This window comes from Amblyomma americanum, chromosome 3 (assembly GCF_052857255.1).
Source record: "Amblyomma americanum isolate KBUSLIRL-KWMA chromosome 3, ASM5285725v1, whole genome shotgun sequence".
In the NCBI taxonomy this organism is placed as follows: domain Eukaryota; kingdom Metazoa; phylum Arthropoda; class Arachnida; order Ixodida; family Ixodidae; genus Amblyomma; species Amblyomma americanum.
In genome coordinates, this window is record NC_135499.1 from 84864136 (window position 1) to 84935621 (window position 71486).

General features: G+C 49.5%; 2 protein-coding genes and 1 pseudogene across 2 annotated transcripts; 2 read left to right on the forward strand and 1 right to left on the reverse strand.

The window, feature by feature from the left end:
• The first annotated feature begins 3007 nt into the window (after positions 1-3007).
• Positions 3008-32076, forward strand: LOC144123871 (uncharacterized). Its single transcript, XM_077656596.1, has 4 exons — positions 3008-3220; positions 25290-25438; positions 28347-28546; positions 31709-32076. The coding sequence occupies exons 1-4, from the start codon at positions 3008-3010 to the stop codon at positions 31981-31983; spliced, it is 837 nt and encodes a 278-aa protein (XP_077512722.1). The 3' UTR covers positions 31984-32076.
• Positions 32077-42278: 10202 nt separating this feature from the next.
• On the forward strand, positions 42279-53606 carry LOC144123872 (neprilysin-2-like). The gene is made up of 5 exons (XM_077656597.1): positions 42279-42463; positions 43017-43208; positions 46438-46755; positions 48109-48682; positions 53107-53606. The coding sequence occupies exons 1-5, from the start codon at positions 42279-42281 to the stop codon at positions 53461-53463; spliced, it is 1626 nt and encodes a 541-aa protein (XP_077512723.1). The 3' UTR covers positions 53464-53606.
• Positions 53607-71295: 17689 nt separating this feature from the next.
• Positions 71296-71486, reverse strand: part of LOC144123873 (uncharacterized) — a 4221-nt pseudogene continuing 4030 nt past the window's right edge.

Here is a 71486-nt window from a genome sequence, read left to right on the forward strand (position 1 = left end):
CCACGGCTTCTAATGAATCAATGAGAAGTGTTGCTTGTTGGGCGAGTTGGTGATCCATGAAAATAGAGCAGCGCGTAACAAAACAGGACACAAAGGAGAGACACAGAACGACACGATTGCGTCTCTCTTTTGTGTCCTGTTTTGTTACGCGCTGCTCTATTTTCATGAATCAATGAGGTAAGCTTGCTGTGGATTCCAGATGGCGGATGCATACTCAAGTTTTGGCCTGATTAATGATTTATAAGCAAGTAGCTTTACATTTTGAGGGGCGTCGTGAAGATGACGTTTAAGAAAGCCTAGTTTTTTATTCGCAGATGATATTAGCTCTGTTACGTGCTCGCTCCATGATAAGTCATTACTGATAGTGATGCCGAGGTAAGTATAGGACGGGACAAGTTCGACAGGAGAATAAGAAATCTTATAAGTAAATAAATGCGGTTGCGACTACGATGGAAAGACATGAGCTTGCACTTATTGGGAGTAAGAATCATCAACCAGCGATTGCATCATGATTGAATGCGGTTAAGATTGTCCAGGAGGGATTCTTTATCAGCGGTATTAGTAATCGGGGCATAAATAACACAATCGTCGGAGAACAGACGGACATGACATGATAAATTTTCTGGAAGATCGTTAATATAAATTAAGAATAGGAGGGGCCAAGGAAAGTTCCCTGAGGAACGCCCGATGTTACCGGTAGACAGTTAGAGGAGTGGTTAATAGTAACGAACTGCGAACGATGTGTGAGGAATTCTTTTAACCATGCAATAATTTCTCGATGCAAGTTTACTCTGGAAAGCTTTAAGAGCAGACGTTGATGGAGTACCTTATCGAATGCTTTGGCAAAGTCTAAAAAGATGGCGTCAGTTTGAAAGTTAGTATCAAGGTTGGAATGAAGATTGTGAAGAAAGATGGCAAGCTGTGTCTCGCACGATAAGCCTTTTCTAAATTCATGTTGGAATGGAGTGAAAAAATTTATAGAGTCTAGATGTTGCATTATCTGGGAGTAGATGACGTGCTCCATGAGTTTACAAGGGATGCTAGTCAGGGAAATGGGGCGATAGTTGAGTGGAGAGTATCTGTTACCTGATTTGAAAACAGGAACGACCTTCTTTATCTTCCAGTCTTCCGGTATGATCCCTGTGGCGAGTAACTGAGAGAACAACAAGCACAAAAACTTGGATGAAATGTCCTTGGCGTTTTTGAGAAACGTTGTGTTAATTTCATCGATTCCGGCTAACGATGAAATTTTTAATTTGTCGATTGTGCACGAAATCCCATTTGGATCAAAAATGATGGCAGGCATTGCCAGTTCAGTAATGGAAGGTAGCGAAAGGAATGGATCTCCAGGTTCTTTCGTGAATACTGATGAAAAGGCAGTATTAAATATATCGGCACACTGAGTATCACTAACAGAGTCTCCGTTATCATTAGTAAGGGTGATTTCGTGCGATTGCTAGGGATTTATCACGTTCCAAAATTTTCTCGGGTTACTTGTTATCATTTTGGGTAATTCGTTGTGAAGAAAGAAACGTTTCGCGCTTTTCACTGCCGCCAAGTACGCATCTTCAGCGCTGTAGTATTTTTCCCATGCATAAGAGCTGTGTTTAAGTTTCGCTGCACGGTACAGCCGCTGCTTTTTATTTTTTAGTCTTTTGAGTGTTTTGTTGAACCAAGTATTCTGGGAATCAATGTTGACAGTGCACTTATATCTGCTCGTTAGATCACTAATTTTGCGTCTGAAGATTGACCAGTTTTCGTCGACTGTACGCTGATTGAAGGGAAGTTCAAAAGTGTATAAGAGGGAGTTTAATTCATTATTTATTGCTACGTAGTCAGCCTTATCGTAAAGCTTTATTGTTTTTTTTAACATTTTCCTTTGGACGGGAGTAATGTTAAATGAGGAGTGAATAACTTTGTGGTCACTGATTTCTCTCAGGCAAGTAATAGAAGCTAAGGTCTCAGGATGACTAGTTAGAATGAGATAAAGAATGTTTTGTGAAGTCTCTGTGATGCGTGTTGGCTCAGTTATTAGCTGTGAAAGATTAAAATTGAGACATACGTCGACAAATTCTCGAGGCTCTTGAGAAAAGGTAACGTAAGGTTGGTGCCAGTTTATAGATGGGTGGTTAAAGTCACCGAAAAGAATAATTCGTGCGCTTGGATACCTAGTTGTTAATTGTAGCAAAACACTGTTAAACTCACGGGGGAAGTCAGGGCTATTATGTGGTGGTCGATAGCAGACGCCAATAAGGGGTGTTATTGGCGCATTGCAGCAAATTAGCCACATAATTTCAAGGTGGGATGTGATGTTGACAAGCAAGAATGGTAGTTCTCGATTAACGGCGACTAAACCCCCCCCCCCCCCTCGGGAACCCTTGCAGTCGTTTCGAAAGAGGCGAAAATTTGGCAAATCATGCAGAACTTCAGAATCGCTGATGTTTTCGTTGAGTCATGTTTCTGTAAGTACAAATATGTTGCTTCCGGACGACGGTACAAGGTTAGATACAAGGTCGCGTTTGGGAAGGAAGCTGCGTATATTTGTGAAAATGACGGAAAGGGAAAGGCTGGTTCGGGAGTTGGTTCTAGGATGACAAGCTGGTAGAAGACACTGTGGAGACCGGCGCCGAAACGATATCTGCTATGCGATTTCCTTCACTGTGTTTGTCGATTCGCCGAAGATGTAGCGCTTGGGGCCGATATGAAGCGTCTTATAGCGAAGAGAGAATTTGTCAGTTGTTTATTTTGCAAATGCAACCAAGTGCTTTCTAATATTTCTCTCGGCGTCACTAGCGCCACCTAGTGCATAGAACGGTTTCTATCATCGAATAAAATTAATTTCAAGTCAGGTGTCCGGGAGATCCACTTTTACTGTGATCGTTTTTTTTTTAGAGCAGTAAACATAGTTCACAGTGTAACACCATCAACCTCCACGTTCCCGCCGTGTTTGGCGCGTGTCCCGCGTGCCTGGACCAAGAGGAAGCAGAAGAAGCGCTCGGCCGCGGCGATGACAGCCCCGGCGGTGCCTCAGTTCAGCTATTCGAGCGGCGCCGTACGCCTGCCGTCCGTTTTTGCCCAGCGTGGTGGTGGCCACCACAAGGATCTCAGCTCGGGGAGCATGGGCGCCGGAGTTCATCGCACTGGCTGCGGCACCGGCTACGCAACTCGTCACCGTCGACGCGTTATGCGCAAGCCCTTGCTGGAGCACATTGAGAATCTGGTAAGCTGCGTAGAAGTGCGTTTCAATGGCCATAATTATCTCCACACCATAAAGACAGCGCCCAACTACTTATTGTTTTATCATGCTTGTGGGTGCTGAAGGCGAGTTCATTTTCCCGGTAGCCAACAGACCAGGATAGTGACGAGATAGCTGATGTATAGCCAAACCATTTAACAAGGTCTGATTCTGAATAAAAGAAGAAATAAGGAAATGAGCGAGGTACTCAGAGAAGACTGCGCCGCCTTTCGAACCTCTTTGGGAGAACGATGGCATGTGTCACGACGATCTCCAAGTTGCGCCATCTGTCTGGATGAAGGAATATTGTAGGCAGTTTTCAACCTCAAAATAAAGCTCTCTGCACGCTCCCACCGCTGTCCAGCTGCTACCACTCTGTTGTGACGTCCGCATTTTCTGCACTAGTCAACAGCTGCTTAAAGAGACACTAAAGGAGGCGCCGCAGAGAGAAGTTGCCCTATAGTGATAAATTACCATTCCGGATAGGGAAGAGTTTTTTTTTCTCAGCAAAAGGTGACTTCGTTGCCGAAATAATGTGAAATGAAATTGATGCTTTCTCCCTATTTGCATCCCCACCAAACACCGGTGGTGTTACGCCATTTTTATAGCGGCATGTTTTAGGCGAATAAGGTACAACGCTGTCACAAAAATCGGCGCACATTTGTGAAGCCGGTGCGATGCGAAAGGAATAACGCCCGCGCGTGCCGTTCACGATTCGGGAAGCTTGGAGAAAATTTCACTCATTGCCGACGGAGAGCGCGTAACCTGGTGCGTGGTGAGTGATGCCTTCTCCACTTGGATCGCTGGCGTGGTCGCCGAGTCGAAAAGACTCGACTCGAGTTTTCTAGAAGCCTCTATCCTTGTCTGACCAATGTCGATGCGAGCTTTGGTGGGAGGGCGGGAGGCACGCAGTTAGGAACGGACGCGGTGCACGTACCCTATATACGAAAGGCGTTTATGGCATCGGTCAGCACGTGCCGTGGTTTAAGCTTCTTAAAAGCACTCCCGCACGACCCCCGCGTCGCCCAGCCCAGCCACGGACCAGCGAGGCAGCGCGCGCCAATCTTCGGGACGGCCCATCGGGATCCTCCAGTCGGACTGTCGCAGTGGCCTCCGCTATCTCGGTTTCTTTCCCTAGTATGGTGGCCGCCGTGATGAGGGTGCCCTCCCCATCTACCGCCACTATGGTCATGTATCGACTGTGTCTGTCCCCTGCCGCATCTATGTAGGCGACTTCATTTCGGGGTTTACCCCGCTATATTCTTTCTATCGCTTCCGCCCTTTTCTGTCTCCTTTCCTTATTAAACTCAGGGTGCATATTCTTGGGTAGGGGAGGGATTCTTAGGTGCGCCCTGATTTCCCTGTCAATGTCGACCCTTTCCTTTTGCCCCCTGTCTGTGGCCATTCCAAGATTACTTAGCGTAGCTCTTCCCACTCGCGTCGTGCTGAGTCTTTCAAGTTGCGAGGTTTTAACCGCTTCCGCGATTTCTGCAATCGTATTATGCAGTCCTAGGGCCAGTAGCTTCTCCGTCGATGTACAGATTGGGAGCCCTAGGGTCTTTTTTACGCATTTTCTGATGAGCGCGTCTATCTTGCTCCTCTCATCTGCATTTAGGTTCAGATATGGCGTGGCGTAGCCCACTCTACTATTGATGAAGGCCTGTACCAATCTTAGGAGGTTTTTTTCCTTGAGGCCGCCTCCCTTACGTGAGACCCTCCTGATGAGGTTTAATGTCTGTGTCGCGTGGTTTTCTAATTTGTTAATTGTGATCGTGTTCCTCCCGTGTGTTTGTAAGTGGAGGCCCAATATTCGTATTTTCTCTACCTTTGGTATTTCCCTTCCTTCCACGTACACCTGTGGGTCAGAGGGAGGTTTGTTCCTGAGTGCCTTGTCATTATACACGAAGATTTCTGATTTTTCAGGCGAACATTTAAGTCCCCTGTCCTCCGCGTACTTTGAGATGACGTCTGCTGCCGCCTGCAGCGTTTCATTGATCTCTGCGTCGCTCCCTCTGTTGACCCAGTGGTTGATGTCGTCCGCGTACAGGCTGTAGTTTAAGTTGTGGTTCCCAATTTTTCGCAATTCCTTCGGGAGCCCTCTCATGGCCATGTTGAAAAGAGTGGGTGACAGCACCGATCCCTGAGGTGTCCCCCTGTTACCCAGCCTGATCACGCCGGATTGTATTTCCTGGAAAGTTATAACCGCCGTGCGGTCCGTTAAAAAAATTCTGATATAACGTTAGGTTTTTAGCCCTATTCCTGCCTGCTGGAGCCCCTCCAGAATGGCTTCGTGCTTGACGTTGTCGAAGGCCTTTTTTAGGTCTAGTCCCATAATGACTTTCGCGTCTTTGGTTCTGGAATGAATTATGTCTTGCTGCAGCCGCAGCATGACGTCCTGTGTGCTCAGATGGGGCCTGAAGCCATACATCTCGTCTGGCCATTTCTCTGTTTCCTCCATATAATTTGAAATTCTGGTCTGAATGATGTGTTCCATTAACTTTCCGACACATGACGTGAGTGATATAGGCCGGAGGTTTTCCAGCTGCGGTTGCTTCCCGGGTTTTGGAATCAGGATCACGGTAGCCTCTTTCCACAGCGGTGGGATCTCCCCTTTTTCCCAGCAATCCTGCATGTAGCTGGTAAGGGCCGCTATCGAGTTGTCATCTAAGTTCCTGAGCATCTTATTCGTGACTCCATCTGGCCCTGGAGCCGACTTGGTTTTGAGTTTCGCTATCTCCGCCCTTCATTTGGAATCCCGTGGTAGTCGGGTAGCTCTCTAATTTCCGTGTCGCCTATGTATGTCTCGACGAGTTTTTTCATGAATATGTCGTCGTCCTGTTCTTCGCATGCGTGTCTAACTTTAGCCATTTTGACTCGTGCTTGTGTTTTGGACGTGTCAGGGTCTAATAAATGTCTTAGGATATTCCACGTCTGGGGGAGATTCATATTCCTTTCCATGTCACTACATTTGTTAGTCCAATTTTGTTCACACAGGTTAAAGGCGTAATCTTCTATTTCTTTGTTATGACGCGCCAGCCTTCTTCTGAGGTTTTTGTTGTTTCTACCTTGCCTTTTAAGTCGACGTTCCATGCCCTGTTTAGCCTCCCACATGTGTAAGAGTCTGGCATCCGCTATTTCCGGAGCTTTTTCTCCTTCTAGCGTCTTAGTTGTTTTCCTGGTGTCTGTGATTTTCGTCCGGAAACACTTTTTTCCTTTGACTTTACTCCTGATTTCAACCGTGGTTTCCACTATTGAGTGGTCGCTCCCCAGATTGAGTTTCGTATTTATTCATTGCGTCGTTTCTACATTTTTAATCAGGGTCAGGTCCGGTGAGGTATCGGCGGTAATGCTGTTCCCCGCCCGCGTGTGGTGTAACGGGTCAGTCACCAATGTTATCCCCAGGTTATGCGTGTCCTCCCACAACTGTCTCCCCTTTGCGTCTTCCTTAGTGTACCCCCACTCCGGGTGATGGGCGTTAAAATCCCCTACTATAATTAGCGGCTGGTTCCCCGCTATTTTAAGTGCCTTGTTCATTATCGCCCTGAAGCGGACCTTCCGTTGTCGCGGTGGGCTGTAAATATTGAGTAGGAAAGTGATTTCTCCTTTTTACCTGTTAGAATTTCTACAAAGACGTTTTCTATGACGTTGTCTTCTAATTCGTGTTCGATCGTTGCTACGTTTCTCTGCACCAGTGTTGTAACTCTCGATTTGTCCCCTTTCCCACTGTGGAAGGCGCGATACCCTTGTAATTTGGCCGGGCCACCGGTCTCCTGCAACGCTATAGCAAGGGGGGCTGATTCGCGGAGCGAAAGCGTGCTCTGCAATACCGGTCGCTTGCGCCGATACCCGCGACAGTTCCACTGCCAAATTTGGATGTTATTGGGCGGTCTGTCCATTATTCAACTTTGTCATGTTCTCCTCAAGTAGAGTCACGACGAACGGTTACGTCACAATTTTTAATGCGAAAGTTGGTTTTTGAGGAAAGGAAATGGCTCAGTAACTGTCTCACATCTTTGTGGACACCTCAACCGCGCCTCAAGTGAAAAGTAGAGAGTCTGGGAAGTGCACATGTCATCAGTTCGAATCCCTGTAGCAAGCTAGCCTCCAACTTGACTAGCGCATATAAGATATATATGTAACGAAAAATTGTACAACACCCGAAATGCTGTGCGACAAACTGTTGCTTACAAGTTTGGTAGGATTGGTGTGAGGACAGCCGGCGCCACATTGAGGTAGGCCATTTGGGGTATATATTGACGAACGACACGTACATGATGGTCTGAAATGGCGGTGCTCGGTTTGCTGGAGGGAATAGCAGCGGGGTAAATGGCTTCAGATGTGCACTATTTTCCTAAGGGGCTTTGTTCGAGCTCATGTGTCTTGCAAATAAAAAAAACTTTATCTTGTTCTCCAGGCGTTTCAGGGCCCTAATGAATTGCGGTTTTGCGCATTGGCTCTGAAGCTAAACGCTCGCAAATAATCCTTAAAGGGGCTCTGAAACGCCTTCCGAGAAGAGCACATTAACTCACTTAATCACTGCACTGCGTTGCCATGAAAACCGGAGCCGAATAATACTCTTCTACACGCAACAGAGGACCCACAATCACTCGTCAAAGTTTGCGAGCCCTTCCCGGCGACTTTTTCATGCTCGCACCCTCCTCCGTCCCCCGCATCTGCGTAGACATGGTGAGAGGTGGCCATTGGTTATATTCTTTCAGACGTCAGGCGGCTACCGTGGACACGGCCAATAAGCCGCTTAGCTCCGGCGGGTCGAGAAGCTCCGCTCGCATAGAGGGGTAGGTGAAGGAGCGCCCACCTTCCACCGTGCAAAAAGTGATGAGAGGAGAGGGAAAAGCGCGAAGACGCTGAAATTCAAATTTTAACTACAGTTAACTAAGCATCTACAAAGCGCATTTAAAAAATTCTTGCTAGACACTATTCGTAAAGCGGCGTGCTTCAATATCCCAGGCGTGCCGCAACTTTATTAGAGCCCCCTTCACAGCCCCTTTAAATCTGCCGAATTTTTGTGCGTGGGTTTTTATTTTTAGAAAGGTCCGTTTCGAACGTTGCGAAATAACTACCAGCTCGTCACTTGTAGTTTAAACGTCGTCTTTCTTAACGCCGATTTTTTTAAGAACTTCACTCAACATGAGGAAACGTTAAACTGCAAAAAAGTTTGTGACCGATTGCTGTCTAATCGTAAGCACTGTTTGTTACGCTGTACAATCTGTTCGATATTATAAGGTCTAAAACGTTAGCGAAATTCTGCGCAGCATGTTCTGGTTGAAATATCAGCTTAATATCTTAAAATAAGAGGAATATTGATGAAACTGGTTGCTTCTGTGTGATTTTTTACGGAAGTATGGCTAGGCTGAAGACTTAGAATAACTGAAGTCTTTGAAGACAATAGCATGTGTTCCTATACGATGGCGCTAGTTAGCTTCCGTATTTAATTACTCTGTAAGGGATGAGATAACTGTGAGGTGGCCTATAGCGAACTCCTACCAGCGCAGGTCACGTGGCAATGCGGCTGATAAGCGATAGTAATTCTAAATTGGAATGTGCATTTATTATCGTGCACAATTCCTGAGACGCCGCTGTCACGACACCGTCAGAGCGTTCGTTTTCGCGATCACTACTTGAACAGTTATCTTGGCAGCAATGATACAACTTCGGGGTCACTAGCGCATTTTGTTAATTACTTCGATTATGATGGGTACATTCATGTTGGATGGCGCGAGGAGTCTGGAAACGGGGTTCTGTTTTGGTAAATAACTTGTATGCTGTACATCTTACATCATACAAGCGGTTAGGCCGCCAGTGTGTTAACACTGAAACAGTAAATGTTATTAAGGCGAGAGACTTTAATGGCTCATGCTGCGTCCGTCCGTCCGTCGCGCTCTTGCGTCCATGGCCTCCGAGATAACCGGTAGGCTAGCCAGCGCAGATGATCTCAGAAGCCATGTTGCGTCATTGGTAGTTCACTGCTCATGCGCGAGGTGGCGCCACAGGCGCGCGCGCCGCGCCTGCGCCAGACGCCTCGCAGCTGTCGACCGAGTCGGATGCCGCGCAACCTCACTCCTTGCGCTCGCTTCTATGAAGTCTCAGAATGCGGGCAAACGCAAGTACTTAAGATCTTAAACACACATCGGTGACACAAGCAGTAACTCCGCGCTAAAGGCTTTCGCCCCACCGCACTTTAGGTCAACACTTTCCCCTGATTTTTTTCTATGATACTTCATGCATCGTCTGTGAGCCGTCGCAAGGGATCTAAATCTAGCAAACAGCGTTTTAAAGTGTAATGAGTGCGGAACTGATTTTTGTTGCGCGAAACCTAGTAGTTATTTACTTTCTTTTTAAACAGAAGACGACAAATCTCCGGTGATCTAGTTTGTCCCTTTTAGCTTGTAAGCGCTACTAATATTAGCTTCCTTCGTCACATAAAAGTCATTGTACCGATGTGATGACTCTCCATTTCAGTAATGCCAAAACGTTGTTTCCTACATGGTCATACCTCCATGATTACAATAATAGCCAATGATTGATCCTTCAGACAGGGTGAAAGTCTCAGATGTGTTATTTACACTAAGGCCATAAACGTCAGGTTACTACGGCAAGGCCCGATTTCGGCACCATCCAACAGTGCTTCGACGCCACCGACCAGGAGAGCTGAAGTGGGGGCATCCGTTATTATCGTTTTGAATTGTGTTTGCAGCAGCGTTAGGGACTGGTAACGACTTCCTAGTTCGAATAGACACTTGATTAATTGAAATATTGGATCGTATGATATTAGTAACGTACTCTCAAAATACTTTCCTTCCTTGTTTACTTTAGATTAGACACCAGCTAGTTTCTGCTATTACGTGTGTAATACGCCGGCGAAGTCAAACTCGGATTACTTTCTGTGTCACTCAGTAACATTTTCAATGGATGGATGACACGAAAAAACTGCTGACCAATGCAGATACATGATGGCAGGCTCAAAAGTTTATATTCTGGGTTTATGGGTTTATGGAGGGTTTAACGACCCAAAGCGACGCAGGCTAAGAGGGACGCCGTAGTGAAGGGGTACGAAAATTTTGAACACGTGCGGTTCTTTAACGTGCACTAAGATTGCACAGTACACGGGCCTCTAGAATTTTGCCTCCATCGAAATTCCACCACCGCGGTCGGGATCGAACGCGTGTCTTTCGGGTCAGAAGCCAAGCACCATAAACAATGAGCTACCGCGGCGGCTCAAAGTTTCCATTCTATTTCATTTAAGTGTACGGCTGGGCGTCGCTGCTATTGCGACATCAGGGCCCAATGCTATAGTTTTCTTTCGGATAGCAAATCTCGGTGATTTCGACTACGTGCAGAACGAAACTTTAGTCTAGAAGTTGGTTGGAATTATTTACCGTTTTTATGGCATTCAGTTGCTCAAAAACTCGCGTCGCGACGAGCGTGCAGAACAAACTGCAAGTTGAAAGAACGAGAGGAAGAAACAAGGAGCCCCTGTGACTCCCAGACACAATAGTTGGCTAGCAATTTAACGAATCTACCGCTTTTAATCCGGTCTGAATTCGGGTGTCATTAGTGTACTTTAATTTACCAGATGGTTATTCATTCACATATAGAAAACAGAGCAGAAACAGCACCCAGAAAAATATCATGCAGGCGCGTTACCCCCCATCAGAATCTTAACATTAGGAGTCAATGGTAATGTCAAGAAACAGAGAATATTACATGCGTGAGAATAACCTTTTTTGGGAACAGTGTCTCTTTGAAAAATCTTTTATGGAACGATACCGCATTCTATCGGAAGAAACAGGTTTCATACCGAAGGTGCCATCGAGGACAAAAGTCTCCAGAACGCATGACTGGGAACAAAAATCTATAGCTTCGTTATTAGGCAGTTGATCCAAGCTAAACTTGTGGAAGTGAGAACCGGATTCACGCGGTCTAATTGTGGGGCAGTGAAAGTAGATTTTCGTTTGCAGGCGCGACACCTAACCGCCTAGATCGGTTCTCCCGCATCATGGACACTTTTGTCCCTGATAATACATGACTGGGACTAAACTGCAAACAGGCCGCCGCGGTGGCTGAGTGGTTATGGCGCACGGCTGCTGGCCCGTATGACGCGGGTTCGATCCAGGCCGCGGCGGTCGAATTTCGATGGAGGCGAAATTCTAGAGGCCCATGTACTGTGCGATGTCAGTGCACGTTAAAGAACCTCAGGTGGTCGATATTTCCGGAGTCCTTCACTGCGGCGTTCTCTCATAGTCTGAGTCGCTTCGGGGCGTTAAACCCCCATAAACCAAAACTGTAAACATTAAATAATTCTCTTGTAATTTCAAGCTTGGATGTGAGCCTGTAACTTCTTTACCAGCTTGATCAATGTAGCGGAAAACCTTCTCTGCACTCACTGATCAAAAATTTGCAACTTCTTAGTGAAAGCTAGAACGTATGATTTCGCCAGCAACATTTAAAAAGGAATAGGGCGACACTAAAGCTCCGCCTTAGAGGGCATGACCCAACCGCGTTAAAGGGTCCCGTCAGCGACTCCACTTGATCTGATTACCATATTGCCCGATCACGTTCTCTACTAACGTCATCAGACCACATGACACACCAAAGTCACGTGTCGCAAGCACAAGCCTACAATCCTGGACCAAACTTACGGACGTCACAGTCGACGGTGCACGCTGTCATTGACAACGGTGCGCATGTATCCGTGATGAGTGCTGACCTTCGCCTTTGGCTCAGCAAAGTCGTCACGCCTGCAACAACCAACATGCGTGTCGCGGGTCATGGCACGCCTGCTGTCGACGCGATGTGCACTGCTAGCGTCAGTACTGCCGCCCACAGTACCCCGGTTCAGTTCACCGTTTTGTACATCTGCGCCTATGACCGCATTCTCGCCTTGGGTTTTCTGTGCGCCAATTGCACTGTACATCTGCGCCTATGACCACATCCTGGCCTTGGGTCTCCTATCTGACAATTCCATCTCATCGACTGCTCCAAGGGTGTCGTTTATCTCGAGCTCTCACTACTGGATTCTTAACGCGTCGATTCCTCACTGCGATTGTTTTGTACCGACAAGCCTCGCCTGCCATCCCAAGCCATCTTCTTTGTTCCATGGACCTCATCCCCTCCCGCCTGTTCCGGATGGCGGCTACCTCGCTGCGCCCATTCTTGATATCTTGCTGGCCTGTAACGTTGCACTGCCCCACATCATCGCCACCGCCAAGGTCTTTTGTGAAATTCGGCTTCTCTTCTCAAGTGCTCCCGTTAAACATATGCGCGGCTATGCTTTCTGTCTCCATCCGTTCCACGTCGCTGCATTTGACGTCACCGATGTTCATGATACAGCAGCCCCGTTCCAGCAACAACTTCTTTCGACGAAAGCCTTCGCGACAGCGACAGCCACCGATCTTCATCCTGACCAAGTAGTACAGCTTTATGGCCTTCTAGAATCTTTTTGTGAAAACTCTGGCGAGAATAACAAAGCGCTGGGCAAAGCTCTCGTCGTGACGTACCGCGGAGACCCCGGCGATGCCCTTCTTATCGACGCCGAGGTTATCAAAATGCTAGCAAGGACATTATCGAACTCTCCCACTGTCCCCGTGTCTCTTCATTCCTCCTCGTGAAGAAAAAAAGTGAGACATGGTGCTTTTACATTGATTATCGTCAAGTGAATAATATCAATGTGTGCCAACTGTCTCGCATCGATGATGCCCTTGACTGCCTCTCAGTGGCAAATTCTCCCCCATATATATTCATTCAGACCACTGGCAGATTACAGTGGATGAGCAGGACCGTGAAAGTACCACATTTTTTACACCTGACGGGCGTACCCTATGCACTGTTATGCCTTTCGGATTACGCGATGCTCCTGACACCTTCGAACGCATCTGGGTGTCCTTTTTCAAGGCTTTAATTGCTCCACATGCCTGCGCTATCTAAACAACGTCATTGTCTTTCCGCCCCAATTTTCGTCTCACCTCGCTCACGTTTCCAATCCGCTTTTGCTTTTAAGTAACGTCGGCCTGCAGCTCAACACTTCCAAGTCTTGTTTCGCGCGACGCCAGATCACCATAAGATCCGGGCCGGGAAAGACTTCCTCCTGACACGTTATTGCGACAACGCTCGGAGCTTCTTCGGGCTCTACTTGTACTTCTGTCGATTCGTTGAAGGCTGCGACGACCTCACCAGCTTCCTCACCAACCTTCCCAAAAAAAGACGTCGCATTATTCTGGGGACCCGGCCAACAACGAGCCTTTGCCACTCTGACCTCGAAGCCTACCACCACGCAATTTTGGCACACTTACATGTGGCAGGACTCACTGAAGTCAGTACCGACGCCAGTCGCTATGGAATTTGCGCTGTCTTCTCGAAGCGGCAATGCTCACAATAAGCTGTCATCGCCTATAGAAACCGTCTCCTTTCTACCCCCGAGTAGAATCACTCCGTAACAGAACGTGAACGATTGGCCGTTGTTTGGGATATTAGGAAACATCGGCCCTATTTACGCGGCTGCCCATTTATGGTTGTCACCAACCACAATGCGCTTTTCTGGCTGTACCCTGAAAGACCCTATGGGCCAGCTTGGTCGGTGGGCACACGCCTTCAGGAGTACCGTTACTCGGCGCTCTAAAGGTCTAGTCGATTGCACAAAGATTGCATATACCGTTGCACCTTTGGCCTGTGCGACAATCCCTGCACTGACGGCGACACCGGCCTTCGCTAGCATGGGCGAAAACAGCGCCGCGATGGATAGCTGCGCTCAATTCTCGACTTCCTCAACGCCGCCCCATCTGACCCCTCGATGTGCTCCACGGTGACACATTATACCGCAGAAGCATTAACCAGGCGTGCCCGGCCTCCTGCTCGTCGTGGCCGCGAGCGCCTTCGCACTGATGTCCTCCAAGAACTCCATGACCTCCCCACTGCTGAACGCCTGGGTGTCTCGCGTACTTTCGACCACGTACACCTTCGAATCTTTTGGCCCCGCTTGTACCGCTCCGTCCGCCGCTGTGTTGGCGCCTGCAGCCATTGCCATAACCAGGAAGGCCTCACCACTCTCTCAGCTGGTGTGCTTCAACCTATTGACGTGTCATCATAACCTTTCCGCCTTGTCGGCTTAGCCCTTTGGCTCCCTTTCTTGAGTCCTCCTCCAGAAACAGATGGGATGCAGTTTCCGCAGATTGTACTACCTGTTGCGCAATCACGCGGGCACTCTCCGCCAGTACTGCTACTGATGTTTTTTCTCAACGGCCTCATCCTACGTCACATGCTCGCCGCCAACTTCTTACCGACCGCGGCCTCTCCTTTCGCTCCATATTTGTCGACAGCCTGTGCCAGGATTCATTCCCTTGTTCCTTTTTTCTTTGTCTCGGATCTTTCCGTTCTCTCGACGGCAGAAAGTATGGATTTGGCAAAAACGTTAGAACTCGCGCTCAAAGCTATAGCGTTATTCCTGAAAGAAGGAAAGTTGTGTTCATTGGAAGAGTTTGTCGACACTGCAGACCAATTCCTCAAGCCTCAAGTGGCACATAAGCTGACCACCGCCTATCACCGCCAAACTAGCGGCCACACCGAACGCCTCAAGCGCACTCTCACCGGTATGTTCGCAATGTGCGTTGCACGGGATCACCGCGACTAGGCTAATGCTCTCGCCTATGTTGCATCCGCGTGCAATTCCTCCCCTCATGACACTTCCGGTTACTTGGCCCCGATTCTCTCTGGACACGCTGCTTCCTACTCCTGTTGTTTCGCCTTCCGAATGCACTCACCACGCGATTTCCCGGGCCGACCACGCCCACCAACTAGCACGCGTCCGACAACTAGCCTAGCAGGCCTCGCAGCAGTAAATTTACAACTGCCGTCACCACATGGTCTCTTCTATCCTGGTTCCCTCGTCTTGCTTTGATCGCCGTCTCGCCGCGTGGGTTGAATACGCCTGGCTCGTTATCTTCTCCCGCACCGTCTGCTACGGCAGACCACCGCAGGCACCTACGAGATCGCTTCGGTCTTCACGGAAACCACGTCCTGTCAAGCTCAGCGTGGTGCAGGACACGCCTCTCGCCTCAAGCTCTAATTCTCACTGTGCCCTGCAACGCACTAATATACACCGAGACGGTGTTCTTGCGGCCGAGGGAACATACCGCGGATAACACGCGTGGCGAAGACTTGCTCCCCGCCCTGTTCTGCCAGTGTCTTGGCCACTCCCCCGTGGTGGGCATGTGCCAGCCTTACTTGAGGCCAACCAACCAAACAACCGTGTGCGCCCTCGGTGGAGTGCGGGCCGTCCTTGCGTCGTACTGGCCTTGGGCTACGTAAAAATAGTGTGAATTTTTTCTGCCTAAACTGGTGCTTATTAAAGATGCAGAACATCGGTGACACCTCCTTTTATACCTCAAGAAGGTTCGGTGCACTTGAAGGGCAATCGGCTAGTTGCGCCTGCAATTTCCGCGCTCGGTAAAAAATATGAAAACTCCGAATATCCTCAATTACACGAGACAAGCAAAAATATTACACCAAGTTCAGTGCCCGCCGCGGCTTAAGTTTTTTCTTTGTTGCGGTCTTTCCTCTATCATGACAAAACACTGAAGGAAGGCAGGCAAAAAGCCTGCTCAAGAAATGTGGGAAAAAGGGTACGGTGCCTAGCAAGGAGGGAGCAAAACAAAGGGAGAAAACGGTGGTGATTCCGTACATTCATGGGGTGTCCCATAATCTTAAAAGAATTGCATCGAAAGTAAAAACTAGGGTCGTTTTTTCAGCCCCGGACAAATTGGAAAACTTATGCAAAATAGTAACGTACCCAGAAAGAAAAGCTAAGGGGTGTAAAAAGAAACACCAAGTCCCCATGGTCGCATGCGCAGAAGGAATGGTTTACAGGATGCCGCTGACATGTGGCAAAGCATATGTAGGCCAAACGGGGCGTTGTTTGAACGAGCGGCTCCGTGAACACCGGAGGAACATGGAACGGAAAGGCGATGGGAATTTGGTGGTTCATTGTCAAGAGTGTAAATGTGTACCTTCCTATAACGAGACGAAGATAGTAAGCAGGAACCGTGACCAAACGACGCGTGAAATAATTGAAGCCATGAGCATAGCGGACAGTGGGGTTGCATGCGTGAGTAGCACGTCCCTTTCACTACTATCAAAGGAAAAGGCATTTTTGCAAAAGGGAAGGTAGGACTGGACATGTGACGAGACAGTTTGTCGATTTTTTATCATCCGGGTGTTACCATCTTCCATTTTTATCAGCTGCTGATGTGTATAAAGAGCAGTGTTTCCCGAATAAAAAATTCAGTTGTAAGTCCAGCGCTGTGTGTGTGTTTCTATCTTTCAGTCCGTGTCGTTTGAGCGCAGGTATATTTTCAATAAAGACGTATACCGATAACATAGTGGGGCACCCAAGGCTGGCTTCAGGATATTAAACTTCCTTTCGCACCAACAAAGCCTCTAGTCTTGAGAGCAAGTCAGGAACATAATCAGCTACTTTTCGTGCCTCAAAAAAAAAACAAGTGCATTGAAAAAATATATTTGGGAAGGCCATGCATCCGCCAAATGTATAAATGGCTAGAATCAGCGATTCGGGAGCGGCAAAGAATGTGGAGGCCTGTTAGCAGTAGTAAATCAGAAGAAGGCTACTTGCTAAGAGTAGGCTTTGAAGATACTTGATTCGAATCCTTACGTTGAAGTAATTTTTATTTTGTTTTTTTTCTACTTTATTAAATTTAGATATTTTATAGCTCTGAAGTTTTTTCCAACCCCATTTTCCCTCCAACAACCAGGCCCGCCCAGTAATACGGGAGAACCCTGTATGACACCGGCTCAGCCTGTTTCATGCAGGTTTTGAAGCAAAAGCTTCACTACGCCAGGTTTTCAAGACGGTAGCGTAGTTTCATTTATCACCTTGAAATGCTTTAGAGGTCAAACCATCGAGCGAACTCACGTAGGTCATGGCGGCGCATATATGCCAAACCAAGATGTTGGGCCACCCCCAAAATCTCGAAGTTCAAGGTCAAAGTCAAGGTTGAAAAGTTGTGTATATACACCAACGGCAAGCAGGGGGGGGGGGGGGGGTAGAAACCGGTTTTGCTATGAAGGAGGAAGATAATCTGCCGTGACAGTGCATCGGAATGCGAAGCATCAATGTTCCAATGAGGCTATGAAGAAACGCCGTGCCGAAGAGACAAAAGAATAACGTGCGACACGCGTCGAGAAACGACGGAAGAGTGCTACTGCGAAGAAACAGCAGAAAGTACTTCAGGCGGTACGTCTAACACGTGACGTAGAGTCGGAGGTTTCTTTCGCTTCTCACCAGGTTTAACCAAAGCTAAACCACGGATAATTTTTTTCTTTACAATAACCGAGCCCACCTAAACCTGTACCGGATCATACCAGATTTTTCAGTACAGCCTATAAGGACAAATGTGTGCAACACAGTCCATAATGTTCAACACACGCGCTGCGACGGGGACGCTGAGAGACACTAACTGGGCGACAATAAACTTAGACCATGAAGAGAGCTGAAACCGTCGCTTTCTTTTTATTAACATCATAAAGTATTTTATACAAATTCGTGCGCATGCTCAGGCTGTTATCTCCCTGTTATTATCACTATGCCACGTGCTAATTGTGCAGAATGTGCAGCCATTTATCCCGAATTACGGCTTTTCTTCCACAGTTTATGGCACGTTGCACACTTGATGTCGCGTTGAGACAACAATTAATGTGAGCATTCTTCACTAAAACACGTTGTTGGGCTGGCTGGTGCATTGCATTAAGAAAATAAACCAGCCAAAGAACGCACACAGGAAAACTGAGAAGAAAAAGGGGGAGATAGGAAAGAGGATGGACTACCAACTGTAATTCGAAAGTTTGGGGCTCAAATATATACAGGTCACTCAGACACGTGACCCTCGTACAATTGCTATCACATCAACCTTCCATCATAAACAAAATTTACAGCGACCGCAACACCTCCTATCTCACAAATGATCTCACCGTTACTGTTGCCTACTTCTAGTGCAAAAACATCTTTGCAAAATCAGCGTCATAATAATCATTGCAAAAAACAAACCCATACACAATAAAACACCAACAGAGCAAAAATTTGAACGCTTTCAGCGCACAAGTATTAAACAAAAAGCAGAATATGCAGAACGGAATTTTTCATTCTTAGAACACGCACATTCTCTATAAAGGCCTGGTGAGTATGAAAAAGTTTTTATGAAGGCGATTTCCTTACTGCTAAGGGCAATAAAACAAGCACTAGAGCACGCGTCTCCTTTCTTCGCAATTATAAAGGCCTCGAGAACCTCACGCGCTGTCTTATCGCGACTCCTACCAAGAATCTTGATACCGCCAAGCACCGCCTCAGATTTCCACTATTTGCAATGAAGAGAAAAATTGGACCCAGTTCCGTTTTCTAGCGATTTAGAATGTATCCGACACTTTGTGCATGATTCTTGCAACCAATACGTTTTACAACGCTTTTAAATGATTCGGCTTCAATTCCCAGCCATCAAAGCATTCAATTAGAGCTTTGAGATCTTTCAAGCAATGTGGGATAGCATTCACAGACCTCGTTCATGTGCGGTGGCTGTCCGATTACCAAGCGCAATAATCTGCCGACTATTTTTTTTTTCAATGCGTCATCTTATGCCGGATGGCAAGCGAGAAAAGGGCAACTAATTGCGAACCGGGCATATGATGGTAAATGTTACGACGGAAAAGGTAGAGAGTGTACACAAAACCTCGTTGGCGAGGGAGAGAGAGAGAGAAATCATTTTAATTTGCACCTGTCAAAAACGATGGGGGAGAAGGCTATAGCATAGACCCCCATTCATTCCCCTAAACGTCGGCCGTAATCCCTTGGGACTCGCCGGCGGTCAGGGCGAGACCGGTGACTTTGCGTTGTTCTGCTTCGTGGTGAAGCAATAGGGTCTCCCAGGATTGTACATTTCTATTCGGATCGTTATAGAAAGGGCAGGTCCAGACCATGTGTACTTGATCTGCAATGCTATTGCAGTGCGTACACCTAGGATTAAAGACTTCTGGATGCCATTTACTGTTGTTGCATCTGGGTTGCAAGCCCCAAGGGTAGCGTTGGCCTGGCGGCCTGGGGCAAAGCTGGAAACATCCGAAGGTCCCGGCAAAGGATGAGTCGACTGGCAACAGAACAACTTGTTTATTCTGGCATCGCAAAAAAGCAGCCGGTCAGGGCGACCACGTTACTCGAAGGAAGAAATCGGAGTCTCTCCTTGACGTCCGGGGCAGCTCGCTTTATACCCACGGAGTCGAGGGCAAGAGGGAACGGCTTGGGAAGAGGCGTCCGATACGGCGACGCTTGAACATGTCCAGACGTGACGGGCGCGTCAGCCAGGCCGGCGCCGGTCAGTCCTCCTTGCCTCCCAGTTGGGGAGCTCCTCTCCCCGGCTGCCGCGCTTTGACAAGCGTGGGCAGCAGCATGCACACACACACACACGCACGCACGACGACACGTGGCACTGAAACCTGTCTGGACGCGCTTGGCGGGAGGCGTTGCGGCCGCGATGAACGAAGCCGCGGCGTCCGTTGCATCAGGGCCGGCTATACCGCGCGTTGTAGGCGAGACGTAACAGACCGCCCCGCCGGGAGAAGGAGATCCCGATGGTCAGGGGACTGCATCCGCTGTCCAGAGGGATGTCGCTCGATGATGCTCGTAATCGAAACCGATCGTCCCTCGACGTTGCTTGAGCGCAGCGCACAGAGAAGGCCTCGTTCTCGGGTTCAGGATCACATAGGACACTGCAAAGTCACTTCGGGAGAGTTGCCATTTTTGTGCTCGTTCCCAGCAAGCGTTAGAACTACGCCGAAACGCAACCGCTCAGTCAGCAAGCACGAGACAACCCTCACTAAGCTCTGCCAGGCTCTTTCCCCTTTTATACTACTGCCTAGTTCCTTACAGTAGTCAAGCAGCACTCAGAACGCGTCCACAAATTGGAAAATTGCACTAGAAAGCACATAATCACTTTGAAACACTAAACAAAAGCAATATGTTAAAAATCCTGCCTCAGGAAGAAAACATCACTAACAAACAACTTTGAGGCGGATTCCTACGTTAGGGGCTTCGACTTAAGCCATCGGCGTTACCGTTGAGACTCCCCTTTTTGTAACGCACCTCAAAGGAATATTGTTGCAAAGCGAGGCTCCAGCGCAGGAGGCGGCCATTTTTGGGAGAGATGGTCTGCAGCCATTGGAGAGGGCAGTGATCCGTCTCAATGATAAACCTCGAGCCGGCTAGGTAGCATGACAATTTCTGAACGGCCCACACGAGACACGCACACTCTTTCTCGGTGGCGCTGTACGCCTGCTCACGACAGGTCAGCTTACGACTAGCATACAGGACGGGGTGTTCCACTTCTCCATTGTCCCTTTGGCACAGTACAACGCCCATGCCTCGCTAACTAGCATCGCACTGAACAACGAACCCGTTTGTGTAGTCTGGCGATCGTAGCACAGGCTGGCTTGTTAGGGCGCTCTTTAAGGCGCTAAAAGCTCTTTCCTTTGTCTCGCTCCAGACGACTGTTTGGGGCTCTGTTTTTCTTAGAGCATCCGTCAGGGGAGCCGCGATATCGGAGTACCTGGGGATGTACCTCTGATAGTAGCCGGCGACACCTAAGAACGACCGAATATCGGTCTTCGTGCGCGGTTGCGGGAAGTCTCGCACAGCGGCCACCTTTATTTCAGAGGGGCGGCGACGACCCTGTCCAATCACGTGACCGAGGTAGACAACCTCGGCCTGTGCTAATTGGCACTTGGGAGCCTTGATTGTCAAGCCCGCTTCGCGCAGGCGGGTTAGCACTGCCCGCAAGTGTGCCATATGCTCAGACCAGGATGCAGAGAATATCGCTACGTCGTCTAAATACGGTAAAGCGAATTCTTCCTGTCCCCGCAACACTTTGTCCATGAGGCTTGAAAAGCAGTATGGCGCGTTCTTCAAACCAAAACTCAAAACTTTAGGGCGGAATGTTCCCATTGGTGAAATGCACGCCGCATACCTACTAGCCTCTTCTGTAAGTGGAACCTGCCAATAACCCCTGACAAGATCTAGGGTGGAAATAAACTGAGCGCTACTAACTTTCTCAAGGCGCTCCTCGATGTTAGGGATCGGATAAATTTGATCCTTAGTGATGGAATTAAGCCTGCGGTAGTCGACGCAAGGACGAGGTTCCTTGCCCGGTACCTCAACTAAAATCAAGGGGGAGGTATAATCACTCTCACCCGCCTCAATAACACCGAGCTGTAGCATTTTCTTTACCTCAGCCTCCATAATATCGCGCTGGCGGGGTGACACCCGGTACGCCTTGGATCGTACTGGCTCTGGCGAGGTAAGTTCTATATCATGAGTAAGGACAGAAGTCCTACCAGGCCTCTCAGAGAACTGACCTTGAAACTCTTGTAAGAGTTGGTGTAGTTCGGTTTTCTGCTCAGGCGACAGCGGTGCTTTACTGAGTAAGTCACTAATGACCTGATCAGTGTCTTCCCTGTTCGTCACTGAGCCTAGTCCCGGAAGCTCGACCGGAAGCTCTTCTAACTTTCCCTTGTCGGGCATTTCCTCTCCAGTACCTGGTGCCTTCAACGCTACAGGCTCAATTTTATCCAGTTCTGACGTGCTCGGAATATCAGCTTGCTGCGCCTCCGACCCTTTCTCATTGTTCGACAACGTCGGCCCCGCAACTACCGCCTTTGCAGCGAGCTCCCGAACTCTCGGTCTGGTTAAGGCCTGAACGCTAGCCTCACCAAACAAAAGCCCCTTCTCGCGCAGGAGGTGATCGGACCTGTTCGAAAATAGGTACGGGTACTGGGGGGGCAGCCTAGATGACACTACGGCCTCCGTCTCAATTGCTCCGAAAGGTCCTTCAATAACCACCTTTGCTACGGGCAGACACACGCTGTGAGCTTCCACTGCTTGCTTGATCCATGCGCACTCGCCCGTGAACATATCGGGTTCTACGTAAGAGGTGTGAACTACATCCATTGTAGCTGCGGAATCACGAAGCACTCGGCACTCTTTCCCGTTCACGAGGAAGTCTCGCATGTAAGGCTCGAGAAGCTTCATGTTCTCGTCAGTGCTACATAATGACAAACACACGACTTCTCTTTTTGTTTCTGGACACTGCGCCGAAAAGTGACCCGGCTTCTGGCACGTATAACACACGCGCGCTTGCCTCCTCTCGAACCGCTTTCTGCGTTCGGCTTCGGCTGCCGCCGTCTCCTTACGTTCGGTCGGACTGCTTTCACTCGCATCCGCACTACGCGTGTCCCCCCTTGCTCTCATGGGTGTGAACTTCGGCCTCTCAGACTTGGAGCCAAATTCACCCTTTTGACCGTCCTTAGCTCCGCGAGCCCGACGCGTCACAAACTCCTCGGCTAGCTCGGCGGCTTTAGCCACTGTACTAACGTCTGGCCTATCCAAGACCCAGTACCGCACGTTCTCAGGTAACCGACTATAAAACTGTTCCAGCCCGAAACACTGCAGAATTTTCTCGTGGTCACAAAACGCTTTCTCTTCTTTGAGCCACTCCTGCATGTTTGACATAAGCCTGTAGGCAAACTCTGTATATGACTCATTTCTGCCTTTTTCATTTTCCCGAAACTTCCGACGGAACGCTTCCGCTGACAGCCTGTACTTTTTTAGCAGACTTGATTTCACTTGGTCGAAATCCTCTGCCTCCTCTCTCTTCAAGCGAGCGACTACGTCGGCCGCCTAGCCGGGTAACAAAAGTGAGCAAGCGCTGTGGCCACGTTTCCCGAGAGAACCCCTGCTTCTCGCACGTTCGCTCAAAGTTAACCAGGAACAAACCAATGTCCTCTCCAAGCTTAAACGGCCGCATCAGGTCAGTCATTTTGAACGATACCCGTTCTCCTGCACCGTGTGCCTGACTTCCATTACGAGCGCGTTCCATCTCTACCTCGAGACGCTTCATTTCCAAAGCGTGTTGACGGTCGCGCTCTTCTTTCTCTTTCTCTTTTTGTTCTTTACGTTCTCGCTCCTCTTTCTCTTTTTGTTCTTTACGTTCGCGCTCGTCTTTCTCTTTTTGCTCTTTACGTTCGCGCTCGTTTTTCTCTTTTTCTTTTTGTTCCCTCTCCTCAATGGTCTCAAGGCATTCCGACAGCTCGTCATCCTCAGCCTCCAACTCAAGAATAGCCCTTAGCAGTTCTGGTTTTCTGAGTTTGTCTGAGACATCCAGACCCAACTCTCTTGCAAGCTCCAGCAATTTCGGTTTGCGCAACGACTTCAAATCCATGGCTGCTCCGAATGCTGCTTTCTCTACTGCCTACTATTGTCTTGCCGCAAACTAACCCGGCAGCAACGACAACACAATTACCAGCTCTGTTTCTGACACTAACAAAAGCCTGGCAAAACTCAGAAGAAGAAAGTCCCGCACTCACCAAACCTCGCAGCCAAGAATTCAGCGCAGTCGTTCCGCTGCAGGCAACCAGTCATCACACAGGGCTCGTTGCACTGCTCCCGGATGGTCGTTGTGCTGCTCAGCATACAGTTGACCGCATATCTTCGCTGCTGGCCTCCGTTGTCGGGATCTCACCGCTGGCAACCAGTTGTTGCATCTGGGTTTGAAGCCCCAAGGGTAGCGTTGGCCTGGCGGCCTGGGGCAAAGCTGGAAACATCCGAAGGTCCCGGCAAAGGATGAGTCGACTGGCAACAGAACAACTTGTTTATTCTGGCATCGCAAAAAAGCAGCCGGTCAGGGCGACCACGTTACTCGAAGGAAGAAATCGGAGTCTCTCCTTGACGTCCGGGGCAGCTCGCTTTATACCCACGGAGTCGAGGGCAAGAGGGAACGGCTTGGGAAGAGGCGTCCGATACGGCGACGCTTGAACATGTCCAGACGTGACGGGCGCGTCAGCCAGGCCGGCGCCGGTCAGTCCTCCTCGCCTCCCAGTTGGGGAGCTCCTCTCCCCGGCTGCCGCGCTTTGACAAGCGTGGGCAGCAGCATGCACACACACACACACGCACGCACGACGACACGTGGCACTGAAACCTGTCTGGACGCGCTTGGCGGGAGGCGTTGCGGCCGCGATGAACGAAGCCGCGGCGTCCGTTGCATCCGCGCCGGCTATACCGCGCGTTGTAGGCGAGACGTAACACTGTATACAGTAGAGGGTTTTGAAACACCCCGGTTTGCGATACCCTCCGCATGATTTCCTCTTTCCTTCTGAGCTGTTTATCTGCTGCTGGATAGGCCTTACGACCGAGCTTATAATGAGACAATATTTCATAGAATGTTGTGAGCTCGCCACGCGATGGGTGGTGTTTCTCGCGTGGAGGCTGTGCGTCAGCGGCGATCGAGCGGAAAGTGAGCCCTCGGGCGGTCGCGTGCGCCTTCTCTTTTCCCCACAGGCCCTGATGAGCCGGGGACCAGATCATTGAGATTAGCTATAATGGTACTTGCCCTTCTCTCTGAATTTGGCGGCTGCACCAGAGATTCTGCCCATATCATAATTATTAATAGCTGTCTTCGATTCACCATCACATTTGCACCGTTTTGTATTATTGCTTGAGCAGTGGCAACTTCTGCCTCAGTTGCACTCGTGTTTTTAACGGTGGAGCACATGACCGGGTCTCCACTCTCACTAACCACTACCGCTGTGTGTGCTGCCTTGCGATCGTATTCAGCAGCGTCCGTGTAAAGCACATCGGATCTACCTCTAAATTTGCCCAGTAGGGCCACAGCACTATCTTTGCGTCTACCTTCCTGAAACACCGGATGCATGTTCTTTGGCAGCGGTGGAATTTTGAGTCTATCCCTGGTTGCTCTAGCTATTTTATCTGTCCGCTTTGAACACTCCGGTTTTTCGAACCCCAGGTGCTCCATGAGCTTCCTTCCAGCATTGCTTTTTAAAAGTCTTTGATGCTGCGACACTGCGGCGGCTTCTATGAGCTCATTCAGAGTGTTGGAGACAACCAGCCCTAAATGTTTTACCGTCTAAGTGTTCGGAGGAAGACCTAGTGCGGTTGTGATCCCTCTTCTGATTATGATTTCAATTTTCGCAGGGGACGCCCCTCTTGGGCCGCCGGTTCTGGTCCCGCGTGGTTGGCGGCCTGCTGGTGCTGCTCTCCTTCCTGGTGCTCTCGCTGGGCGCGTGGGCTCTGTTGACGGCCATGGAGTACCACCACGCACCCGTGGCTATGGCCGGCTGCAGGTGAGCATCAGATCCAGCACCGTCTGCTGCGGTCGCCTCAGCTGAGCTACTCGGGTGCTCTACTTGCACGGATGCACTGAACTCAGAGGCCACGCAGACGAGCTCCGAGCGTTCACGCCCACGCACATGCACTGAGGGCGTATAAGGCACTCGATGTTGATGGCGCTGTGGGATTTACTACGGAATCAACAGCGTTCAGCGTAATAAGTCCTAACAGAAAACTCTCTACTTGGACGATGTTGCATATAGTGAACCCTGAGCCTCGAGGTAAAGTCAATCGAGAGGAAATTTTTCAGTGACTCGGCTCTATCACTCCCACCTCTTTGAAAACCGCACCAAAGTATCCCAATTCTGCTTATTTTATAACTTATATCAGCATTACGAAATAAATCGTATCATCACTCGTCGACTTTTCATCTCCTACCGGATCGATTACGTTCACAAAGTCCATATGTCACTTGTACCAGCAACTCCTTATTCATTCATCCCGCACACATCAGCTCACTGGAATAACCTTCCAAAAGTCGTCGAACCACTTACAGATCCTGTTCTTTTTTCACTGTTTAGTATGTCACCTTTTCTGTGGTAGCCTGTTTTAGCCTACCATGACATATTCCGCTGTATTGTTTGCTTTCCTGCTTTTGATGCTTTCGCAGTCCACCCGCCTTCCACGTGAGGCTCCGGCGAATTGAAAGCCTATTATTTTTCATAATTCATGCAATCACCTATTTTGTAGTAGCCTGCTTTAGATTGCCATCATTTACCGCTTTGCATTATGTTTGGTTTCGTGGTTTATGCTTCTGTATTTTTTCCACCACTCCCCTCTGTAATCATATTGCGTGATATGGGGCACATGGAACAAAACGAGAAATCTGGACCTTGAGCACAGGTCAGGCGGACCTGAAGCAATGCACTCATTTCACTTTATCGTTGAAGGAGTTCTCATTTTTTCTTCACAGACTCAGACAGTTTAGCTTCGCTCCCATGTTTTGCGTAGTCGTCGTCGTCCGTGGAAATGAAAAGGTAAATTTATTTTGAAGAAAGGACATCACGCTAGTATAACTCGCTTCTCGGTTGACAGTGCAACCTCGCCGGGAGGGAAGGTATTAAGTAGGGAGTCAAATAAAGAAGAGAGAAAGAGGTACCGTAGCGGAGGACACCGGATTTATTTTCTACCCCCTGAGGATCTTGAGCATGCACTTAAATTTGTACACATTTGCGTTTCGTATCCTTTGAAACGAGGCTACGCAGCGGCGGGGATTCAACCCTGGTCCTCCGGCTCAGTAGATGGGCGCCTAACCGCTGAGCCACCGCTGCGAGTGGCAGCCAGTACGTTAAAGCTGGCCGGACGTGGAGGCGAAGCATAGCAGGAAGAGAAAGTGAAGGCCGGGCGGAGAAGAGAACACATGGCGGCGCGCCGGTTCAGTTTCTTTTTCCTCGATGGTTCGCACAAATGTTCCCCAGAGTCGTGATCGGGGGCACGGACCGAGTGGCTTCACGAGTGGCTAGCAGCTGTGAGCGCACGCGTGGGGCAGCATGGACGCCGCACGGATGATAAAAGCACAAGCGATGACGTTGCTTTACGAGTAGGGCCCTTCGTCTTCGGGTTTTATTTTTACTGGAATTCTGGCAGTAAAAATGGGGCCTTAATTTTCGAGGCCATATTCGGGTAAAACCGGGTTATTCAGAAAATAATCGTGTGGTTCGACTTTGTTCGGGTCATTTTTTTGGCCGTAAAGACAGTTTACTATAACAGTTCCTTTCTCTGCTAGGCATAAAAGTCCTATTTTTCGCTTATTATTTCATAAACAACATAATTATCGCGTCCATGCTAGGGAGAGGTTGGTGTGATGGTTCTTGATAATCACAAAGTGAACACTGAAGATTATTTTCTAGTTAAAACTTTTTTCCTAATCTGTCTGCTACGAAGCACTCCCGCGTCTGAGTAATACCGCTACTAGCCTTTATTTTAGCATCCAGTGACGGTTTTAAACATATGGAAGGTCCTTGGTTTGCGGTGTCGTTGACGTGGGTGGCGCTTCATAAAAATATTCCAATAAGGCGTTTTGTCGGTAGCCACGTTCTGGTCTCTTGCTTCTAAATCGCCCTTTTCGAGTTTATCTTCAAATGAATCCGCCTCTTCAAAACAAGCGTTAAAACAAGTTTACGATTCGTAATCCACCAAAGACACATCTCAGGAGTAAGCACTAGGTATCAACAAGCTTTCTTGCCGTTTCTTCAGCTTTGTGAACTGGAAAGCCGACATCTTCCAGAGGGCTCACTCTCGGGGAGGAATCGCGTTTAACCTGGTTTTGAAGAAATATGTTTGGGGTGCAGAAACCGGGTAAAATCCACTTTTACTAGAAAACGAATGGCGGCCAAACTTTAGGCAGCGTTCCTAGCACCCCAACGAATGCAGCCCTTGTTTCTGCTCCCGCTAACACCTCGCAGAGGAAGACGAAGCCCTGCCAAAGCCCCCGCATTAGGCGTGCCCTCACGCCCGCTGCTGCAGGGGGAGGGGGGATAGAGGGTCCTGAAGAAAACGGTCGCAGAGGAAGCCGTACTAACCTCGCTACGCCAGCATATTATGACCAAAAATGCTTGCTCTTTTGGAGGCGCGAAATAACCACTCGCTTCTCATACACTTTTTTAAATCAGTTCAAAAAAATTCTATTCTTGTACTCCTAAGTACCTTGATCCTAAAAATGTTAGAGTATTGCAGAGCTTTGGTTGCAGTTTCACACTAATAACGGTTATCATGGTTAGAATCGCCTGAACTGCACAGTCGGCTGTTGACACATGAGTACACCATGCATTTCTTCCTAGCAAGAGCGGTGGCTGTCTAGAGTCACTGCCATCGTGCCTCTCAGCGCGGTTAATCTCTGCAATAATCTCTGCAACGCCGCAGGTCGGCGAGCTGCCACGCGCACGTGTCGTGGCTGGCGTCGGGCATGGATCCCAGCGCCGACGCGTGCTGCGACGCCGAGGCCTACGCCTGCAAGCGGGCACACTGGCACAGCGACCTATTCGCCAGCGCCCTGGACGCGGTACACTGGCAGTGGTCCCTGCACGGGAGCCGTTTCCTCGAGCAGCACCGGAGACCCGCCGGTGAGAACTGAAACGAGTTGTCAACACGCATTCGCCGGTTGGTTTCGTTTTTGGTTTTGGGGAAAAGGAAATGGCGCAGTATGTCTCACATCTCGGCGGACACCTGAACGCCCCGCCGCGGTGGCTCAGTGGTTAGGGCGCTCGACTACTGATCCGGAGTTCCCGGGTTCGAACCCGACCGCGGCGGCTGAGTTCTTATGGAGGAAAAACGCTAAGGCGCCCGTGTGCTGTGCGATGTCAGTGCACGTTAAAGATCCCCAGGTGGTCGAAATTATTCCGGAGCCCTCCACTACGGGCACCTCTTCCTTTCTTTCTTCTTTCATTCCCTCCTTTATCCCTTCCCTTACGGCGCGGTTCAGGTGTCCAAAGATATATGAGACAGATACTGCGCCATTTCCTTCCCCCAAAAACGAATTATTATTATTACACCTGAACCGCGCCGTAAGGGAAGGGATAAAGGAGAGAGTGAAAGAAAGAAAGAAAGAAAGAAGGGAGGAAAGAAAGAAAGAAAGAAAGAAAGAAAGAAAGAAGGAAGGAAAGAAAGAAAGAAAGAAAGAAAGAAAGAAAGAAAGAAAGAAAAAAAGAAAGAAAGAAAGAAAGAAAGAGGTGCCGTTGTGGTGGGCTCCGGAATAATTTCGACCACCTGGGGATCTTTCGCCGGCGAACTTGTTTTCGTAGATGTGACGGCGCAGTTTTACGACGTGAAAGGACACACGAAGGCGGTGACAAATAGCACACCTAAGCGCGTTGTGCCACCCCTGCAATGTAACTGCCTCGCGCTGCTGCTTGGGTATTAGTATAAGAGTGGCCGGAAACCACCACTGAAAGTACGTTCGTGCTGAATAATAATAATAATAATAATAATAATAATAATAATAATAATAATAATAATAATAAATTCTTTATTTACGCCATATAACAGGACATGGGAGACCGGCAGTAAGAGCTGCCTCATAGGACCTCTTGACAAGGCCGCCGGTCCCCCAGTGCATTTCACAGCAAGACATGGTACAATACACGCAAAAAGAAGAAACGGCAGATAAATGACTACATAAAATAAACGCAAGTTTATACACAAGAATGCAAGATTCATTTCATTTTCTGACAATTATGTATCAACAAACAGAGGCTGTGTGAGGAGCAACAAAGAGGTCACTCAGGCAGTTGAAATAACAGTGAACAGGAATGTAAGGGAAGAAAATAGGCGTTCTGTAAATATTCCTTCGAGGGTTTCTCAGTACATACGAACCATATACGAACGAAGAGCATTTGCGGCCAGTGATCGTCCTAATGCTTTTATCGAACGACACGATGTCCACGCACAGCCGTGCCATTTAGCAAGCGTCACTGCAGCACGCAGGCGTGAGCGTGACAGCAGCGCCTCCGCACCTGCTAGAACCGCCAGCGAAGAAGTACCAGACAACCATTTTCAAACCCGTGGTCGTGTCGTTTCTGATGTTTCTAGCTGTACGAACTTGTTTTGGGCTTAAATATTAAGCGACAAACTATGATGTAATTATTTAATTTTAAAGTACATGCGTTAGATCGAGAGTAACCACTCTTACCAGCAACCATGAGACACCAAGTCAGTCGGAGTGTTTTTTTACATTGTTTTCACCAATGCGGTAGTTTATTTACTACCAAAGCGTAAAACGTGAAATGGCTAGCTTACTACAGACAACTGAAAATGTCATGTATACTCTAATTTATTCAACATGCTACCTTAGAAAGCTTCCTTCAATCGCCCTGACATCGGGCTGAATTTGTCTTAAACAGAGTGATATACATGTATATGCCACCGACTCGGGGAAACGGGAGGGGGCGGCTTCCTTCATTGACTTTCTATTAAAAAGGATGTGACATTTACGTTACCGTGTAAGTATAGCATCTGCAACAGCCAGCGGAAAGTGGTTGTACTGCGTCCAAATCAGCAACTGTCGCTCTCACAATAGGGTCCTACAATTACACAATTTTGATTTCGGAACACAATTAGCATGATTTTCTTTGGAGACAGCTAATAATCAACTTTCATTATTGAGGCCCACTGCTAGCAAAGATAGTAGACATCAAAAAAAGGCACACAGCAAAAATAGTATAACACGTTACCTGAAAGAACCCTTTCGCAGTACATGGTGCGGAGGTATCGTGGCCTGCTCCCAACCCAAAGGACAGCGGTTTGATTCTCTTTGACCTCCTTTACCGTTTCAGCGGAACTGCTGTTCTGTATCGCTGCCATCTCTACTAATCAGGATTTTCTTGCAAAGCCGATGCTGTTTTTTCCGCCGAACGGCACCTTTGCCGCTGTCGCTTTAATACCCGGCAGCGGTAAGCGCCATTTATCAGCCGTCGAGAATGCGCCATGCCTTTCCTGCAACGCGTTTGCTGCTTGCCCTTGCTATTGAAAACGGGGTACACTATAATTCGCTTTCCTTTTCTTCGTTTGACCGATTTTGTTCCTTTCAAGACACGCTTCAAAATCTTATGCTGCGTTTTTCGACGCGAATGGCGTGATTGTAATGTTTCCACCTTATGATGACACGCTGGACGACTTTTTTTACCGAGTGCATTGATCAGCGTAACTAAATTGCAATGCCTTTACACGTAGTTGCAACCAATTGCATTCTCAAGTCCCACTCAAAGCGCCATTTATTTGGTTGAACATCATATGTCGCCAAAATGTATTTTCGCTTGGCTTTATGAAGTAACAGCCGGTCACCTCTAACAATAGGACGATCATGGCGCATCAGTAACCCATCATGGCGTTACTATGCTAAAAGATATCACTCTTTACTTTTATTTGTTTGTTTGCTTATGACAGCGCCACAGAACAATTCCTCTTTGCAGGGGGAAGTCAGAACAAAACAAATGCAAAGACAAAAATGAACCAAACATACTAAAAGCATTCAAAGCAAGGTCAAAAGGACACGCACGGAAGTTTACGTGCATAAATGTTTTTTGACCAGCAGGTGTCAGACAAGTAATTCAAAGAAATTGAAACACATTGCACAAAGAAAGCAACTATAACAGAGAACATACAGAGAGTTCGAAAAAGGAATCACAAAGAAAAGTATAAAATAACGGTTTTCACTACAGTTATAGGTTTGAACTATTTTTCCGGCGCTATATTTCGAGAGCGTGCTGTTTCTATACTCTGTCCCGCAGAGGCGTTCGCACTTTACAACGCGTGCATCTCCGATAACGTCGACTCTGCCAGCGAAAGCCGGTCGGTGGTGTCATTCCTGAGGGAAATCGGCCTGCCCTGGCCGCGCTCCGTCGAGGCCCGGCACAGGCACGTCCTCGACGTCGTCCTGGACCTGAACATCAACTGGGGTGTCCAGCTTTGGTTCCAGCTCAGCCTGCGACGGCTACCCCAGGAGTCGAGGCACGTGTCTAGAAACGTGTGCCATATTCTGGAGGCATTTGGGTCTTCTCATTGAGAGAGGCAAGACGGCACGAATGAAAGCAGCTCAAGGAAGAACTTGGCTCAGTTGCAAATTTTAGCACTTGAGCGCTGCCACAGCAAAATCCAATCAGAGGTGGATTAAATTTGAATTAGGAATAATAAGGGCATTTTGTTTCAAAATTTCTTTCTATTTTGCAGCTTTTAAACAGCAACTTGTTGGGCCGGCTGCCGATCCGTGCTTTCGCTATAGGTAAGACGCGCGACACAGCCAATATGAAGACAAAGAAGACGGGAGAAGGGAAGAACAAAAAAAGCTCCTCATTCTTTCTTTTCTTACCTCCAAAATATTCCAAGCAATTTTTTTATTTATCACCCGATATGCAATAAAACACACGCAACGGCTCAAAAGCGAAACTGCTCTTGACACGCCAGTGCCCTGGGCTATAATTCGAGTTGTGTTCGGTAACCTCTCCTTCGTGGGCGTGACTGATTTATAAAACGGCCGAACTGAGAGAGGCTACCTTTGCATACAGCTTCAGAGCGTCGTCTTTCGCAGGAACACTTCATCTTTCCCACACGATCGCTGTTGATGGTGCTAAAGATGCACTGCTTTGGTGACGACCTCGCCGAACGCGAAGCGCGTACCCTTTGGACGTTCATCTTACGAAACAGCCACAAATACAAAAGGCGCGAGATTCGGGCAAAAACGACGGTGAGACAGAATAGGCGCCATCACTGTTCTACGGCCGCGGGAGGTGTCTTGAGCACCACCGACTAAAGCATAAGCAGAAATTCGGGCATTTTTTTTTCACCGTAAAGTTCTTTATGAACGCAATATTTTCGCATATTTAGTACCACTACGGCACCTCTTCTTCCTTTCTTCTTTCACTCCCTCCTTTATCCCTTCCCTTACGGCGCAGTTCAAGTGTCCAACGATATATGAGACAGATACTGCGCCATTTCCTTTCCCAAAAAAAAAACAATTATTATTATTATTATTATTATTATTATTATTATTAATATTATTATTATATTTAGTAGTGTGCCGTAACAATCAATTCTCCCACAAATCCGTCCCACTCACTCTTGTAGCTTGCTGCTATTTATTGTCAAAAACTCACCCCACTGGTTTTCCATGCAAATTTTAACTACTCGGTGTAAACGCAGAATGAAGTTAAAAAGCAAGATATTGCTACGAATCGGAAGGTTAGACCATTCCCACAAATACTGTGACCAACAAACGGTTGGCGTGCTCAAGGCACGTTTACTGCTGGGACAATAGGTAGCTCGACAGAGACAAACGAAAACTCCTCGCCCCTAGAATGCCGAAGGCTTGCCAAGTCACAGACAAGACAGTTCGCCCGCAGTACGGGGCCATTAAAGGGGTTAGTAGTGCGGCATTACTCCCCCTCTCTGAAGGGCACCTCGGTGCTGCAGCAATGGTAAGCAGGACGAGAAGGGACGTCGCAGTTGTCTGCCCCCTGGTGTTGACACACGTGAGGCGCTAGCGGGCGTGTCGTCGGTGCGCAGTTCAGTGTCTGTGGACTCGTCAAAATGTGCAAGTATGACCGCACTTTTGAGACGAGTTCGCAGGTCTTCGAAGGCCTGTTGTGGCTCCTGGTCCTAGAAGAACGGTTCGCAATCTTTCGCAAGGCGGGTGAGGGGCACAGTGATCTGGGAGTTCTGCACAAAACGCCGATAATAGGCGCAGAGACCCAGAAAGCGGCGCACACTTCGCTTATCGGTTGGGACCGGAAAAGCAGCGACAGTGGGTGTCTTATCGGGGTCTGGGCTAACTCCCTCGGCGCTCACGATGTGGCCCGGAAACTTCAACTCTTGGATAGCGAAGTGACACTTTTCGGGCTTAGGGGAAAGACCGGCTGAACGAATTGCTTCCAACAGAGCAAGCAGGCGTATAATGTGCTCTTCGACATGTCTGAAAAAAATTACAACGTCATCCAGGTACACGAGGCAGGACTGCCATTTCAGATCAGCAAGTACGGTGTCCATCATCCGCTGGAGGGTTGCAGGAGCCAAGCACAGGCCGAAAGGAAGCACCCGAAATTAGCACAATTCGTCAAAGGTAATGAAAGCGGTCTTTTCCCGGTCGCGTTCGTCCACCTCGATTTGCCAATAGCCACTGGATAAATATAGCGGCGAGAAGTACACCCTGCGTCAGCCTTGTGTATACAGCGCTCGAGGAGTGCGCACCTGGCAACCAAAGCGGGATTTATGCAGTATCCTGAAGGTCTGCACCAAAGTTATCTTCCCACAGCGATTGAAAGTCGATGTGGCTCAACATTTTGCCAAGAGTGGTGTTTATAACCTAGCCGATGCGGCGAGGTTTCGCGCTGTTTCCAGGGCAGCGCACCACCAGAGTGAGCGGTCTACACAAGGTTGACGCAGACTCTACTGATGTGGCACAGCCGGTTCAGGGAGTCATCAATGCGCGTCAAAGGATAAACATCTTTCTAGTGACCTGTTTAGACGTCTGTAATCAACGCAGAACCGCAGAGTTCCTACTTTCTTTGCCACCAGGACAACAAGCGACGCCATGGTCTCGTCGACAGCTGTATCACGTCGTCCTGGAGCATTTCTTGAACTTGTTGGTGAATGGCATCCCGTTCCTTCGAAGAGATCCAATAAGGCGGCTGACATAACGGTCGCTCGTTTTTGTCTACTATACTTCGGTCCTTTGTGAGCGGTGTCTGTGTAACCTTGGAGGTCGAGGCAAAACAGTCATGGAAAGATTCGATAATGCTTTCAAGGCACAGTTTCTGATTAGTCTTGACGTTCGTGTTCAGATCAGTTTTTGTGGGAATGCTCGTTGCTTCCACCGATGCAGCTGTTTCAGACAATGTGGGCTAGTCCACGCATTCGCTAAATTCTTCGAAATACGCTATAGCTGTTTTGCCAGGCAAACACTGAGGTTCACAACAAAAATTGTTCACCAAAAGGGTGGTTTGCCCATTTTTCAGTTTAATAATTCTGCGAGCAACACAGACTTGCCGACCAAGGAGCAGCTTCATGTTGGTTTCAGCGATGCCACGAGTTCCGGGGCTGTTATCACACTTCATGTAACAATTAAACATGCTGGCTCGATCTTGACGAGATCAGTCCATGATCGTCACAGACGCGTAACTCCGTCCTGCGTGGCTCGGTATCGTTGCCAGCAGGAAATTGGGTGGAAAATGACACGACTAGACCCTGAAGGTTGGTGTCGGCACTGTACTCCCGAAGGAAATCCAAACCGAGTATCAGGTCTTTGGAGCACTGGGGCAGCACAGCAAAGCAACCAGGGAAAGTAGCACCGCGAATCTGTGTTCGTGAAGTGCAGAAGCCAATCGGCGTAACCACACGGCCACCGGCGGTGCAGATCTGAGGTCCAGACCAAGGGGTCAGAACCTTTCTGAGGGCCGTGGCTAACCGACTGCTCATTACCGAACAATCAGCGCCGGTATCCATGAGTGCGGTCACGTCGCGGTTGTCGGCGGCTACCGGGATTTCGGCAGAAACCAGTCGGTCACACGCTCACAGCCCATCGCTGTCGTTGAGGCCGTCGGATCAGGTCGTCGTTGATGTGATTGTTGCCGCGGATCGTCGGCGCGAATTGTCGGGTGGCCGCTCTTGATTCGGTCCAGTAGCGGCGGCCCTACCCCCGGAGGACGCCGTCCTCAGTTTCTCGATGGGGTGTGGGCGAACAGAACCGCCTTGGGGATGGCGACGGGGACTGGCGTCGGTGCGAGGTCAATGGCTGCACGTTATCGGACAAGTACTGCTCGATATCCCGCGGCCGTTCACCTTAGTGCGGTCGGGGTGCGTCAGGTGAAAACCCCCTTAAACCGATTCTGCGGTAGGGGCAGTGGTGGAAGATGTGGCAGTTCTTCACTGTGGTAGCAGGCCGGCCGATTGTTCGGCGTACGCCAAACGTATACGCTTTGCTCATGGTGGGCGTGGACTCCTGCGGCACGGCGGGTACAGCTAAACTGGGTAACTTAGAAAAGGTACAGGAGCGACGGGGAAGAAGGCTTGCATGATTGGCCCGCGACGACTTCGTAGTGCTTCGCTATAGGTCACCACGTGAGGTGCAGGGCTGTGGAGCTGGTGGTGAATGAACAACTCGCCGGATTTCAACACAGACCACGTCCGTTACGTTGTAGACTTATTCACGCCTATTCATTTGTAACAAAATTAATCGTGGAACGAAGCTGTAAATCCCTCACTTTATTTGCAGTCAACCCTTTCACTCAGAAGCGCTAGGCGAATAAATCTACTAAGGCGGGTAGCTACAACAGATCCGGACCACGAGAGTGAAGTAAACCAGAAGGAGAAGAATGGGGTGGAGCGCATTTGGCACGTGCTCAGATAATTAATGGCAGTTTACCAATATCTCTCAAGAGAAAAGTATATAACAACTGCATCTTACCGGCATTCACATATGGGGCCGAAACGTGGAGGCTAACAAAAAGGGCTTATCGTGAATTAAGCCAGAGTGTAAGCTTGGGCGAGTTGGTGACTGTTCACTTGCCACATAGCGCTTAACAGACACGGATGTAGGGAGACAAACAGGACGGGCGGTAACTTACAACTCCGTGTCTGTTTAGCACTATCTTGCAGTGGACGTAAATTGAGGCCATGCAGCGAGCAATAGCAAGGAAAAATGATAGGGGTAACGTATAGAGACAAGGACAGTGCAGAGTGCATCAGGGAAGAAACGCGAGTTATTGCACACTAGTTGAAATCAGGAAGAAATGGATATGGACGGGCCACATAACGTGAAGGCAACTTTACCGGTTGTCGTTAATTACACCGTAGTGGATTGCAAGAGAAGGCAAGCGTCCTAGGGGCAGGAGGAGGTTAGCTGGGCGGATGAGAATAGGAAGTTTGCAGGCAGCTGGCAAAGCACGGGGTTAATTGCTGGTATATGGGAGGTGCCTTTCTCCTCCAGTGGGCGTAGTCAGGCTGGCGACGATTTCATTTGCCATCCTGTCACTCTCAGCGATTTCACGATACTCAACAGCTACTGCGACGTGTTTCTTATGTCCAAACACGTCTCAACGCGCGCAGACAAGGTCAGATCTTTAACACTGACAGAACACAGCGGGGTGGACAGCTTATTGAACTCTATTCCTTTATGTGGCAGGTAACTAAACTTGCGCATAGCAGGAACTGTGCAAAAGTGCGTAGCGCTGCCTGCGTTTCCAAAAGAACACAAAACTTTCTTGGCACGCAGCTGCCTTTTGAGTAGCTTTACAATGCCATCGCTCTCACAGCAAATGCGCAGCTCCAGTCATTGTTCCTTTCTTGGCTTGAAGACACTCCGATAATATCAAGTATTTTGGTCATTTTTAAAATCTGTTTTACCTACGTGAGGGGTAAACCACCATTTCTTATTAACAACACAGCAGCAACCAAACCGCATAAAAAAATTCCGCGCTGCAGTGAAGCTATTAGGCTTATTTAATCGACGTGCGTTGTGCGGTTTGAAGAATATCACGCCGAGTACAACGTATGTAGCATCTGTCTGCAAAACGCGTTCTACACAGCAGGCCTTGGCTCCGTGCCAAATGTCCGTGTCTTGGGCAAAAATGCTGCCATTCAAGTTACTCCTAGGAGCCCATTCCCCACACAACTTTGTAAATTTTTGTTGTATAAATGTAAATTATTCACTCACCATCATCCTTCAAGATATAATCGGCTACACTGGGAACGTTTTTCACTATAACGCTCCAACAGCTGTAGCATTTCGAGAAATGACAATAGTGTGGCTTTTTTTTTTCAAGGTTAAACATGCACCTACAGAAAACACTAACAAACAGCTCAGAGCAAAAATACCGGAGCAAAACGAACGCATGCAGAGGTTACAGGAAAAGGCAAACCAACTCCTTAGCTCTCGCTCAGAAACACCTAGTCCAGTACAAAAATTACCAGCCCCAGCAAGTATGGAAACTGAAGACCTTAGCAATCTCCGGCCTTAGACACAGAACACAACACCCAAAGCCCCTGTTCAATGCCCTCCATCTGACAAAAATGTTGAATAGCCCACTCTCCAACAAATCATGGCCCAAATCCAGGCTTATGTGCAAGCTATGCAACAACAAATGCAACAACAATCCCTCCAAATGCAGTAGCTCCGCTGTGCAAGAATAATTCAACTCTAAAATCCAAGTCGTAACGCAGGGAGTCAGGAAACGCGCAAGACTAACTGACAACCCCCGGGCCAAAGCCCACAGAAGACACACAAGCGTGGCTGACGTCAGCAATTGTGAATCTGTTGCTAGCAGTCAAGATGGCCCCCTCCCGTAAACAAGCCCAAAACCACTTAGAAATCTGGCAATGGAATTGTAGGACATTTAAAAATAAGGACAGTTCCTTGCTTATGTTCGTTCAAAAGTCTACTATACCCCCGGATATAGTCTGTCTCCCGAAAACCCGCGTGGCTCCTTACCTTCGTGGATATTATACAATGGCACATACGGACTCGCCGAGAGTAGCTACTCTTGTGGCCAAATCAGTTATGACAGTCCCACATCAACTCCCCTTCATAGATATTAACCATGTTCTAGTTGAAGTTATGCCGCAAAAGAGGGGAAAACAGAGCACCTTTATCCTAAATCTCTACAGCCCTACAAGCCGCAAGAAGGAAGACTTTCTGCCTATACTAACAGAATGCGTCAGAATAGCCCATAACAATCCCTTGGTGGTTCTGGGAGACATGAATGCAAGACACAGCTCCTTGGGCTACATAAGCGACTCTCAAAAAATTGAAAATCTACTTGAAGCCGTTGAAATGCTAGGATTAGGGCTCGTAACTGATTCTACCTCTCCCACCAGAACAGGGAACAGTATTAGCCGAGATACCTGCCCAGACGTCACCTTCATTAAGAACATTAATCACGCAACCTTGACTAATTTAGAGGAATCCTTGGGAAGCGACCACAATATCATAAGTCTTTCTATACCAACTGCCAAAATCAGAAGAGCTCTGGGAAATGTACAGATCACGGAATGGAAAAACTTCAGAGAATGCCTGCCGCCAAAAGGATCGAGCCATTAAAAATATTCAAGAGTGTACTCAACTAATCAAAGATGCCCACTCAAGCAACACTCAAACCATCCAGCGGACCGTAGAAGCACCGGAAGTAGATCGCCACCTATTGCATCTATGGGAGGCTCGAAAAGGCCTCACTAAACGCTGGAAAAAGCAGCGTCTCAATAGAAAACTACAACTACGAATTGCTGAGATTACACGGCAAGCGCAAGCATATGCTATACAACATTTACAGAACGACCTGAACGACCTGGCAAGCACAAGCATATGCTATACAACATTTACAGAACGACCTGGACTCCGTGTTCTTGTGGTGCCTGTCCTGGAAGATGTCTCTTAATTTATCCAAATGCAATCTCGTAAGGTTTACAACTAAAAAAAACAACCAATGCTTACCAATTATGTCATGGATGGAACTTGCCTGTCGGTTGCAAGCGAATACAAATATATGGGGGTTGTATTCTCTGCCAATTTGTCATGGAATGCTCATATACATAACATTACTTGAAGGCTAGTCGAATGTTAAATTTACTCAGACGAAACTTTAATCAGGCACCAACTAAGCTAAAGGAAAAGACCTCGCGATCTTTCCGAAAATCTGGGGTGGCCGCTGCTTGAAACCAGAAAAAAATACCTGCGCTTGTCGCTATTTTATAACATCTTTCACTCTAGAACAGGCATCGACAAAGATAGATATCTAAAGAAACCAACATTTGTATATGCACGAACGGACCATTCCCGAAAAGTGCGTGAATATGCTTGCCGGATAAACTTATTTAAGGACAGCTTCTTCCCTAAGACAATACATGAGTGGAATGGTTTGCCAGGAGAAATTGTTTCCGGGACCCCTTCGTCTTTTATCCAGTATCTGAAAATTTTCTTTTTTAATGGGTTTTAGCATTGCATTTAACTTCTCATGCCTGTTTTTCCACTTACCATTAGACAGTTTGATTAAGTGACGCAAATATCAAGGCAACTACGTGTATACGTATCGTATTATTTTTCATTGCTTGTTCCCTGCCTTTCAGTTTGCAGCTGAATTTGTATTATATATCATCTGTGGACTCATATTGTTTTTTTCTTTTCCCCCCTACACTAATGCCCGCAAGGGCGCTGTAGGTATGTAAATAAATAAACAAACTATCTAGACGAAACTTGTCTGAGTTTTGCGTTTCCCTGAAAGGCATCCTAAGCACAGCACAGACATGGACCATCTTAAGATGCATGATCGACCCGAATAAGGCCAAATCAGTTACCAGCCCAACTCTGCAAACAGTTGGCCATAAGTTTCAAGGCACAGACCAAGACCTCATAGCAGCCATGCATCGCAAGTGCATAGGAGAACACACCCCTCCATGTACCCTGACCTACGAATGACAAGAAAATCCAAGCTTAGACGCCCCTTTAACGGTATCTGAAGTTTATGCTGCAGCAAGAACGGCTCAGCGGAACACAGCACCTGGCGGAGACAAGGTTACCATCGCTATAATTCGAAACCTCAGCAACGGCCATCTGAAGGACCTAACAGACTACATGAACAAGGAATTATGAAAGGCCAGGTACCGGCTGAGTGGCGCCATGCGGACATCACTATGATTCCCAAGGCAGGGAAACCCCCGGTAGCAGAGTCCCTCCGCCCAATCTCCCTAACCTCCTGTCTGGGCAAAATGTATGAAAGAATCATACACACCAGACCTCAGAACTATATAGAAGATAACAACTTTTACCCCTACACTATGATGGGATTCCGAAAAGGCGTCTGTACACAAGATGCCTTCCTAAGGGTTAGCGAAGAAGTGATTAATACAACACCCACCCACGGATAAAACCTTCTTTTAGCCCTGGATTTAAAAGGAGCCTTTGACAACATCTCTCATCAGGCTATCCTAAAGGAGCTTAGTGGTCTAAACTGTGGAGAGATAATCTTTTAACTACATCAAGGCTTTCCTCTCCAACAGAACCGCCACCATAGGCATTGGTGAAGTCCGTTCTCAACCCTTCCCCATGCCTAACAAGGGTACTCCTCAAGGGGCTATAATATCCCCCTCCTCTTCAATATTTCTTTGCTAAAACTAGCAAGAAAGCTTCAAACGCTGCCCGACATAGGCCTATTACACGATCTATGCCGATGATATAACTCTATGGGCTACACACGGCTCCTTAGCCCAAAAAGAAGCCATACACAGGGTTGAAGAATTTGCTGCGGAAAGTGGTCTGGAATGTGCCCCGCAGAAGTCTGAGGTCATTAGACTCCACAAACTACCTTACACATCCCCAGGAGAAGTTGAGCTTTTCCTGGGAGGACGCAAGAATAATGAAGTGGATAAGATCCGGATACTGGGGCTTTGGCTTCAAAGTAACCTCAGATCCGACCGTATGATCAGAACCATCAAAACAACCGTTAATCAAATCTCAATAAGGATCCGCCGTATTACCTGGCACCGCAAGGGTATGAGAGAAGAGGACACCCTTAGACTCGTCCAGGCCCTAGTTATGAGCAGGTTAACATACGGCCTCCCTTACCAAAAACTGGGCAGTGTGGAAAACAGCTATCGATACAATCATAAGAGGGGCTTACAAAACTGCCCTCAATCTTCCAATAGCAACTTCTACAGAACGACTCTTAGATCTTGGTCTGCACAACACTTTTACCGAGCTCCAAGAAGCCCTCTTGGAAGTCAAAAAGAACGGCTTATAACAACAAATGCGGGAAGGACAATCCTGTCTAAATTAGGGAAATGGCCGGGGCTGGAGACAAGAGGCAGTAAAACTTCTCTTCCAATCCGAACCCGAGAGATGATCACCGTTAGCCCAATCCCGCGTCACGTGCATCGTGCTCATCAGAAAGGCAGGTGACAAGCGAGAGCAAAGGCAATCCAGAAACAACCGACAAGAACTGTTGCCTTTTTACTTAAGGGCGCAGAAATACGGGAAAGTTCTCAGTCGCTGCGATTGACCACCAACTAAAACCGGCTATCTAAACGTCTTTCTATGCAGAAAACCCTTCCTCTTCAGAGGCTCTGGCAATAGCTATCACCATCAAACACAAAGACCAAAAAGGAGAGTCCTCCCACGTCATAAGAGACTCCCAACAAGCCTGCCGAGACTTTCTTAATGGCAGGCTTCCCTCAAAAGCAACACAGCTATTTGGCAATCTAAGCCAAACACACAAACTAAAATGGACACCTGGTCACGAAGGACTAGCTGGCAATGAGGTAGCCAACGATCTAGCCCGAGATTTACCCAACCGGGCGGATCCTCATCCCTACCCCACGCCCATGCTTAGCACCTATGGTGACAGATTAGAACATATTAGGCTGGAGCGCAGAAAATACCCACCCCCTCACAAGAAACTCGACTCCTCTGAAGCCATAGACTGGAGGAAAATTCAGACCAACACTTTCCCTAACCTGTTCATCCTACACAAGATTAGCCCCACTCAATATCAGAATAGATGTCCTTGGTGTGGAGCTTGCCCTACGCTCTACCACATATGGTGGGAATGCACAGCGTAACCAAAACACTTAAATGTGTCCAACCCGACATATGAGCAATGGGAGGCGGCCCTGACCAACGAGGCCCTTGATCATCAACTAAAGTTGGTTCAGCAAGTCCGTCAGTCAGCGAAAGCCAGTGGCGCCTTGGACTAGGGGTCCCACCCAAGTTGCTCGAGCAACCTTCCCGAATTACAATAAAAGTTTTATCTCTCTCTCTCTCTGGCAATTCATTACCGCGCTCCCCATCTTTCAAAAACAACTATATCCCCTCAGCATTTGGCCCCACACGCCATGGTAACGTACTTCAATAGCTGGCCCACGGCCTAAGTCGGTTTGGCATTCTTAATGTTATCCCAAGTCGTTTTTATCGGCTGTGCGAATTTGCTGCAGTATTGCGTGTTGTATCTCCGTTTATCTCGAGTGGCCATTGTGGATGACCCTAAAATGTAGGCTTAACGTAGGCGCTCGGAACCCATCTAACGTGCCAAGTGGTCTCACTTCAGCGCACTGCCTCTCCAGGTACAGCCTGCGCGTGAGCGCCATTCCGACGAGCGTGCACTGGCAGCGGTGGCTCAGTTTGACGTCCACGCGTGGCGCACGGCTCCGCTACGCGAGGACCTTTTACGCGCTGTTCAACGCCGACAACACGCCCACATCGCGGATCGAAGACCTGCTGGAGACGGAGGATGCTGTCAACAACATCATCTCGAGGCACGACTCCGTCCATTCATTGATATGCATGTGTACTTCAGTCATCATGGCAAGCTTGGACATTTATTCACTCTACACATCTCAAAGCCTCGAAAACCTAATGCTTTGAGCGAGCAGGGTAAGATTCATAAACAGGCTACGATGCTAAAAAGAAAGCAGATATTCACGCCATACGTGAAAGCACAGTGGCATAGTAGCAGCTTAACTCATTTTTTGGCTATTGCATTGGAGGAGCAAATGCTCTTTTTTAATAATAAACAAATATTCCACCGCTACAAGGAGGCTAGTAACGCAGTGTTTTATTTTGCAGGAAGATATATGGTGTTCCTAATAAGCTTCATTACTTGTGACTAGACAGCCTTTCTTTTTCGGCCTGTCTGTCTAGTGCCTGTATGGAATTCATGGCGTCAACAGATGCAATTTACTTGAGGTTCGTCGAGTGATCTTATATTCGTTGTTTCATTTTCATTCTCGAGAGCATTCCATGACGTTTTCATTAGTGATGCGTGCAGTCGATGTTTTGAAATTCGACCCGAGACCGTATGGCCGTGGCGTTAGTCTCTTTTTCATACGACGCGCTAACGTAATGACGAAATCAATTGATGTGTTGTAGATCTTCAGCAAAGCAGCGCACTCCAAGCAGCGCAACTGCTTTAATGTGGTTGAATGGTTAACACAGAAGCTTATACTGGGCATTTAAATGAGCCCCATAGACAAATGTCCGCCCGACAAGGCAACTGGGCCTGACGTTGTCGAGTTCATGTCAGCTCCCAGATTGGTCAGCCCGAAGAGCGACTCGACCTGCTCATGTCGGATTCATGTAAGCAGATATACACACAGGTCGAAAACCGGAACAAGAAAACCCGTATTCAGTTATTTATTATTATTATCGTTTCAAACCACCATTGGCGAATAAAGAATGTGCACGTTTGCATGAACTCGACAACATCTGCGCATGCCAGCCTGCCGTGCTGAAAATTTCCTATCGGGCTCGTGAAAACGCTCAACGGTAGTGCTGAGCGGCCGTCGGGTCGAACTGAGTCAGCCTAATTGCAGGCATTGAGTTGACTCAAGCCGACACACCCAGCGAAGTGCAAAGTCAAGGAATCAAATTCGTAGGAGCAGAAAGGAGGAATGGGAACCAGTTCTGTACTTGCGCCTCCGCGCCTCGGAGATTCAGGCAGCGCGCCGAGATTTGGACGCCGCCTTTGCGCACCTGCAGGGCCCTGCTCTATAAAGAAATTAACTACTAAGTAGCCTCCAATTAAGCGCAACCGTACAGCTAATGTCGCCTGCCAGCTGTACTGGTTAGCTTAGTTGGTAGAGCAACGACCCCCGGACAAGCCGTGGTGCAGGCTTGGATCCCCGGACCGGGAAGAATTTTTCTTCGATAGCAAATTTTCTTTGAGAACTGTAGCGCTTCTCATTGATTGTATCCGTATGGCTGTTCTTTGTTGGACGCTAATTAATACGGTTCGCAAAGGAACAGCGGTTCATAATTGTCAGCGAGGTACTAGAAGTGGTAAGGGAATTTCGTCTATATATACTATAGGGCAGGTAGTAACCGCTGATCCGGATCATGAAAGGGAAATGCGGTGGAGCGCATGTGGCAGCTTCTCTCAGATCATGAATGGTAGTTTACCAGTATCCCTCAAGAGAAGAGTAAACAACAGCTGTATCTTACCAGTACTCACCTATGGGGCAGAAACGTGGAGGACAACGAAAATGATTCAGTTTAAGTTAAGGACAGCGCAGCGAGCTATGGAAAGAAAAATGATAGGTGTAACGTTAAGAGACCGGAAGAGTGCAGAGGAGGTGAAGAAACAAACGCGGGTTAATAAATCCTAGTCGAAATGAAGAGGAAGAAATGGGCTTGGGCAGAGCATGTGATGCGAAGGCAAGATAATCGCTTGTTAATTCTTAAGGGTAACGGAGTGGATTACAAGAGAAAGCAAGCGTAGCAGGGGGCGGCAGAAGGTTAGGTGGGCGGATGACATTAATAAGTTAGCGGGGATAAGGTGGCCGCGGCTTGCAAAGGACATGATTAATTGGAGAGACATGGGGGAGGTCGTTGCCCTGCAGTGGGCGTGTCCAGGCTGATGATGATGATTATGATGATGATGATGAATTAATACTAATCATTTATGTGAAATGTATTTCACCTTGAGCGATTCTCCTTGACACACTAGACGAAGATTGCCCTGCTCGACGCTAGGGGCACTGCGGACTTGACTCAATAGAATCGCGCTAACGTGAACACCCACTCCTCGCCTTTACTCAAAAGAGAGCAGTGTCATTTGTCTAGCGGATTGAGAACCTTCCTCCCGTAGCTTGAAACGAAGTGGCGCGGCATTGTGTTCAGCGCTTGGATGAAGTATAACTGTCAGAGTCGCTGACAGGAAAAAATTGTTTAAGAGGCGAAAACCGCCGCACGAATCGCGTCAAAGGTTAAAGGTGCAGAGCTCTGTGATACAAGGGCACATGCGTGGAAGGATGAATTGCCCGAACTCACGCTGTCATGCGCACATTCATCCTAATGGTCTGTTTAAACTCTCGACTCATCTTACACAAGGAACATTGAGAACAAAAGGAGCAATGGATTCGTCTTTTTGCTTAACCGAGCGCTTGCGCTTTTATAGCTTTTTTTAACTATAAGCACCCAGCTGTCTTCTCCGTGCGCAATGCTCAATGCGTGGCTCGGAGCTCCGTTAAGGCACTTTTTTTATAATGTCCGTGCTTAGACCCCAGTGACCCTAAACGGAACACTCCTGTGGCAGGAGTGCGTTTCCACCGAAGGCAGAAATTTTTACGCTTCTGTTTTTACGCTTCCATTGCTCCGCTCTGTATAGGTCGTCCCGTTGGGCTCGCGAGGTCCAGTTGGTGTTTCCAAAACCCACACCCACAGTTTGGCTCCGCCGCGATGGCTCAGTCGCTATGGCACTCGGCTGCTGCCCCCAAAGACGCGGGTTTGATCCCGGCCGCGGCGGCCGAATTTCGACAGAGTCGAAATTCTAGGGGCCCGTGTACTCTGCAATGTCAGTGCACGTTAAAGATCCCCAGGTAGTAGAAATTTCCGGAGCCCTGCACTACGGCGTCCCTCATAGCCTGAGTTGCTTTGGGATGTTAAACCCCCATAAACCAAACCATAAACCAAACCAAAACCCACAGCTTGAGTGAGGATGAGAAGAGGAAAACAAAAGAAGTGTCTCCGGGTCACTCGTGCCTACAGGTCAGTGCACGGTGCCGCCCGGGAAGCTCGGTCAGTGCGCCTTGGCGTAGTCGGCTTGCACACCCCCAATGTGAGCAGCGCGCAGTGGATGGCCTTCCTGGGAGCCCACTTGCGGCCGCACGAGCTGCGCGCTGACGACCGGATGCTGCTCACGGACGGCGCGCCCTTCGCGGCGCTTAACCGCCTGCTGGCCCGCTTCACCAACCGCGAGCTGCTGCGCTTCGTGGCCTGGTGGTTTGTGCAGGAGCACGCGGACATCGCCCGCAGCCAAGCTCTGCACACCATCCACAAACTGGGGCCCGCAGCCGAAGACGCGAGGCACGTTTTCAGCGGCGTCGCTGCGCTGATGCGTATACGTGAATTCGAACTCGTTATAAAGGGACATTTGAGGACAACTACATCCAATTTTTGTTCTTTGCAAAAAATGGATTCTGCGCCTTACTGGATAGTTTGACGTTATTTTTCGCAGTAAAAGACGCATTTATTCCTCCGAAACACTGATTTTAAAATGAAAATTCTTTGTAGCCACTCGATTCAATCTCTTCGCGTCTAGATCTAAAGTGAATGGTGGTGTAGCCTGTCGTGTATAAGCACACAGAAATTTCTCTGAACATCACCGCTGTCAACCTGCGGAAACGGCTGGTGGCAGCGATAATTGTATTTCAGTCTCAGTTTAACTTATAAAACCTCCGACCTCAGTAAGAGCAGGCGCTTTTTCATTACAACCCGCTATTCTGTCGATCATACAAACTTGAATTTGTCCTCAGCATACTCAGCAAGCATCATTGATACTGGCCCACAATGGTGAACAAAAACCGCTGTGACAGCAAAAAAAATTATTCGCCGCATGTGGTAGTATGCTCTGAGAGTAAGTACCCAGAAGCCAGATAAAAAAAATGGATTGTGCAACCCTTGCTACAGTTAGAACGAGAGGTACTTCCTTTTACCAGCAACTTAAGTGACGGGCCGCAAGCTGCTTGATTTTCTTCTTGATTTACGAGCAGTTATTTTCTGTCTTCACCGTGTTACTTAGTTTTTCATAGCTTGTCCGATAGACAGCAAAACACAGGAGTCGGTCGCGGGTAACTTAGGTGCATGCCTTTAGTTGCGTGACTGCGATTTCACTCACCACTTGTCACCGGTCGTCACATGCCATTATTAGTGGGGGTGGCATGTGCCAAATCCGGCCGTTGTAGGCGCCCTAAGCAAGGCCAGCGACGCGATCGTATAGGCTGCCTTGTCGGTCGCTGTTTACCATGCTTAATGTGGAATAAACGTGGTTGCATACATTAATTCACTCATTCTCCAGCTCTGTTATGTAATGACTCCAAGATCACTTGTGACGCAGACTTTCGTAAAGAATTCTCGATCGAACAAAGTTTAACCTTGAAAAATGGTTATGATGGGCGTGTTCAGGAGAAGTCACAGGTCGTCTGGTCTCCATCGTTTTTAATGAAAACGCGATACTACTTTGTGTCAGCTCTTGGACGTGGGCTTGAATTGAGATGTCATATTGACATATCTCCAGACTGCAGGCGGGCAGAATTGCACGTACGAGGTGCGCACAAAGGATGGTAGAGAGACTGTGACAGCAACAGATCTGACATTATACGTCACAACGATTCTGACAATGATATCAGCGCCAATCGACGTTTTTTCCCTTCGCATCAGGCCTATCACCTGCTATGCGGTTGCCGAAAGCCGATACGAGTCGACGCTGCTGCCGCACCGTGTCGCCTCCGCTCTGCAGCAGTCAGGCGTGGTCGCGGTGAAGGTCATCTTCCGGGACATCAAGGCGGCCGCGTCTCGTCTGATTGCAGCAGCCGCGTGGATGGATGAAAAGGCGCGCAAAGAAGCCGTCGCCATCATCAGCAGCGTTACGCTGGAGCCCTGGTCCGCACTGTTCCTAGAGGGCTCACGCCTGGCCAGTGACGAGCCGACACCAGCCGCCCTAGCAGTCGCCACAGAAGAGCAGTGGTGGCCTCCCCCACACCGCACGGTCTTCGACAGATGGCTGGACGCCGCGCGGCAGCACAAGTTACTCACGGCTAACTGGCCCTTGGATGACTCGTTGTTGCAGCGCCACTCGCGCCTACTGGAGTACGACGCCTGGTGGAATAGCGTGCACCTCGACCCGAGCGTGGTGACGGGGCTAATGGTCGACGCTGGCGCGCCGCCGCCGGCCCTCTACGGAAGCCTGGGGGCAGTCATGGCGCAGGCAGTGGTGCAAGCCCTGGACTACAGGGTGACTTTTCTCTAGCATTCCTCTCGCGCAGCAGCTCCCCTTCGGCTAGCCTTAAACGACCACTGTTTTCACGTGATAGCGTTAAGGAGCTCGTGTCGCAAAAAACTAGCATCAGCGTCGTCGGTGTTGTTAACCTCGATCGAAAAATACGCGAAAACTCCCCAGAGAAGCAACCTAGCAGGCAGGTGGCCCACATAGGTCACGTCACCTTGTGGCGTCATCGCAACCTGCCCACCGGACTGCGAGCAAACTGCGCACCGTGGCAGGTGGCAGTTAATAATTGGCCGTGAGAGGTTGCTCGGCAACAGCCTACTGGGTCGCAGATGCCCCACCGCTGGCAGCACCTGCCATCGTATGGCAGTGCCGCATCACTTAACTGCTGCACCACTGCGCCAGGGGTAGTATGAGGACTCCCAAGGATCTATGAATCTTAGAGAATGACCAGTTCTGCACATATGGGCATTAACCCATTAAAACTATCGCGATATACCCTTACGGCGCAGCTTAGGTGTGCCCTCAAATTTATTGGAATGCAGGTGGGCGCGCTCCCCATGCGCAGGCAAAGTAATACATAGGAGAGAGAGGCTTTCTCGGTGTCCGAACCGAAATCGCTGATGGCGAGCGGGAAGACAGCAGTCAGAGAGAAAATATAAAAAGTAAGCCTGCATTGTTTGTCTTCAGCCAGAACAATTTTATTAACGAGTTGGAATTTAAAGAAGGAACATTTAAAACCGTAGTTACTCTGATGATGTTGATGTTTTTTTTTTGCAAGGGCTACAGATGGTCATATAGCGCTAGACTCAAGGAATATGGTTTACACACACACACACACACACACACACACACACACACACACACACACACACACACACACACACACACACACACACACACACACACACACACACACACATACATATATATATATATATATATATATATATATATATATATATATATATATAGAGAGAGAGAGAGAGAGAGAGAGCTAGGTCAGTGGAGTTATCAGATATGAAATCGGTTAAAAGTGAATAGAACGAGTATGTTCGGAAATTTCTGCAATTTTTGACTGCGCCAAAGCTCGGAATAAAAATTCAAAAATAGGTCCCAGAGTCAAACACTGATGGAGGAACATCGTGTGAGCACTAAAAAAAAAAACAGGAAAATAAAACAGCGGTTTCAACATAAAAAGGTTAAAATCTCAGAAATTTCAGAAATTTGCATAAACAATTGAATGCCCTATAAAATACGCAGAAGAAAGTAGACAAGAAAAAGTACGGAGCGTATATTGTAGCGAAGAGGAAGTCGACTCGAGATCGCCCCGTGCCGACGACGCTGCTGCTGGCGGACCTGCCTGTTCCTGTGTTCTTGTGCTCCTGCTATCACCACCTGCGCTCGCCGCCGGCATCTACGTGAAGCAAGCCGTGACCATACAATTTTAAACGGCCTTAGTGAGCTAAATTCTTCAACACCATTCAGAAAAGGTATTCCACTTTAATTCAGCCAAAAAAACTAGCGATATATCTGCCGTAGTTGGCCTCTGGATTTGGCGATGAGCGCTTGTTCTAAGATGCAAAATGCTTGTTCTTAAGATGAGGAAACTTATTGCTGGTGAGTAAGGAGAACGTAAACTTCTTTGAGTAAAGAGCTTGTCTGAAATAAGGCAGCGATTCATGTATTTTGCATGAGTCCCTAGCCTGATGACATCCTCAGCCATGGCCACTTAACTACTTCCGAATATAACCAACAGGCCACCCACAGTCGCAGACATAAGCTTACGGTAATACTATGCGATATTTGTAATCATACCCCAGAGGAAGGTCAGGGCACGGAGATCTGAAGGAGCTACTTGGCGTAACTGGCTCAATTGCGCGGAAAATGGTAAGAGTGTCTTCGATCAGACAATGAGAACCTTCCCGTGAGGACGAACAGATTACGTGTTAACTTTTTAAATTGATTTCGGAAGGCTCAGCAGCCGAGGAAATCACAAGCATTCCAGCGGCGCACTGCCTGAATTTAAAGGAACGCTATAGGAGAGTACTATGTCAGGCTAGACTGATAGGTTAGCTTTACGTGATAGTAATTATGTCATTTTTATTGTTACTAAAGTTATGTTAAGCCAGAAACTTTCGTAAAAGTGCACTACACATGGCGCCGCTACGTGCTGACACGTACATCTGCGGCTGCTGACGTATTTATGCGCTTTCTCGAAGAACATTATTTCTCTATCAATAGGCAATTGCCATCGCAACGCGAAGAAAGCAGCGCGGCGAGCGCAGCCATGAATGTGAATATTCACACAATTAAAACAGCGGGAAACAGACGACTGGGATAAAGGCTAAAAAGAAGAGCGCTGAATCTTTCGCATCGAATTATTTGCGTTCATGGTGCGCGTGACCGTTGTACGCAGCAAGTTCAGAACCGAAGGCTTCCCGTGGCATTCCCGCTTCATGTTGGCTAGGTGGTCGGTGAAGCGGTTTCGTTATCACTTCAGCCGTCGAACAGGCTACTTCGTGTCAAATTCGGGAGCGACAGCAATCCTCACCTTCCTGAAGTCCCTCGCCTCGAGTCCTGCAAGCAGACCGCCACATTTCCGCGCACCCAAGCGGGTTCGTTGATGGCCCTACTCCTGGTCATCGGTTCCTTCGGGGGCACCGCCGAACACTCGGATAGTTCACAGAACTTATCACTTTGGGACAGCTCTAGATTACACCTATGTTGGGACTGTGCTAGGCACGCAGTTCCGTGACACCGTATCGTATCCAATGTGCGACTGGGCCCCCGGCCTTTCTCACTCCAGACCTAGTCCCACCCGGCGCCTTCTGTGCCTTATGGCACGAACCTGTAACGTGTTCTTCCTGGGTCTGGCAACGACAGTTTCTACAACGTGCGCCGCGTAGCTACTGCTTGGACGCATTAAACACCATGCATTCCACCTGTATACCACGTTTCACTCACGTGATTCCCACTGCGGCATCTTTAAACGCGAATGTGCTGCAGCAAACATGTTTCAATAAAATAAGTCGAGCGTTGCCAGGTAGGAGTTCTCATTAACCAGAGCTTCTGCCAAGGGCAAGTCTGATTTCATTGTTTTAGGAGTTTGGGCAGTGCTCTCCTAAAAATACTGCTGCTACAAAAAAGAAAAAAATTATGGTCGATTAGTTAGGCCAAGTGCGAATTAGTTGCGCTAGGAGTTCGGATTTCCATTCTGTTCCGGGGTTCGTATTCACGGATGGCAGTTGTTCGGATAAGGATAATGGATTAATATTCATATATACGCAATTGGTCATTCTCTACATTCATAAATCCCTGGGAGTCGTCATACCCCTCCTGGCGCAGTGGTGCAGCGGTAAAGCGATGCGCCACTGCACTTCTATGGCAGGTGCCGCCATCGGTGGGGCTTTGGTTGCTTGGGTTCGGTTGTGATCCAGGTCGCTCTTGCCGAACAGCCTCTCACAACTAATTCAGCAGCGGCCCTGACACAGTGAGCAGGTTGCTCGGTGTATACTATTTATACCTGGGCACGTTGCCTGCAAACCGGTGGCCAGGTGAGCAGCCAGCCTCAAAACACGCTTCAGACAAACACAACGGATAAATGCGGGGAATCGCCACTATAAGTGCTAGCACACTAAAACAACACTTTTGTGATTTCTTAACACTGCACAATTATGAAAACTCTTCCCGTCTCTCAGCCAGTTTAAATTAGCATGAAGATATAAGTTCTCACCGTATTGCATGCAACTGCCAGTTTCGGTCTGGTTTCCCGCGTTGCCCTTTCTTTCAGACCTTCGCTGACCTTAAGTGCTTTCATAACACCACTCGCTTGTTTCTTGTTCCACATTGCGCCGTGTCTGGCCTGATTTGTCATAGCTGTGTGTGCGGTTTCATGAAGCGCCAATTCTGCGTTATCGCTGGCTTTTATGAAGAGCAGCAGCGCCCCTGCGCCTTCGAAATGCCACCACTGCGCTTGAATGATAGGCGCGCACACAGCCAAGAAACCTCTCCGGCACGTCATGTATCATCGGCGTCTAAAACATGGTCCTGTAGCACCTGGACACAACCATGGCAATTGACGGGGGCGACGTCGTGGAAAATGCCTCGTAAGCAGTGTTTTGTTGCGAACAGTGCATTAAGCGCTCTACCCATTAACTCGCTATGCCGATACCTATTTTCTATTGTCCTTCATGTACCATACTTTATCATGAAAATTGGCAGCGTGAAAGAAACAGACAAGGATGAAGAAATATAGACGACAGGACAAGCGCTAAGCGCTGCCCCAGCGCTTGTCAGCGTTTCTCCTGTCGTTCATGTTTCTAAATCTTCGTCCCCATTTCTTTTGCGCTGCCACTTTCTATGATGAATCACCGACTAGCCCGCACCAAGATACTAATCGAGGCCATACTTTCTTCGCTCCGTGCCGACAGGTGGGCACCTTCCTGGACCACGAGCGGAAGCTGCGCGATTGGCTCTCTCCGGCCAGCCGGCGGGCCTTCCTCGACAGGGCGGTGTGCGCCGAACGCGAAGACGTCCTGATGGGCGTTGCTGCCTTGGGGGTGCTTCTGGAGGCCTACCGCACCTCCGTGGTCAACGAGAGCGCCTACTACGACGTTCGCGAATTCAGGACTCGCCTGACACCAGAGATGATGCTATTCGTGGCATTCTGCCGAACTCGCTGCACGCTAGGCCGGGGATGCAACGAGCTTGTCCGGCACGTGACCGCCTACTCCAGGGCGTTCGGCTGTGCCACGCGGGCGGTCAAGTGCTCCTTCTTCGGCGAGTAGCAGCATCGAGGCCGAAGTGTTCTCTTCGGACACGGCAGTCTTTCAGCGCACAATAACATTTTACCAGTACATACGGATTTTGTAGCGAGCTAGTCAGTTGTATCCCGAAGAATGCAGAACTGAATAACCACGAAGAAAGACGGACATTCAAGGCACGTCCTGTGTGATGTGTGTGTCACTCTTTACAGTGCTTTGTTCCTCTCAAATATATTCGATTTTCATGTTTGTTTCAACTTCTGTTTTGTGCCTGCTTGTACTTCCTGCAGGTTCACCTGAACAAACAGTTTCACTGATCATTTTTGCAGTACAATTGTATCAACAACTTTGACTCCTCTTTGTCTATGTTGCCTTAAAGGGACACTGAGGAGAACCCTGTCAAAATTTTTTTGCTAGCAATATCTGATAGTTCGGCATTTCATGACTTTGTTGACGCTTGTCCGGGAGCGAAGTATGCATTTATTTCAAAGAAATTTGGAATCGAAGTTGAAAAATTTTTTCCCGCTGCTCCGATTCAAACTCGACAACTCTTAAGACGACACGGAGAACTCCTATGACGACACAGAACGGAGTGACGTGAAACGTGACGTAAACGGAGACTCCGTGATTTCTGGCGACTAGCGGTGCGGTCTAGCAGCTGCCGACATGAAAGCTACCGCCGCCGCACGTTGAGGGCATCTATCGGGGGTCGCCACCGTCGCTTCGTTTACGTTTGCACCGGCGTCTTGCCAGCGTTACGACGGATCCCGTTCCCGAACCCGACGACGTAGTTCTCGCAAAAACTCTGGCCTGCATTTCAGCGACCTCAGCCCCACAGAGCGTGCGATGCTTTTGAGGGAGCACGGTGAGGTTAGGCGCCGGCGGGTGGTTTCCCCCTTCCTCAGAGAGCAGCCGTAATGCAAACTAAATATCATAACCCCAGTGCGGGGAGTCGCGAGGGGTGCGTTGCGCCCATCGGAGGCTGGCCGGGGCTTTGGGGCCAACGGATTGTGATTCCTTGAACGGAGCGGTTGCACGGCGCAGCAGGCAGCGTCGAGGTCTCCCACGGTTGCAAGGGCCAAGTTATTTATTTTTTGCCACAAAAAACAAATGGGTGCTCGAGGGCGGTCGCGTTTAAAGTCGGCGGCTTGAAACCAAATCCGGCGCACGACGCTTCAACGGCTTCCGTGAGATACAACGGGTCCACTGGATCTGCCAACTTGCATGTACCTTCAGATATGTACTGTGAATAGATTAAAATAGCCGAGCTCTAAAAGAACAGCTCCGCCGAACTGCCGCCGCTATTGAATATAACGCGCACATCGCCGCGGAGCCAAATCAGTCTGGCCGGGCCGGCGGCGGCTGGCGCACTCAGCGCGAAATAGGTACATGCTCCAATCTCCCCCGCCAATGCGGTCAGAGTGCGCCGAAGCCGCCGAACGCGTCGGCGGTCAAGTCTCGCTTTGAGCGACGTGACTTCGCCGTGCAGGGCGCGCGCGCGCGCGCCTCGCCGCAGCATAAACGCGCCTTAACAGCGCCGGCGCTTAACCGCTAACCAACGTATTCAGCGGCGGCATCCATGGGAGCCACTGAAACCCCCCGCCCACTCACTCACTAAATAAAAGAAGTCCGGTGCTGAGGTTCGGAGTCGAACCAGGGCCTTCGGCGTTTGAGGTGGAAACGCTACAGCTCCGCCACGACGGCTCAAGTTACAGCTGTCAATAAAAGCGCATCTAGTGAATGCACTCCTCTGATGCAGACATCATCGCGCTTTCGCTAGGTATATCCTGTCCTAACAGAGCTAGGCCATCAGCAATTTTTCTGAACTGCCTTGTACCTTGTCTCCCGTCCCTAATAAACGATTTCCGTTAAGTAGTTTGAAATTGACTGGCACAGCCGGGAATGTTTCGCCGGGCAGCGTGCGAATACACAAGTGCTGCCTTGTTCGATCACCGACCATCGTGCCATCATAGCTTTTCATCGACCGTGGCGATCATCTGACAAGCCTTAACAGGCTCCTTCAAAGGTTAACTAGCACTTGAAGCGGCACTTGGAGTTCCTCTGCTGTTCGGCGCTTGTAAATCGAAGCGCGTCAAAAACAAAACCACGGGGCACGCAAAACTCATAGGCGCGAAGCGCCATAACAAATCTAAACTCTCCTGGCCGCCTGTGGCGCCGCCAAGCATCCGTTTTCTTTGCTTCCAACATTCAGGTTGTCTTTTGCCTGCCTTCCTTGTGTGATAAAAGTGCACTATTGGTTTTAAGACAAAACTTACTTCAATATTCATCTGCTCAACCTAGCTTTGAAAGCCGCAGAGATTCGCGACACCATGTAGGATGGAAAATTCCTCCAAGGTGGCGTCTCTTGTCCTATGGCGTCACCACCCTTCTACTTGCGAGATTGGCCTGTGGTGGCGATACCTGTATTCTGGTTCTTGTATTTTCTACCTTACAAGAGCTTTGTTTTCAGTAAGAGCGGCGTTTTTGTGATCAGGAGCTGGTATTCTATCGATACAAGCCAACTTCAATTTCTCCTCAGTGTCCCTTTAACGCAGCTTGAATAACCTGTCTTCACAACAATGTTTGCATATGTAACTTGGTGCTTGTCGCATCACTTTTCGATCACTGCAGCAAACTTTGTTTCACCTTGTGTGCTAAATATTTTGCGATAAGGAAAAGCCATTTGCTGCACTGATGTGTCCTGTCTCACATCCTGCTGCCTTAGACGCACTGTACCTTCCAGTCATTGCCAACGCAATATACTGATACAGAGTTAATCTTAGGAGCGAATGGGACACCATACTCATTACCGTCATCAGCCTGACTACGCCCACTGCAGGACAAAGGCATCTCTCATGTCTCTCCAATTAACCCTCTCCTTTACCAGTTGCGGTCACCGTATCCCCGCAGATTTCTTAATCTCATCCGCCCACCAAACTTTCTGCCGCCCCCTGCTACGCTTGCCTACTCTTGAAATCCACTCACAGGTGAAACATAACAAATTCCAGTGTTTTTAAAACAGTCCAAGTGATAATGGAGGAGCTGTGGTGGTGCAACCGAGTCTCTCCCGTAAGTATGGTGTATGTAGGGCCCTTCGTTTTGGGGTAAAACCGCATTTTACCCGATTCTTGCACCCCAAAAATATTTCTTAGAAATAGGTTTAAACCCAATTCCCGATTATAAGCCTTCTAGACGACGATGGCTTTCCATTTAGCAAAGCCGAAGACACCGAAAGAACGTCTGCGGATACCTACCAAGAGGGATGTCTTCAGTCAAACACTGGTCTTAAACCTATTTTAACGCTTGTTCTCATGAGGCGGGTGATTTTGAGGATAAGTTCGAAAAGTGCAATTTAGAAGCGAGAGTCCAAAACATGGATACCGACCAATCGTGTTATCGGGATCCCACTATGAAGCGCTATCCACGCTAACGATACAGTGAGCAAAGACACACAGCGTTTATCGCTATGATAAGCACTTTCGCACCGTTCACGTAAAGGCTGCTTTTCTTCATAACTCCTCTTATGCCCTGAGGCAATAAACAACGCTATCAAAAAAAAAGTAAAGGCTGCTGGTCGCGGTATTGCTCAGACGCGGTAGTGCTCAGTAGTTGACTCGTGCCGTACGCGACGATATATTTGTAATATATTAGGAAAAAAGTATTGACTGGTACACGATTTACATGTCTACATGTCTGGACACGCGATTTACATGTGTATAAAATAATGCGCAAAGAAGAACAGATTTTTTGTCTAGCAGAAAAACGAGCTCTTTTAAAACTGTCTTTTACTGCAAAGAAAAATGACCCGAAAAAAAACCGAACTGCGGAAGTTTTTTTTTCTAAATTACCTGATGTTCACCCGAATTTGAGCTCTCAAAATGTCGCCCTCTTTTTACCCCCCAAATTCAGGAAAAAATAAAACCCCCAAACAAATGGCCTTAGGTATAGAGTGAAGGCATGCATCTCACGTCAAGTTCAGGCAAGCTGAAGGTCTGAATTCAAAGAAAGGCACGTGTTTTCATATCAGCGGCATTCTTGCGCTCTGTTAAAGAAGAGAGACACATGTCAGTTTTAACTCAGTGTAATACAGTTGCAAGGCAGACTGCATTTGTAAATGAAATAAGACATGCAAAATGGAACTGCAACACCTCTGACGCCCTTAGAGCAGCAGGCCGGGCACCTTTATTGACTCCATGGCTGTCAATGTGCGATCTGGTAGTGCCTACGATAAACTGCAGCTAGTCGCGAGTTTCACAGCCTAACGCGGCGCCACGCGGCGAATAGAGTGCATCTCCGTGGTGATACGCGTGGACGGTAGCGGCGATGGGCATTTTTATTCCGTGCAGGTGGTTTTGCTTTAATTCGTACATCTAATTATAATGAGAACTTTCTACGGGAGTGACAAACCATTATGAGGACTAACAGACTTCTGTTTTGTGTAGAAAATTGTAATGCACGAGATGTGCAATGCTCAGTGCAACAGTTGTCTTGAGCCGGCTGTCTGAACGAGATTGCTCATTCAGGTGTATTGTGAGGAGGAGGAGGACGAAAACTTCATTTAATAGTGTGCCATCAAGCTTGAGGACATCATCATACACTCCCGTGACGGCCCCTAGAACAGGAGCCGTCTGGCCGCTCTCTCCAGCATGGCCCACTCGATAAGTCGTAGCTGCATAGTGGTCGGGCTATGTGGCCAAAACAGTGGCCTTCCAGGGGGAAGGGGTGTGGATGTGCTTGGGCGGAGTGCGGAGACGATGTGGGCATTCCCAGAGGTCACGGCAGAGAGTGGCTAGGGTGGCGTTGCAAGTGCATGGTACAGTGGGGCGGAAAGAGGGTGATTGAGCATGAAATGTAGTGATGGGTATTGATACTGACACGTGCCCAACGTGATTGGCTCTTTTGTGTGACGTCACCAGGCAAGCAGTCTTTATATAGTTCGTTGTCTGTATGCGAAATTACGGAGTCCGACGTTTTCCCTCGGCCGGCTCTGTCACTCGTTATAACCGTGGCGACGAGGGTTCCTCTCCGCGGCACTAAAGGCGGCTACGGCTACGGTGCGCCAGCGGTCATTTTCATGGCTGTGAACTGCGGACCCCAAATTTGGACGAAGGATAAGTGGGATATTTATTTGACTCGCCTGGAAGCCTTTTTTTAAGCGAATGATGTTAAGACAAAAAAGAAAAATAGGCCTTCTTAGTTTCGGCACTATAAACGAAGATGTAGGTATGCTTGCCGGACACTGCGCTTCTCGAAAAGTAAATCAACTGAGGTACAAGGACGCAGCCACGTTCCTTAATGCCCACTACGTGCCCAAGTGTAACGAGATTGCCGCACGTTTCAAGTTATAAGGACCCAAGCTGCAAGGAAATCTGTTCGGGAATATGTTAACTTGCTGATGAGTGTAACTTCTGCGCCAGCCTTGACCGCATGTTGCGTGACCGCATCGTTTGTGGCATCCGAGATCGCGCTGTGCAACAGACGCTACTCGCAAAAACTGCTCTCACGCTAGCCGAAGTAAAACATTGGTCGAACCCGAAACTATTACTATGGCCGTAGAGGCAGCCATACGGGAACTGAGCGCTATGACGCAGCCTGATAACGAGGCAGCGGTGCGTGGTTCAGGTGGCTAGTCTCGCCGCTTTCAGAACCACAGCAAAGCTAAAAATCAAAGGTGTACCGATTGCACACGCTGCGGAAACCGCGATCATCAGGCAAAGCAATGCCCGTGTAAAGTAAAAGAGAGCAGTGCTTTCTTTGTGGAACGACTGGCCATTTCGCAATAAAATGCCGCTCAAAGCCATGCGTTCAGACCGGTCGCAGGCGTGATGCCGATGCTTACGCCGTTCAGTCCGACAGGGCGGTACCTGAAACGGAGGAAGACAATATTTCAACCGTCTTCGCTCTGAAGGAAGCACAGGAAAATCCGAGACTGCCGCAGTCGTTCCGCAGGGTCATTCCCAGGGGCGGTGTTTCCCTCAGTATGATCACTGACACTGGATGAGCGTTTTGTATCATTCCGCAGGAGGTGTATCTCAAGCATCGCCTGAGCTGGCCTCGTTTATTGAAGTGCTCACAAAAGCTCAGCTGCTACCTGGGCAAGCTGCTCATTCTCGGTGAACTGCACCTCCAAGCACATTTCGCCCGCAGGGCAGATTGTTCCTGCTACCCTCATTGTTATAGACTGCTCAGGTCTTTTGCGGAAGGGATTTAATCGAAGCGTTGCCTGTACTGCCGCCTGGTTTTCTCGCTGCGGTGAAATCCACTCCAGCAGCTCCAGTCAGCCTCTTGACCGACTTTTCTGGGCTTTTTCAAACAGGCCTTGGAAACATTCATTGTGCAATTCCACCTACGAGAAAACGCGCAGCCTAAGTTCCACAAAGCAGGGCCACTACCGTATGTGCTTCGTGACAAAGTTGAAACAGAGCTGAACCGTTTAGTGAATGAAGGCATACTGTCGCCAGTTGCACATTCTGAGTGGGCAGCGCCAATCGTACCGGTGATGAAGAACGACGGGTCCCTTCGCATCTGCGGCGATTTCAAGACTTCAAGATTTCAAGCGCTCGTCTTTGTTTGTCTCGCTTGTCCTCGTTTTTCTGCACCAACTTCATCAGTATGCATTTCAAGACTACCACAAATGCTGCTTGTATAACTGAACGATATCCACTACCAGACATTGAGAACATTTTCGCGCCGCTTCGTGGCGGATCTCTTTTTACTACATGAATCTCATGGATGCGTATAACCAACTCCTGTTGGATGAGGAAGCTAAGAAATTGGCTGTCATAAATACTCACAAGGGGTTGTTCTGCTATAACCTCCTTTCTTTTGGACTTTCCTCGGTTCCCACGATTTTTCAGCGGCGCATGGAAACTGTCCTGGCAGGCCTTCTGGGCGTAGAGGTGTACTTGGACGACGTGTTGATAGCGGTGCGCGAAGGTGGCAAGGAATCAGTGCTCAGAGATGTTCTGCGCAGGTACGAGACAATGGTGTCAAGCTGAGGACAAATAAATGTCAATTCGTAAAGACTCGATCGTTTACTTGGGACATCGCATTGACAAAGACGGATTGCGCCCGCTTGAACAGAACCTAGCCGCGATACGTGTTCGCCGTGGCCTACGAATTTAAGCGAACTGCGCTCGTTTTTCGTCTTCTGTCACATTACCACCGGTTCCTACCACACATGTCCACACTGTTGGCCCCCTTGCACCGACTGCTTGAAAAAGAACAGAAATAGCAGTGGGGCACCAAGCAGGCAAATTCATATCGTCAGGTAAACAGACTCCTCTGAGCTCGCCTGAGCTGACATATTTTAACCCTGACCAACCAGGGCGATTGGAATGTGATGCTTCACCGTCGGGTTTAGATGCGGTTATCTCGCACCGCAAGGGCAAAACGGATAAGCCCATTGCTTTTCATTCACGCGCGTTAACATCCGCCGTAGAGAATTATTCACAGCTCGAGAAGGAAGCTCTGGCGCTGGTGTCCGGAGTAACAAAGTTTCGAGGTTGCCTGCTATAGGACGGCAGTCTGTGTTGGTCACAGACCATCAACCACTAGTGGGACTGCTGCGAGAAGACAGACCTGTACCCCCAGTGTCGTCGGTCTGTATATACAGAGGTGGGCTCTGTTCCTAAACCAGTATCGGTACCGCATTGAGTACAGGCCTGGGAAGCAAAATGCCAATTCAGACGCGCTCAGCCGGGTGCCTTACGGGCGCTAACGAGCGCAGACAAAGATCTCGGTATCGTCCGGCATTTTGTACTAAAGGGGTGGCCTGAACACGCTCATTTTACCTTATTTTTGCACAAGACTAGAGAGGTCGACTCAGCTGGCCTGCCCTACTGGGGTCATCGGATTTTCGTACCCGCCGAAGCGCGACACTCCAGGCTCGCTGAGCTGCATATCGGTCTCATCAAGGTGCACCGGCGATGAAAATACTGGCTCGGACGCCATTCTGGGGGTCTGGGTTGGACAGTGAGATCGAAAGCCTTGCGCGATCTTGCCTCCCATGTATACAACTGCAAAAAATGCCACATCACGAGGCTCCTATCGCTTGGCCGGAAACAGGAACCGAATGGTCACGGCTTCACATCGATTATGCTGGACCAATCGACGGACGCATGTGGCTGACAGTTGTCGACTTGCACTCCCGGTCCAGTCGTGGACCACTGAAGTCACAATATCGCGGTTTCGCCAACTGTCCGCACCGTTTGGCTTGCCGCAAACAATCGTGTCGGATAACGGGCCTCAGTTTTCAAGCCAGCAGTTTGCCAAATTCATGGCTGACAACAAGATAATGAACCTACGCAGTGCGCCGTACCACCGGTAGTCTAATGGCCTGGATGAGCGCGCTGTTCGCACCATAAAGGACGGCCTTCTTAAGTATGCGGCGGTGAACGATCTCGAGACGAAACTATCGTGAGTATTGGTAGGCTACCGGCGCACCTCATTACCGTGCGGCAAGTCCCCCTCAGAAATGCTGCTGAACTACCAAGTCCTTTCGCACTTGGATGCATGTGTGCCCTCTCTCCCTCCGAGTTCTTCGCCGCCTTCTAGATTCCAGTGTGGGTGCGCAACTTCGCCCAGGGGAGGCGTTGGTGTCCAGGCGTCATCAAAGGCATCAAGGGTTCTCGGCTGATCACGGTTGATACTCCGCATGGGCCGGCCCGGCGTCACTTGGATTAAATTCGCCGCCGAGTGCCTACGTCGCCCGTGGCTCCTAAGGCGGCAGCGCTCAACCCAGTCCAGCCTAGCCCGGACAAGAGGGAACAAGCATCGCCACGAGGAGAGCGACTCAGTCCGTGAAGATCGGAACCCAACGGCGCCGTTCTAATTCCTTCGACATCGCCTCTGGCCGAACCAGCTCTTTGTCCAACAACGCCGCCGGTTTTGCGGAGGTATACCCGACAACGGAGGCCCGTGCAAAGTCTGAAGCTTTAAAAGAGTGTGAAATGACACGACGCCCAGGGCTGACACGTGCCCAACGTTATTGGCTCTTTTCTGTGCCGTCACCAGGCAAGCAGCCTTTATATCGTTCGTTGTCTGCGAAATAAAGGAGTCCGGCGTTTGCCCTCTGCCAGGCTCTGTCACCTGTTATAACAGGTATAGACCACAGTACGATAATCTATATAGAAAAGAGACCGGTTTGCGCGTACCTTTGCGCCGTTCACATCAAGCTGGCTTTCTAATCTGAGTGCTTAAACGTGTCCCTGTCATCCTCCTATAAGTGCTAGACGTCATCTCGGCACCTTTGCTTTGTACAACGGTGGAGTAGCATGAAGAGGAAAGGATGTGGCTGGGTGGTGCAGTGCTGTGTGCAATGTGCACGACGTGTGTCGAGAGCTCTGCTCCTGCGGAGTGTTCAGCCTGCATCGTTTCTCACCAGGCGTTAAAAATGCCGACGTGCGTCAGATATGGACTGCTGCGGTTCATAGAACCAATTGTGGCACAAGCCAGAAAGAACGAGTAAGTGCCGTGTTTAAAACTAACTCCGTGCCCATCACAATATGTGTAGCATTCAGTGACAATTATGGGAGCATTCGGGACGGGGCGACTGAGTGTGTGTTTGCCACTGGAGGACGGCAGGAATAAACGTCTCCTTCGTGGACTTGGCAGCCCACTTCCTTTCTGCGAGCCGCTCTTCCGCTCTCCTCCCTGCGGAGGTTGCGTGCGCCGCAGCAGTAGCCAACTGTATACGAGTGGTGACGGCTATTTGGGGCCTTCGCGCGAGGCTCGAACCCACGGTGGTCGATGGCCTGTACCCACCGTAGTAACGCAATAATAATAATAATAATTGGTTTTTGGGGGAAGGAAATGGCGCAGTATCTGTCTCATATATCGTTGGACACATGAACCGCGCCGTAAGGGAGGGAGTGAAAGAAGAAAGGAAGTGCCGTAATGGAGGGCTCCGGAATAATTTCGACCACCTGGGGATCTTTAACGTGCACTGACATCGCACAGCACACGGGCGCCTTAGCGTTTTTCCTCCGTAAAAACGCAGCCGCCGCGGTCGGGCTCGAACCCGGGAACTCCGGATCAGTAGTAACGCAAACACCGACTGAGTGAAACCCTATGCCAATTCTGCTGCGCAGCTACCCGAGAAGGACAAGTGCAGCCCGCAGCTGCCGCATTTGTTTGCTGTATTTACTGGCTAGCGGCATCAATCTATGCGGTCGCACTGAAATATCGCGGTGGGTTTAACAGTATGACCGATAGAAGCCAGTGAAGTTGCTCGAGTGGGGCGATCCGCCGCGAAACCATTTTGGTCATTGCAATCACTTCGCTTGCGTTTGTAGCTCGAGTGCTCAAGTGTTATATATGTAAGTGGATTAACCTGTAGGCTTAACGCCTCAGGAGCGAAGGAAACGAGACCACTGCAACGAGCCGACACCAGAACAGAACTGCCAGCCGTGGCTGCACGAGCCACGACCAGGTGCCGTCTTTATTCTCTTCGCAGGGTGGCGCGCGCTAGGCGGTTTGTCGGCGCCGCCCAAGAGAGGGTGCTACAGGGCCCCCGCCTAGGCTGGAAGTCGAAACGGACGGAGGGCCGGCGATGGCACTCGAGCACTAGGTCAGGCGGCGCAGGGAGTCGTTCCAGGGCGGTCTCCATGTAAGCCGGTTTAAGGCGGTCTAGACTGACGGTCTCTTCCCGGCCGTTTTGGAGGATGATGGCGGTTTTAGGGGTGCGGCGGAGAACGCGGAAAGGTCCGTCGTAAGCCGGTGTGAGTGGAGCTCGGACAGCGTCGCGGCGCACAAAAACGTGGGTCGATGTGGCCAGGTCGGGGTGTACGAAAATGGTATGACGGCGCGACGGACGTGGGGGAGTAGGCCGGACGTCTTTAACGCAGTCCAGCAGGCGTTGGAGGAATTCCTCGGGCTGGGCTGGAAGCTGATGGGATGCAAAGAAGTCGCCTGGAAGACGCAAAGCACTTCCATACACGAGCTCTGCAGCTGAGCACTGTAAGTCTTCTCGGATGACGGCCCTTAGACCAAGCAGCACAAGGGGCAAGGAGTCGACCCAGGAGGCGCAATTGAGGCGGGCAGCGAGGGCGGCCTTCAATTGGCGGTGAAGGCGTTCCACCATGCCGTTAGCACACGGGTGATATGCAGTAATACTGCAATGCCTGGCGCCGAGAATATTATTAAGGGAAGCAAACAGGGAGGACTCAAACTGGTGTCCACGGTCGGTTGTCACAGTGCCAGGACAACCAAATCGAGATACCCACGCAGAAATGAAGGCGCGCGAAACAGTCTCTGCGGTGATGTCAGGAATGGGGACTGCCTCTGGCCAGCGAGTGAAGTGGTCGACTATGGTCAAGATATAGCGGTAGCCTCGAGAGATGGGTAGAGGGCCCACGATGTCGAGATGAACATGGTCGAAACGACGGCCAGGGTGTAGAAAGGCTTGGGAAGGTGTCTTGGTATGTCGACAGATCTTGGTCGACTGACAGGGTAGGCACCGGTGCGTCCAAGCACGCACATCAGCGTTGATTCCGGGCCAAACATAGCGCTGGGTGAAAAGGCGCTGAGTAGCCCGAATGCCTGGATAGCATATGTCATGGAGCGAATGGAAGATAGGGCGACCTAGTGAAGCCGGAACAAAAGGGCGAGGAAAGTCCGTTGAAACATCGCACCACAAGGGCTCAGGCGAGCAAGGATGGGGCACAAGCCGTAATCGGAGAGAACGAGGGTTCACTCGAAAAGCGGCGAGCTCATCGTCATTCTGCTGGGCAGAAGAGAATACTGCCCAGTCGACGGTGGAAGATGGAGCGTCTACCGCGGCTATACGAGAGAGGGCGTCAGCGGCGGTGTTGGCTGCACCTTTCACATGCCGGATGTCGGTAGTAAACTCCGAGATATAAGCGAGCTGACGGAGTTCACGTGACACGTACTTCGATGAGTTGGTCCGGAACACATATGCCAGCGGTTTATGATCGGTTAGCACGTGAAACTTGTATCCTTCTACAAAATGCCGAAAGTGCTTGATAGCGGAGTAGATGGCTAGGAGCTCTCGACCGAAGATGCTGTAGCGGGTCTCAGCAGGAAGTAGCTTCCGAGAGTAAAAAGACAATGGTCTCCACTCGGAGTTAATGTACTGCTGTAAGACGGCTCCGATGGCCACGCTGGAGGCATCCACCATGAATCTCGTAGGGGCGTCGTTGCGCGGATGGACTAGAATCACGGCGTTAGCGACTGCTTGTTTCGCGGCAGTAAATGCGGCCTGAGCTTCTGATGACGAAGAGATTGCGGAGGACGGGCCAGCGGTTGACCGGAGGAGGTCGGTGAGCGGGCGATAGCTCTGCACAGTGCGGGATAAAGCGGCGGGAGAAATTCACCAGCCCCAGGAATTGTCGCAGGAGGCGCAGGGTTGTGGGCAGGGGAAAATTCTCGATGGTCTTGACGTGGGACGCGAGAGGGCGGATACCCACTGAGGATATGTGATGACCCAAAAACTCGAGTTTAGAAGCACCGAAAACACATTTGGAGGCATTCACAACCAGGCCGTAGTGCTGTAGACGCTTGAAAAAAGCACGTAGGTCTTGCTCATGATCATGAGGTGTAGGGCTGGCGATGAGGACATCGTCAAGGTACGCGAATACACTCGGTAGGCCCCGCGTGACCTCAGCCATGAGCCGCTGGAAGGTTTGAGCCGAATTGCGTAGTCCAAAAGGCATCCGGACGTACTCAAACAAACCGAAGGGCGTCGTGATGGCGGTCTTAGGTATGTCGGTGGGTTCAATGGGAATTTGGTGATACGCCTTAACCAGGTCAACTTTGATAAAAATGGCGCAGTCGGCGAGGCGCGATGTAAAGTCCTGGATGTGGGGCAGCGGATAGCTGTCGTGGACAGTGTTGGCATTCAACGCCCGATAGTCGCCGCAGGGACGCCAGTCACCGGGATCACGCTTGGGCACTAGATGCAGCGGAGACGCCCACGCGCTGGACGACGGGCGTATAATTCCGAGCTCCAGCATGTGGTCAACCTCACGTTTGGCGATAGCTAGACGGTCTCCAAACAAGCGGCGCGGTCGAGCAGCTGCGGGTGGACCCCCGGTGACGATGTGGTGTGTCACAGTATGTTTAGGCGCCTGAGTGAGGTTGCATGGCTTAGTGAGCTCCGGGAAATCCGCCAACACTTTTTCGAACTGAGAGGAAGGTATCAGCGTGCGAATGCCCATGGGAGCACGGTCGGACGAGACTCCCAAGATGGAGAGATGAGTCAGATCGTCGGTAAGGCGACGATACCGCACGCTGACGTCTAAGTCGAAGTAGGAGAGGACGTCTGAGCCGATGATCGGGCGAACCACGTCTGCGATGACGAAGACCCATCGAAAAGTGCGGCGTAGGCCGAAGTCGAGGGTGAGAGATCGTAGCCCATACGTGGGTACAGACGAGGCGTTTGCAGCACGGAGCGACAGTCCTGATGGCTTGGAACGATCTGCCTTAGTCGGTGGAAACACGCTGATTTCCGCGCCCGTTTCGATAAGAAACCGGGTGCCGGAGAACTTGTCAGTGACCATGAACAGGCGGCTCGAATGACTGGGGGAACCACACGCCGCCGGTAGTGATCCCGGCCTCGAACAGGGGGGTGTACACTTTGTGGCCCGGTGGCGAAAACGCCTGTGGTACCAGCAGAGACATGTAGGGCTGGGACTCCGAGCTTGACGTGAGCGCGAAAGAGCGCGATGATCAAGACGAGACGGCCGGGTCTCCAGAGGTCGGCTCCGGAGTGCGGCGTCTGAGGCGGCAAGCTCCTCGAGACGGGCCTCAAGGCGCGAAATCGCTGGGTCTCTTGGCGGCAAAACAGCAGTGACGGACGGGGAGGTGGCCTCATGTACGTTATCTGCGAGCTCAGCCAGGTGGTTGAGGGTGACGTCACCGGCCGCCGCAAGGACGAGGCGGATGGGCTGGGGAAGGCGTTGGAGGAAAAGCTCTCGAAGCAACGCTGAGTGGTTGGGGATGTCGCGCTCCCCGAGAAGCTGTTGCATGCGGCGCAGAAGCTGGGAGGGGCGCCGGTCGCCAAGGTCTTCCCCGGTAAGGAGCTGCTGGAGGCGGGTGCGGTCCGACGGCATAAATCTCTCCAGCACCTTGGTTTTCAGGTGCTGATATGGTGTAGCACCCATGGGGGCGGAGAGAACGTCGGAGAGCTCACCGGCAACGTCAGGAGGCAGGCTTGAGGCAACATGGTAGTAGCGCGTCGTCTCCGACGTGATGCGGGCTAGGCAAAATTGCGCCTCAACCTGGTGAAACCAAACTTGCGGGTTCTGGGGCCAGAAAGGTGGAAGGCGAACCTGCAGCGACGAGACGTCCTGCGGACGCGAATCCTGCTGCGTGGATGTTTCGGGATCGGTCATTGCTCGTCCTAGGTCACCAATGTAGGCCTAACGCCTCAGGAGCGAAGGACCACTGCTACGAGCCGACACCAGAACAGAACTGCCAGCCGGGCTGCATGAGCCACGACCAGGTGCCGTCTTTATTCTCTTCGCAGGGGGGCGCGCGCTAGCCGGGTTGTCGGCGCCGCCCAAGAAAGGGTGCTACAAACCTTAGTTATTGTACCCCACAGTGTCCCGGATTTCAAAACATCGCGGCGACGCACGTTCGTAATTCGTGGCTCGTAACAAGTGCCATCCTCCGGAGTTTGAGATAGTGGCTTAACGAAACCATATTAGACTTGCTATCTGTGCAGGCATTATCGCGCAAAGCGCAGAATGCAGACCAAATGTTTGTAGCAATGCTCGCTGCTTTATTGAAATTTTCCTTACTGTTTCGCGGACTTCAAGCGATACGGAATTTTAGAAAATCTCATGCAAACATCTTGCACTCACTGCGTAGTAATTTGTCCCGGTGGTGGAAGAGAGGCCTGCAAAAGCATCGCTAGTAGACGCAAAGGCCTCGCTGAAAGTCACAGGACAGTAAGCTCGATCCCTGCAAATCATGTCTTCAACTATGACGTCGTACAGCGTTTACAAAGTGCCGTTTGGGCGCTACTCTTGTATCCGCCCTGTATTGTGTCGCCTCGCGTGGCAGCCCGAAAGTTGTCCTCTCCGCGTTCAACAGACGGCGCCACAGCGTTTTAAAAATGGCGACACCCAAACTTGTGTGTGTGTGTGTGTGTGTGTGTGTGTGTGTGTGTGTGTGTGTGTGTGGTGGGGGGAGGGGGGGGGGTGGCAGGAATGACGGTGGTCGTGGACAATATTACAGTATTCGAGCGGTTCGATGACGGTGCATGTGTAAAGGTTGGCGAGGCCATCCGCCACACCCGGGAACTGTGTTCTAGGCCAAACGCATTAGCGCGCTCGTTTCCAGGGATGCCCTCTTGCCCAGGTCCCCATCTGGGGCAATGGACAGGAGAGTAGGAGTGGTGAGTGGTGCTCGCCTTTACTCAAATCACTGTTTCATTGGTAACTCACCGCCATGCCGCCTCCTCGAATATTTGGAGTAAAAGACCACATTTCACTGTCAGTTTGGGCAATATGAAAAAGATTTCTGAAGCATTAAGTTGTTGATTAACGAAGCATATGTGGAGAAAACTACTTCCTGAAAAACTGGACTGCGTTACTGAACAAAAGCAGCACACCAGTGATCCTTTTCAAAAGGCTGAAACTAATCAAAAAATGATAAATTGTCTTGTGCCGTCGGTGATATATCTGGAGTAAGAAATGTCCGAACTCCACTACGGCAGTAATTTAGTAGGATTTCTGTTCAGGTACTTTTATTCCTTGTGTAGCTAAAAAAAATACCTGTATTAACGAGCTCTTAGTTGTGAATATGCAGTCTGGTTTTCCGAAATATTAATCTGAACATCAAAAAACACTCATCTAAAACATATCTCGTAGATATTTGAGATCTTCGATGTTCTGAAGCGCTGACACTGCGAAGCAGCACACTTGTAGTTGTGTTGGCATAATAAGCACACATGCATTGCGTGAAGAAATATTACACCATTATTTATGGCACTCTTTACCTTAGCATCAATGTATACTCGCACATCATGCCGCTGGAGGTAAAAAGAAGAATACTCGCTTGAGAGAGAATATTGACTTCTTCCCATGATTCATCACGGAATTAGAATCAGAATTTTATTAGTCATTTCATTTATGATTCAGACTGAAATGCATCCGCCGAGGTGGCTCTGGGGTTATGGTACTCGGCTGCTGACCCGGAATACGCGGGTTCGATCCCGGTCGCGGCGGTCGAATTTCGATGCAGGCGAAATTCTAGAGGCCCGCGTACTGTGCGATGTCAGTGCACGTTAAGGAACCCCATGTGACCGATATTTCCGGAGCCCTACACTACGGCGTCCCTCATAGCCTAAGTCGCTTTGGGACGTTAAACCTCCACAATTAAACTAAACTAGACTGACATGCAGAAGGAGGTCCCACAGTCGACGGCTCAACGCGGAAGCTCTGGGAAGTTGTCCTGCGCTTATTTACAGTAATCGCGGCAATTGAGCTTAGTGCAAGTAGAATTTCAAAGGTCGTTCGTTTCTTCGAGGAAGGTTTACGAACCCTTCCTCTAGTGTCGTTCGGCTTGGAAGATGGACAGGAGGCGAGCTTGTCGATGATGACAGCAGAGCATATATTTACAGCATACATATACAGAGAGTTAAACTGGAAAAAGCAGAACTGAATTTACAAAAGAACAAACTTTGGGTTACATTACTCATCGACCCGGCAGGTTAGAGCCTAAGTAGCATCACGTTACATGCTAAGCATGGAGCCCCAGCTCAGACTGTCCAGTCTGCGCTTACATGCGCTATTAAGCACTTAATTAACAAAGGACTAAGGGCGGTCTTTTTCAGTGGCCCGCCCTAAGCATCAATTCTCCAATAAAAAATAACATGAGAAATTTGGGACAACCCATTGGGTTGGGCTTAGCCTCGGACCCAGGGTCTTGTTAACAACACAAACTAAATCAAAAACAAAAAAGCCACCACTCTCTCTCAAGTGAGAGTATCCACACGCTCTCCCTTCGGAGCTAATCCATGCCTCAGGCATACCGCCACCCATCATCGGTCCGCGTCGCCGGTCAGGAACAGAGGAGGGGGCGAAATTGCCCACGATGCTGCCGCGCTACCGACGGCGGGACACAGCTAGTAAGCATGAAGGGGTTTGTCTGCCGCTCCGGAAACCAGATTAAGGATAGCCCCTGTCTTCCCACATTCTTGGTGAGCACTGCCTGTCCGCCATGACAGGTGTCCGTCACGGCCCTCCTGGGAATACGTTTTCGTTCACGAGGCACGGCGGGACGCTGCGGGTGCCTCTCCGACGATAGCCCACGTCGTTAGGGGGGGGGGGGGGGGTCTGTGCGTCAAGCGACCATTTTCGTTCCCCGTATGTATTCGGGGGCTCTCGCTTATACTGGGGAGCGGTTTCCGCGTGTGCCGGCGTCCTGCTTCCTGCAAAGGTACGCAGCTGGAAAAGATCGGCGGCCTTACACGACCCCTCTAAGAGTATAAACCGGCTTGCTTTCAGCTCCTTTATGCATACTAACAAAGATACCGCAACACTTTCACATTAAAAATGTCAGCCCTCCCGGGGCACAGTTTCTCCTGGGTACTCGACACTTCGAGAACCAATCAAAGCGACAATCCATAAAAAAAAACTAAAGCACAACATTGGTGCATGCTGCTGTACAGTTGACTGAACGGGCAGCAACATCATGCACTGCGCAGAGTCCACATTCGCAGCACACACAAAGCCACATTGTTCATTACTGTTCACAGGTCTGCGCACAACACTCACGGGCACCGGTTCCATGCAGACGCCATGCAGAAGTCTCTTCGTATGTGCCCGACTTCAACACACGGCATCCCGCTCACCGAGCGTCGGTTGAGTGGGAACATTCACGCCTCGTCTAGGCTAGCATGGTGGTACCGCCTGACTCCCCTGTCAAGTTGGGGAGCGTGGATAGCGCATCTGCGTTTCCATTCTTGGTGCCTTTCCTATGTTTCACCGTTATGTTATAACGCTGGAGTGCCAGCGCCCATCTAGCCAATTTTGCCCCGTGTGGAGTGCACGTCGTCAAGTATGACAGCGGGTTGTGGT

Excerpts from the sequence above, each read along its gene's own strand:
- LOC144123871 (XM_077656596.1), top strand. The coding sequence starts at position 3,008 with ATGACAGCCCCGGCGGTGCCTCAGTTCAGCTATTCGAGCGGCGCCGTA. Across the intron at positions 3,221-25,289 it reads TGGAGCACATTGAGAATCTG|GGGACGCCCCTCTTGGGCCG; the intron begins GTAAGCTGCGTA and ends CAATTTTCGCAG. Across the intron at positions 28,547-31,708 it reads GCAGCACCGGAGACCCGCCG|AGGCGTTCGCACTTTACAAC; the intron begins GTGAGAACTGAA and ends TCTGTCCCGCAG.
- LOC144123872 (XM_077656597.1), top strand. The coding sequence starts at position 42,279 with ATGCTTAGCACCTATGGTGACAGATTAGAACATATTAGGCTGGAGCGC. Across the intron at positions 42,464-43,016 it reads TATCAGAATAGATGTCCTTG|GTACAGCCTGCGCGTGAGCG; the intron begins GTGTGGAGCTTG and ends CTGCCTCTCCAG. Across the intron at positions 46,756-48,108 it reads CCCGCAGCCGAAGACGCGAG|GCCTATCACCTGCTATGCGG; the intron begins GCACGTTTTCAG and ends CCTTCGCATCAG.